The sequence below is a fragment of the Lissotriton helveticus genome, chromosome 1_1 (assembly GCF_964261635.1).
Source record: "Lissotriton helveticus chromosome 1_1, aLisHel1.1, whole genome shotgun sequence".
NCBI classification, from domain to species: domain Eukaryota; kingdom Metazoa; phylum Chordata; class Amphibia; order Caudata; family Salamandridae; genus Lissotriton; species Lissotriton helveticus.
The window spans coordinates 113942304-114014392 of NC_136057.1; the positions used below are offsets into that span (position 1 = coordinate 113942304).

Genomic DNA, 72089 nt, shown 5'->3' on the forward strand with positions numbered 1-72089 from the left:
CCGGAGAGCCACTGCTGCCTGTAAAGCCCTGCAGCCTCTCTCAGAAACTAGTGCAGCAAACAGCATGCGAAGAAGAAACATGCTGCACAACTTGTGACCCTCGGCAATCTGATACCTGCCGTTTAGGCGGCACGCTGCAACGTTCTCCACTCTTCCACGGTGGTATGTGGCTAGGCCCAAGATCTGCTCTCTGTGCTCCTTCATGCAAGAGATCTTTTTTTCCACGCTGCTCGCTTTTTAAAAGCAAGAGCAGCAAATGGTGCCTCAGTGATGTATGAAGTGTATGCGCTTCGCAACGGAGTTGGCGCACTCAGGGTTATTACACTAAATGTACGCTCCCTACAGGGAACCCTGGCCATTAGGAATTTATGAGTATAAGCCCTCGCTAAGTTGCAACATTCCAGTAAAACTTACTTTGGGGTAAGCAGGACATAAGATTGTTACAGTGAAAATGGATCTAGTTTGTATTTATTGGTGTTGTAGAAACGTTCATTTTGAGTGAAGTTCCTGGCATAAACTGTGCAGTGATAGGGTTCAGTTTAGTGTGTATTATTTGGTGCGGTTGCATATGTGCCTTTCGAATAAAGCTCTTCTCTCACTCAGTGCAGCGATGAGGCCTCTCACTGGAGTGTAAACTTCGGAGCTGTAGAAGATGTGACTTACCAGTAAAGCTCTTCCAACACACTGTGCAGTGATAAGGCCTCTTTCCTGTGTGTGCACTTTGATGCCATACATGGCCTTTCTTTCTAAGAAAAGGGCTTGGAAGACACTTTGCAGTGATAAGGTTTCTCTCCAGTGTGTTTGGTGTTACGAGACTTGACTTTTAATTTAAGCTCTTCTCGCACACAGTGCAGTGAAAAGGCTTCTCTCATGTGTGTACGCTTTGATCCCGTACAAGGGATCCCTGATAAATGAAGCGCTTGGAACACTTAATGCAGAGATTAGCCCTCTCTACTGTGTGTTCTTTGATGCAGTACGAGGGATCCCTTATCAGCAAAGCACTTGGAACACCCTGTTGCAGTGATAAGGCTGCTCTCAGGTGTGTGTTCTTTGATGCCGTACAAGGTAAGACTTACGAGAAAAGCGCTTTGAACACTCAGTGTAGTGATAAAGCCTCTCTCCCGTGTGTACAATTTGATGCCGTACAAGGGCGCTCCTATCAGCAAAGCGCTTGGAGCACAGAGTGCAGTGATAAGGCTTCTCTCCTGTGTGTGGTCTTTGATGCAGTACAAGGTTTCTCTTCTGAGAAAAGGTTTTTGAACACACAGTGCAATGATGAGGCCTCTCTCCTGTGTGTACGCTTTGATGCTGTACAAGGGTCGACTTACGAGAAAAGCGCTTTGAACACTCAGTTCAGTGATAACGCTTCTCTCCTGTGTGTACGCTTTGATGCTTTACAAGGGTCGCCTTATGAGAAAAGCACTTTGAACACTCAGTGCAGTGATAAGGTCTCTCTCCGGTGTGTATTAGTTCGTGCTTTAGTAGATGCGCCTTTTGACGGAAGCTCTTCTCACACACAGTGCAGTGATAAGGTTTCTCCCCTGTGTGTTTTCTTTGGTGCTGTAGTAGATTTGCCTTTTGACTGAAGCTCTTCTCACACATGGTGCAGTGAAAAGGCTTTTCTCCTGTGTGTATGCGTTGATGCTCATGAAGAATTTTCTTTTGAGTGAAGCTCTTGGCACATACAGTACAGTGATGAGGCCTCTCTCCTGTGTGTAAACTTTGATGAGGCCTCTCTACTGTGTGTAAACTTTGATGAGGCTTCTCTCCTGTGTGTACACTTTGTTGAGGCCTCTCTCCTGTGTGTACGCTTTGATAAGGCCTCTCTCCTGTGTGTACGCTTTGATGAGGCCTCTCTCCTGTGTGTACACGTTGATGCCGTACAAGGCCTTTCTTATAGGCAAAGCGCTTGGAACACACTGTGCAGTGATAAGGCCTCTCTCCAGTGTGTGTTCTTTGATGCTGTAAAAAAGTTCCCTTTATAGTGAAACACTTTTTACACGTTCCGCAGGGATATGCCCTGAGGCTGGTGTGTCCTTTTTTGTGCCTCAAAAGAAGTGTCTCATTGATAAATCCTTTGTCACACACATTACAAGCAAAGCGTCTCTCATTCATGTGCATTCTGCGACGTTTCTTTAAGTAGATATTTTGAGTTATATTCATCTTGCCTCCGGAACCTTTATGGCTTTCTTTCCCATTCATATTTTCTAGATGTGATTGTTGTTCTGCAAAATAGAAAAAACATTGAAAATTAAATGAAGAAAATATTTCTTGAAAAAGCTGCATTGATTTAATATGGAGAAGTGAACAGTTACAATTCAGGGGAAAAAATGTATGTTCCAAGAAAAAGAGTCACACTTCCCTTTGAGACACAAATGGAGGCTAGTCCTCCTACACAAATTGCGGTGACCTAGTCCTGCAGCAGGAGCATGCTGGGAAAGCAAGTGATTCACAAGAACCACTGTTCGACATGGGGTTTCTGGTTGGCTAGGGTAGGCACCTAAGCCAGGCAGAATCCACCACTCTAGTCAGGGTAAACCAGATACACACCTGAGATAATCTGCGCTCACCCTCTGGTAGCTTGGCGCAGAGCAGGCAGAGCATTTGTGCAACACACTCGCGCAGCAACACAGTGAGTAAACCACAAAAGGGAATTCACGCAGGATTATGTAAAAATAAATTCTATATTGTAAATCAAACAAGACCAAAATGACTTAAATCACACCGTTAGTGCAAATAATGCAGGTTTGACAGAGAAAACACAAATTTCTATGAAAACATAGGTCACAGCGCACCTGAGCTCCTATTACACTTCATACGGTAACAGTCTTGAACGTGGTTGATGTGATTGCATTTAGAAACCAAACGTACGGCGCAGGAGCACCTACTAAACGCTAAACAGTAATTGAGCTTGAGTCTTCCAGAAGTTCTCCTCTATGGACAGCCCTGCGCCATTCTTGAGGTCATCTCCAGAACAGAGACAATGCTGAACAAGAAATGCCCCTCACGCTCTTGCGAATTTGGAGCCCGCTGGGGCCGCTTGAATCGCGTCTCTTTGCCCAAGGGAAACCAAGCCACCCGTGAAGGGGAGCAGGGTGGTTTCAACCCTCTTCTAGAGCCAACCCGCCTCACAGTACCTTTGTGGGTGCATGGTCACTGTCCTCAGGGCATCTGTAACTTGCTAACAATGTTGTCAACCAACGTGGAGAGCTTCGTGCAGTATACGCGTTAAAACCAGAGGGCGAGGCTGGCTGGAACGAGCCTCAGAATGCTGGCCCACCACATGTTACAGAACAACGTGTCGTCAAAATGCCTGCCTTGAAGGCTTTGTGCAGCTCCTGTAGCTCTACAGCCTTAGACGCTGCACTGTACCATCTTAGAGCTGTACAAGTATTCAGGGGGCTGTTCCTCGAGTGTCACGACCAGAGGGGCCACACTAGTTTATTCTTGGTGGCATCTGATGGTGGCGATATCTTGCTCCGGGGGTGAGGTTCACAATACAATTCAGTTGCAGTGAGCACGCTGGCTCAAGGACATGTTTGTTTCTCTGGTAATGCCTCCAGGCGAAACAACGCTGTTCACGCTAGAGAAAAAACGCTCACCACATGCTGGTTTGTAAAACATTGAATTTCTAGCAACAAGATATATCCAGGCATTGACAAAGTAGACAGCTGGCACAAATTGAATATATCACATGAAACACAAGTAAAGAAAACTAACAGGTAATCATGATATCATAAAATTTTATAATAATGATAAAAGTTTGATGATCACATTCGATTAAACACTCAAAATGGTGAAAAATACACAGGATAATAAAAAGAGAATGCAATATTGGATTGTTATATTCTCTATAGGGTAGTGAGGAAAAATAAGTTAAAATGATTTCCCCCGCTGATTATACAAGTTGATGTCTCTCTGCCAACGCGTTTCGACACCAGGGTGTCTTCGTCAGGACAATATCAGCATATATCACTAGGGGATAGTTCTGTGTTCCTTCATATATTCATTCTTTACAATTCGTTGAATAAAAAACACACTGGAACAGCATGTCGTATTCTGTTCTGCTGTTACTCCGCTACCTTTTAATTTATCATCTAATTAACTTCCGTCGTGGTAAGAGAACTTCTTGTTCTAAAACATATTCAGATATTCCTTAATTAAAAGCAGGATCGTTTGTGATGATGTTCGGGAATTTCTTGGTTTGATAACCGGAATTATTTTTTAAAATGCGCTCCTCGAATTACTTCGTAAGCGTCCACATTATTTGGGAGGCATCCGAGATACGAGAAAACGTCTATTGTAGCGACGTCCAAGATCTATGAGGTCACGGCAAAGGATACCCGTCGTAGACCCTGCTGTGAGCGATGTACCACGACGTGTATAATGGCGGCGGATGAATCCAAAGGAACGAGTAAGGAATTGTAAAACATTGAACACTTCCCTAGAATGCACAAAGGCACTCCCTGGTCAGAGCGCTGCACTGTAGTCCCATGGTGCACTGTCCTGTAATGCACAAAGTTTTACCTTGGTGCAGAAGGGAGCACTGGCGACATGCTGGCCCTTGTAAAATGGGCTCACCCAGCAGAAGTCTTGGAGAAAAGAGGCAACAAGGTCTTTGATGGCCCTGAGATCTCGAGAGAACAGGGGGCAAGCAAACAAGCCCTTGGAGAGCACTTCGGGGCACAAAAGGAGGTGGCAGGCAGCAGACAGCACATACAGTTAGGTTGCAAATTGGTAGTCGCTCCTGCAGCCCAGCAGCAGCAGGTCAACACAACAAGGCAGTTAGTTGAAATGGTTGTTGCTCCTGACAGCACAGCAGTCCTCACGGCAATGAGCAGTTTGTAGGGCCCACAGTGTCTGGCTACCAGTCCCAAGAAGCGTCTTAAAACATGGGATCAGAGCTCCAGTACATATACTCAAAAATGTCTTTGATGAACGGGTGACTTCAAACGAACCCTCAGAAGTGTGCAACAGTCCCTTGCAGCCCATTCCTGGCTCCAGACAATCACTAGGGGGTAAATCAGCCCTTTGAGTGAGGACAGGACAGAATCTATTCAAATGTAAGTGTGAACCACCTCTCTCCCAGCCCAAGAAGACTATCAGCATGCAGATGAATGCAGATGTATCCCCTGTCACACCCAGCCCCGTCCATTGGGAAAGCTTGGTTGTCATGACTCTTCCAAACATGATAGTTACAGGGGTTTCCTCTGTGGTTGAGTGAGGGGGTCAAACAGTAACCTCAAAGAATAGTGTTCAAAACATCTTCGAGGTTGAACTTCCCCAATGTAGAATGCTGAACAGCTTTCTTTGGAGTACGCATGAGGCGTTCTACCAGACCATTGGCCTGGGGTCAAAGGGGAGTGCTTTTTTTGATTCTTTATATTGAGGTGATTTAGAAAGTTTTTGAATTCTTGACTATTAAAAGGTGAGTCGTTGTCAGATTTTAAGATTGCAGGTACAAGTCATGTCTCAAAGATGCCATCTAGGTTTTGAATAACCCTGCTCATGTGTAGTGCATGAAAGGTCTTCTACCAATGGAAAATGGGAGTATTGATCAACAATAACTAGAAGATAATGTCCATTATACAGAGGGCCATAAAAAATCAATAGCAATTCTCTCCCAAGCATGATGGGGCAATTCTGACATAATCAAAGGTTCCTGACTAACTTGAGATGAAAGACAGTTGCATATGTGACAAGTCTTCAATTCTTTTTTGACCCTTTTGTCAAGATACGGAAACCAGACTTGATCACGGAGAGCTCTCTCAGAGGCAACTATTCCTCGATCTCCTTCTTGGGCAAATTCAACTACTTGTTCTCAGAGACTTTGGTGAATAACAATCTGTGTACCTTGTAGAATGAGGCCTTCCTGCGTTACTGAAAGTTCATCTCACATTTCTGAACTTCATATACTCGCTGTCATTGGTGAGAGGTCTAGAATACTGGTTCCACAACTTTTAATCTTGACATGCCACTACCTTGGCTTGTGAATAAATGAGAGCCCAAGGAAAACCGTGGGCTGCTAGAGGCACAACGAATGGGCCGTAGGCTTCGTGTGAAGTAAATTCAAATTCAATCTATACGCTTACTGCAAAAGCAACTAACATTTATTTTCAATGTGTTGCAAGTTCATAAGAAAACAAAAAATAACATCTAGATTCATTGCGCACATTTCTGTTACATACATTTGCAAGTTTCTATGCATTGTCTGAGAATGTTCAAATTCACATACTCAAATACATGTAATAACCACTTGAAAGGTACACGTGAAAGAATGTAACAAATAAACAATTAGAGTTCATATCCCAAATCCTAATGCATTTCGGGTTTACTTTAAACCCTTTGTCAGGGGATGTATTGAGGAGAATGCAAATCAATCTTGACGTGACAGCGTCCAGTTGTGAAGTGTCTACGGGATCTATAAAACAGCAACATAAAGATTTTTACTATATCCAACATGTGTGTGAATTGCACGTGCTTAATGAACAACTCGAGAGTGCCACTGGAAGAAGAAGAAAAGAAGAAAAGGAAACCTCTTCCTAGACCGAGATGTGCACTGTGTGTAAAGGTGAAACGATTCATGTGATGCTGGAGCGTGCAGAACACACCAAATCTAATAAAAATATCAGAATAGTGAGAGAGAATACCGTCCATTCAAGTGTGGATAGATTCAAAGGACTATAATTGCATGCGAAAGACAACTGGTGCCTAATAAGAAGAGCACTCGTGATCACGCTAAGCTGCAAAGCAATGCTGAAGTAAGCTTACTTAAAGGGAAAACGCAGCGTCGCCGCTTTTTCCAAAGATGCACTGCCTCTGCTAAAAGGGCCGTAGAAGTAAATCAAAAGAACCTAAACAACAAAGGGAACTGGGTTTAATACCAGAAGAAGGGGAGGTGCGTAAACACACTGATGTGATAAGTCACTAAGGAGCTTACCGTCAGTGAGCGAATATAACGTGTGGCTCTCTTAATCCGTAGAAAAAAGATCTGAAATGCAAATAATACAATCCTCAGCAATGAGGACCCAGGTTCATGTAACTAATATAAAACGGATGGACAGTCCGTAGTCGTACCTGTATTGACTAACGCCGTCGCCTAAGTTCCAAGGTTGGAAGCGAGTCCGCCCATCAGGTCACGTGGTGCGGAACTCGCCAGAACATGTAGAGACAAAAATAGAAAACGGACTGTCGGTATAGAAGGTAGGAAGGAGCAGGGTAATAGACCCGGTCGAAGAGATAGTGGCCACTCTAAATACTAAGCGTGCTGAGCGGATGATGAATAAAAAGCAACAGACATTCTTACTATAAGATGAGGAAAAATAGTAATAAGTGCAAAAAAGCGCCGAGGCTTAAAATAAGAACCCTCAATAGTGCAACAAAACTAAAACAGACTTGTAGTCAGAGATTCAGTGTCAAGTTGACAAAGTGCACGAAAAGGGAGAAAGAGTGTATAAAAGCGTGAACGGATGTGACAAAAGAAAGTGCCAGTGTACTCCCGTACAATCTTGATGAAAACATTACTTTTTCATAAAAAGCACAGTAATTCATAATGATCATTTAGACCCCCTGGAATAACAGTTCCAAGGGTCTTTATCCAGTAAGTTTCTCTTCTAGCTAGAAGGGTATTAAATTCCATTCCTGAAACTGGTTGGACACATTCTAGAACAGTATATCTTAATTGGGGAATAGAGTGCTTTGCTTCTACCCAGTGTTTTGCCAAGGAAGAATTAGTATTGTGGTTTCTAATTCGGCTTTTGTGTTCCACTATTCTTGTCTTTATTTTCCTACTGGTCCGCCCTACATATACCAGCCCACAGGGGCATTTTATTGCATATACTACTCCTTCTGTAGTTGTTACCAATCGGGGAGCAGGGCACACACCCTCAGCACTAGAGAGCACACAAAAAACACACGAAAGTGATTAAAGTATCGAATAAGATTGACTGATATAGGTGTGCAGATCCACCCTCCTTTATCTACTACCTTGGCTTGTGGCAGTGGCAATTTGCTCTAAAGACTTGGCAGTTGGTGTACTTGATTTCACAATAAATTGGATGTAATCCTCCACTGTCTTACATGGGGTACCAGGGCATATTCGGCCAGTTTCTGATCTTTCCCTGGATGATGAAGAATCGTTTAGTTGTAATTCTTGTGTCCACAAACCCCAATGCTCAATTCGAGGAGTCATTTTTGCTGTGGGATTGCCAAATACCATCAACAATGCTTGGGGGATCAGCCACTAATGTGAAGGGTTTTCCATACACAAACACATGGAAATTATTCACAAGCCCAAACCAATGCCACACTTTCTTTCCCAGGGTGCGAGTATGCACGTTCAGTTTGTGACTGGCTCTTATTGGCATGTACCACGATATGTCTCCAGGCATTTTGCGGTCCCTTGGGCTGTGCAAAGATTGTGCCTAACCCGACAGGGCTAGCATCAACTACAACCTCTGTGTGGAGTTTGGGATCAAAATCGGGCATTTTAATGGCGCTCTCAATGGCTTGTTTGATTTTTTGGACGCTCTTCTCACACTCATGTGACCAATGAAAAGACACATTCTTTTTGGTTAGTTCTGGTGCAATGACCATAGCAAAGTCTTGTATGTATCTAGAACAGTAATTGACCGTTCCAAGAAATGACTGTATCATATAAATGCCTTGTGGGGGATTTTCAGTAGACAATGCTTGCACGCTAGCTGGATCAGGTTTCATACCCCCATCACAAAAGACATGGCTGAAGAATTTCAAGCTTTTCTTGTGGAATTCACATTTGTCAGCATTCAGAGTTAAGGCTGCATCATTCAGCAAACAACATACTTGCATGAGAGTTTTGTAATGCTCTTTCTATGCAGCCCCACAATACCAATATATCACTACAGTTAAATGCATTTACTACAGGCTATATGATAAGTCAAATGACGACTTGGAAAAGTTCTGCAGCAGAGGATACACCAAAACTCAATCGCTTGTAGCAAAACAAACCAATATGCGTAGAAAAGGTTGCAACGTATCAGGATTATTCTTCAAGTTCCAATTGGTAAGATCCTTTATTTCGGTTCATTTGAGAGAAGAACTCTGCACCATTCAATTAAGTTATTATATCAGCAATGGGCAGACATGGAGGTTTCTCTCGCTTAGTTGCCTTGTTGGCCTGACGCATGTCAACACTTATGCGTACAGCTCCTTCCCTGTCTCTTTTAGGCACTGTTACAATGGGAGAAAGCCATGGTGTCGGACCAATGGAGCATTCAATGATGCCACGTATAAGTAAAAAATGAAGTTCCTTTTCAACGGCTTCTTGTAAGTGAAACGCAACTCGTCTATGTTTTTGATGAAAATTCTCATTTATGTGTAACCTTACTTTCATTGTTTGAGTTTTCCTGACCCATGAAATAATGAAGGAAATTGACTTACAATTTCACAATGAGCATTCATAGTGTAGTTCACTGATATCAGTCCCATATCAGCAGCACTATGGAAACTAGCAAACACTTGAAGCTGTTCCTTGAAGTACATGAATCGGCGTATTCACCACAGTTTTCTTAAGTTTCATCGTGGCTACAATTTTTTTATTTGACTTTTGAAGGGCGTTGAGGCAGCCCATGAGTATACTTTAGTCTTTGAATTCATAAGTTGTTGTACCGGAGATAATTCGCGATAAATCTCCAGCGGCATAATATTTATCGACGCACAGCTGTCTTCATGTTAAATTGTCTTCATTTTGGATTTTTTTTCACATTCGACTAGCCCCATATGTGCATGCCTTTTTGAAGTAAACATCAATATTGCACAATTGTCATGGTCTCTTTCATTGTAAACAGACACGGAGGAATTCTTTCTTGATGATTTAGACACGATTATCAACTTCATTTTGCGTCGATTTGCCTCAATTGGTGTGACCGCTTAGCCTTGTGGGAGTACGTCGAATGTCACTGATGTAGCGTTTGGTCGGCCATTTTGTCTTCACGCTGCAACACACTTACTTTTATCTTCGCGTTGCAAGTCGTCACGAAATGATTCGCTTTACCACAGTCTATGCATATCTGTCCAATGGCGGGACATTTACCTTCGGGTGGAAATGACAGTCCGTATCTGTAACACGTTTTGTTCTTCTGTGGAGATAGGACCTTGTGTCCCTCGGCCTTGTACCTTGGCTTACTTTTCGTGCTCATGACCGACGCACTTTGGGGGCCTACGGCCTCCATGTCAGTCACTTGGCGATAAGTACACTTGTCAGCGCAAGCAGCCTTGAGGACTTGATACAAGCTCAGTTTCCATCAGCATTCGTCGTTGAAATGCTTACGACAGACATCCATTGATCACTCTGAGGAGGGTAGCCTCCTCATCATAAATTAATTGAATTTACAGTGCTTTACCAAACATCCAGTCTTTCAACAAACTCATCAATGGTCTTACCTGGTCTCTGGATGAAGATATATCTTTTATAATTCACATTTGGCACTGGCTTAAACTTGACATTAAGGCCTTTTCGATTTGATCATATGTCTTTTCACCTTCTTGTAAATTCTTTTTCATGGTTTCTTTCACTCCTTCAGTGGCCATGTTTCTCAAGATACTTTATATTCTTTTTCATCTATTGCATCTAGGAACTCTTCAAAAGTCTCTATCCATCCATCAACAATATTCTGTTTTTTTGCAATATCAAACGCAGTTGGCGGTTTTAAGAATGCAGCAGCCGTATATATATATTGGAGTACAGTAGTGGTCTCTCAGGCACTCCCTGTGGAACTTTGTCAGACAGAGCTTCTCTAGCGCCTCGTGATGTGCTGGCTTCGAGGTCAGCCTTAATGACTTTTGGAGCTTGGATCTCGCCCTGGCTCTCCATCGGAGCACTGTATGTTATGGCTGTTTAAGGAGTTGTTCGGGTCCCCTTAGGCAGCAGCTTTGGTGGTGGGCCGCTTCGTCTGTGGAAACTAGGCAAACCCAACCCAACCCACTTTATGGGACTGCTCTCCAGCATGTTGTGAGACAATGATTTGTTGATGGTTTAGAGAAGGAGACAAATATTTATACACTACAAGTACATGAAAGCAGATAACACTGGTCGATTTTGTGCTTAAATGTTTCTTCACAAACACCTGGTTAATCTCTGCTTCATAGCATGTGAATTTCAGTGTAATATGTACTTCACTATTTCTGTGTGCTTTCCTTCTCCACCTTTAGTTTTCTTACTCCACATAGCATTATCGTATTAATTTGCGTAATGGCGCCATATATTCTATTAGAAGCTGTTTCGTTCAGTTCCTGTCCAGTGACATGTAGACTTTCAGTGTCGCTGTCTTTATCTTTAAGCATTTTATGCAGGTTGGCACTGCGCTGAGACTCCACCAGTGCCAGCATCGATTCGGCACGTCAACTAAGGAACATGTGGCACCCATGAGCAGTGTGCTTGACCACGGCAAACTCTCTGGAAGAGCGCTTTTAGTGTACGGGCTTCGTATCCCCTATCTTGTCACCAGTTATAGCTTCCTTACAGCCCAGGTACTCACCAATAACCAAGCCACACATGGAGAGTAGTTGAACACATCTTGATTACACTGCGTGTAATTCAGATCTCAACATTCTACGCCGCCCTTTAACTCATCTCTCCAACGCTTACGTCCTTACCGATGATATACCTTGGAAGTCACTCATGAAGGATCGATGGTACTACTGCAAGAATAAGCTTGTTAGTTGCACTTGAAGAAAACAGCTATTGAATTTGTTAGACATTACCCTCTCTACAGGTTCACCCCCAAACTGGTGCCTTCACCCTTCCTATTACTGCTGAATGTTTCTCTGTTGGCCTTAGGACACCCTCCTGTTCTACGCCACCGTGAACCCATGTGGTACCCTTTGTAAAAGCTCTCAGGACCAACTAGGCTACCCCACTGGTATTTCCTAGCTGCCCGCGGCCAGGACCTGGCCCTAGGCCATCCAGATGCCACCGGTCTTTGCCCATCCACAGAGTGGGGGTAGTTACCCATGGCATACAGTACCCATTCTCCACTCTTCCCCTCATAAGGGCAGTTCTATACAGCCACTGATCCTCCAGCCTAGGGTCCGCACCCTCAGGCTGACCAGAAGTCATGGGCGAGGCATTTCTCCCCCTACCTCTCCTCCTAGGGTTCAGCACTCTCCTCCTTTGAGAGGCCCCCCCCAGAACACAACTCTCCCACGAGTTCAGGACCTCTCTCCAGCAACTGGTCTCCAAGCCTAGGGTCTAAACCCTCAGGTTGCACCGGGGTCAGAGGCAAGGGCTCCCTCCCTCTGCACCCCCTTCCAGAGTTCTGCACCCTCCCAACTGGAGCGGTACCCCTGGAAGCCAAACTGGTCAAGACACTGGTTACAGATGTCCCTCCCTCCAGGTCAGGCAGATCCTGAATCTGTCCTCCCAACCCAGGGGCCAACCCCTGCGGTTGAACACTTGCCTGGTACGCCAGCACTTCTGGGGGCGCACACAGCCTCAACCCCATGAGGGTAACACATGACTCATGTGCCGTGTGAAAGTCTGCCTGACACAGATCTCCGACCCCTGTTCATCTGACAGCACACGAAGATCCCCCAGGACAGAAGTGGTGGCACCATTGCCATTCAATGGTGACTCAGTCCTTCTGGCTGGCCCCTGACCCACTGGTTCTTTCACTGGGGAACACATCCCCCTCTCACCCCTCAATCCAGACTTCTGCACCCTCCCAACTGGAGTGGTACTACCAGACACCAGAACCACTGTAGCTCCGTTTACAGATGCTCCAGGGTCTCCTAACACTAGGAGATCCCCCTCAAATGGATTCCTAGTACAGCCTAGGCCCTCAACCTGGTGTTCCCTTAACCCCTTCGATGCTCATGACGGAACTGTTCCGTCATGAGCGTCCGTTGAGCTGTTCTCATGACGGAACCGTTCCGTCATGAGCCCGTTGGCTCAATAGAACCTTCAGCACAGCGCGAAAATTCGCGCCGCGCTGAAGGTGTTAAGGAACCCTCCAGGCCCTGAGACTGGGTTTCGGGCACCTGGGGACACACAGTCCCACACTCACTCCTACTCCACTGAGACAGGACGTGAGACCCTACACCCCTCCCATTACACTTGGACCTAGCTGGGCTACACTGAACCTCTTCCCCCACACAGGACGGGAAGATACCCAAGCCGCTCATTTTGGAATCACGCTCCAATGCTTTGGCAGAACTTCGGGCACTTATGTAGAAGTCTGCCTCCTGTGCAAGTTCCCAAGGATTAAAGGACTCACACTCCAACAGGTGTTGGCACAACAACGACTGAGCATGTGCTCTTTGATAATCATATTGATCAGTCCCTCAAAATCATGCTCCGGGTTAAATGTCACCCAATCAACCAGTGCATCATAACATTCATCCGCAAACTCCCCCCAAGTCTGGTGAGACAGTTTCTTACTGTCCCTGAACTTCAACCTGTACTCCTCTTCTTGGGAACAAGGTACCATACTTTGGGAACTGGGAATGGAACTTCCTGCACTGGACTCCATATTGCTGCCATCACTGGACCCCACCCTCACTGGTGAATCCAGAAAACCACAACTGCACTCAGGGGATAATCTACCCTCCAGACCTAATTTCTCCCTGGCGAAGGCCCTCTCAGCCTCCGCCATCTTCTCCTGCGCTAAGACCCTTTCAGACTCTAGCTTTCCTCCTCCACCCTCAGCTGCGCTATCTCCTTGGCATGCTCTAACCTGAGCTTCTCCACAGCCAGCTGATGCTCCCTTTCTTCCCTCCTATCTACCCACTCCTCTGGGGATAGGGAAAGGGATGGGGCACTGCCCCCGACACTGGACCCAGCTAGAGACTCCCTATCTATGGGGTCCTCACAATCTACTTGCGTCCCTGTCCTGTAATTTTCTTCCTCCCCTTCGGACTCCACAGGGCCCCCCTCAGACCCACCACCCTCTTGGCGGGCGGCCAGGGCCCTCATCTCCTCATTGCGCTCACGTTCCCATTCATCCTTCTGCCATTGGATCAGGTTTTTCCGCAGTTTTGACGTGGTGTCTGACCCATTCACTACTATGTCTCTCTCCTCACAGAACCCCACCAACTCCCACATACTGTATCTAACCAGACCATAGAAATTAAAGGCAGACTCCATTTTGGCAGAACGCTCAGAGACACAAGCAACACAGGAGACCTAGGTGCAAGAGCTGCAACAGGGGTACGTAATTCAAAAATGGCACTTTTAGGAGAATAAAATAAAATAAAACTCGGAAACAATAATCCCCAAACACGTGATTATCTAAATGCAGGGTTGTAGAGCAACCAGTTGTCGATGTGGTACTGTGCAAATGCAAGTCCTATCCTCACGCTGACCACCAATGTTAGAAATGGGATCTCTGGTTGGCTAAGGCTTGCGCCAAAGCCAGGCAGAGACCACCACTCTAGTCAGGGCAAGGGAGTTACACGCCAAAGATAACCCCTGCTCACCCCTTTGGTAGCTTGGCACGAGCAGTCAGGCTTATCCCGGAGGCAATTTGTAAAGCAGCAACACCCTAGGCACACCACAAAATGAACTCCAAACAAGGTTATATAGAAATAGCCTTTGTATTGTCATAAACACATTCGAAACATAATCACATTATACACTGTGCCAACTGGCACTAGGCAATATTCACAGGGGATTATATACAGGACCAGGCCAACCGGGCCCTGGTCATAACCATCAGAACAGGTAAGTAAAACACAAGTAATGAAACAACCAGTAACTACTGGTACCATAATGACCTCAGCATTATCACCTGTAATAAACACATTATGTCTGCATCACTTCGGGCATACACACATTACACTATCTCATTAGGCATAAACACATTAGGATAGACCTCATACTCATAAATCACCTTAGGGCCTGGCGGCCCACAAACCTATTAGTCCCCCTGGCCCACTGGCCTTCTCAGGGGCTCTAATGCCCTAAGTTCCAAATGTCACGGCTGCTGCCAATGCAGCGTAATTCGCAGTGTGCAATTGCGTTGGGCAGAGGAGTACATCTCACTCCTACCTCATTCAGAGATGCCCCCAAAGGAGTGCTGGCCTAAACGTGGCAGCTGCCCTCTACTTGCTGGGCAGCTGTGAAATCCAAAAAGATGGGCACTGGCACCCTCTGTCCCCCACTGGGACTCTAACAAAATAAATGGGCCCAAACGTTGCAGGTGCCTGCTCTTCGCTGGGGAGCTGTGGGAATGCCCTGGCAGCCCTGGCACTCACTGTGCCCTTGGCGCCCAAAACAATGCCCCACAAGCAAAGAGGATGGGCATTGTGCACATGGTAATCCCGCCCTCGGACTCTGAAAATAAACTCTGCCTCAAATGTTGCAGTTGCCCACTGTCACGCGGGGCAACTGTAACAAAATCTTGCCAACACGGGGAAGAGCACGGGAATGTTGTTGGAGATTAGACTGGAGAAGGGCCCAAAACGTTGCAGCTGCCCGCTTCTGCGGTGCAGCGGAGAAAATGCCACAAGCACCAAGAATGTGCCTCGAGCTGCACCAACACGGCGGTGCATTCAGCCCCCCTCACTCACAGGGGTGCACTGGCAGAATTCTCAGGGGTCCCGGTGGGTGGGGGCAGGCATTGACAACGTGCCTCGTCTCTCTCCCACCCCTGTCCCCCTACTCACCTAGTCGGGCGGTCTCTCGCTTCTTTTGGTCCAAGGAGCGCGGGGTAGGCTCCCGTCTTCTTCCTTTTTCCTTTTTCCACAGGAGCGCGGGGTAGGCTCCCGCCTGCTTCCGGCTTCTTGCGGAGTGCCCCGCCCATAACCAGGCCGCTCTGCCTGGCTTCCGGGTCGCCACGGGCAGCGCGGCGGCCACACTTGTAGATCCTCTGTGTTCTCGGCGGCAGCCTCATGCAGGGGGCCAGAACCGGCGGCGTGGGCTCCCGCTTCGTTTTAAAAAAAAGTACTAATCCGTGTAAACAGCGGCAGTGCAAGGTGAGCACCCACTCTTTCAATAAAGATGATTGCGGGGTGGGCACCTGCCGGCAGCACACACAAATGCAAGGTGGGCTCCTGCTTCAATAAGGAGCTCAGAGAGGAATCCCACACGCCGGGATTCCCTCGCAGCCTCGCACTGCAGCAGGGCCTGCTCCTCTTCCCTTAGGCAACCCAAATACAGCACTCACGAGGCGCTAGGCCACAAAAGTCCTCAAAAAGGCAGAAATAAGAGAGTCCTTGGTGCAGGAGAGACCCCAGCAAAGTGCAGCGAGGCAGGCCAGCACGCAGGGACCCCCAGGAAACAGCAGCCCCTACATTTACAGCATTAGGCTTGGGAAACCAGATGCAATTGGTTTTGGAGCACTCTGTGTACCAGGCTCCTCTTCCCTATTGTTAGGTGGGGGCTCAGTGATCAGACGTACCACAGGAGGCGGAGCCAGCATTGTGGAGGGAAGGCACAGCCCTATTCAGGTCCCAGGTGCAACTCCTCCCTCCCCTCTGCATGCAGGTCTCTCTATTCATCACTGGGGTGACTCCCCCTGTCTCCTGGAGCCACCCACACCATCCAGCCCATGTCACTCACAAGCCAGACATGCAATTCAAATCAGGCAAGCAGACACACAGCAATGCCAACTTCTAAAAGTGGCATTTCCCCACCACTCACCATAAATCTGTGCACACCATTGCGCAGCATTTATTCTCACGAGTTCATACATACTAAACTCGCCCCTGCACTCCTCTCATACCAGGAATTACCATGGACACACATATCCCCCATGCATTCCTATGGGAGGGCAGGCCAATCTCACCACAGCATTCAGAGAGCGCAGGCACTCTACACTGGGCCACAGTGCTAAAGTGCACAGAGGTCTAAAATCACTAACACCATGTCAGAGCTTAAGGCAAAAAGTTCAGGGGTGAACCTGCTAAAAAGGCCAAGTCCAACACAGATCAAAAGTGGGTGGAGTCTAGGGAAGAGCGAGCTCTGCACTCAGCTTTAAAGTTACAAATAAACCTTAAACAGCATGGCTGAAGCGGCGAAAAGAGAGGGGGTTGTCTGTAGTGTTGCTTCTGGTGTATGCAGCAGAAGGGGGGTAGGGTTGATGAAGCAATCAGAAAAAAATGTGAGTAGACTGACAGCAACATACTGGTTACCTTGGACTTCTGTGCATTATATACTAGTATCCCCAAATCTGGGGGGATTGCTGCCATACAGCATTTTTTTTTAAATCGGAGACGCCACTCTACTTGAGCATTCTGGAATGCTAATAGATTTGATTACTGTTGTTTTGGCTCACAATGACTTTATCGGGAGTAGTATGATTTTACAGCAAGTTGCAATAACTTATCATGGCCAGATTATCAGGCACAATCTGTTTTAGGATTTCACCCGATGCACTTGGCTCTTCACAGGGTATCCTTCAGGATCACAACGGTGTTCTTCTTGTTCTATCTGGTGGTGGTGACTTAACAGCTGCATTTCTTATCCCTATGTCATTGTTACAATTGTGTAAGATACTTTCTATATCCTATTGCAGCCTTGAAAATGTCTCTATGACGAAACACGTGACGGCTGCCTGTCTGTAATGGATTTTACGTCTCCAATGCAAGAAAAGTGAATAATTGTGGAAACAAGAAATCACAACAAACATCTCTGATCTTGCAGTACTTCTTTACGGGCCTCGCTATTTCTTTGCTCATTTGGAAGCTAGGTGTTAGCAGGATAGGCCTCTTTGACTTAACGAGGGGGAGCAGCTGTCACTTATCACATTGCACATCACAAAGGCTCTGCATGAGCACTCTCACAAAGGAGTTATCACTGGTCTTTTGTGACTCCAGACAAACTGGACCCAGGGCAAGGAGGAAGGGGATGCCTGACACGTCATGGCGGTGGAAGCCTCTAAAAACTCCTACTAGTGGACACCAGGTATAAATATTGGACTCCAGACCACAAAAGAGTAAATAAGGTGCCAGTGCCACCTACTGTTCCTTTTAATACTTCATGCCAGTAAAAACAACTCTCAGCAAAGTCCCATAAAATTATAGTGTCCGAGACAATTTACATCAATGAATCCTAGTGACCCCTCCTAACATATCTCACCATTAAAATGAACTCTCAACCAAGTTCCACAATGCAAAAGTGCAAGATGTTCTCTTGCGAGTATACTGTGTCTTTATATCTACAATGTTATTCTAAGCGTACATGGGGATTGTTTTGCCCATCTTATTCCAATATTATCTCGTGCATATACTGTCATCTCAAGTTGATGCTGCTTCCTATCCTACCATGTGCCTATAGCAGTGACCCATCCTTTGCGATGTCTACTAGTCTATGCTGATATTGATATACTACCTATGATGTGGGTGTATAACTTGTATATATGCCCTCGAATATAAAGGACTTTTCTGCAGACTTACCAATAAACTCCATCTCAACCACCAGCTCCTAGATACCATGGCCACTAAGAACCCAGTCACATCAACAGGCCCACCGGGGCTTTTAGGCATTCAAGGCCCCCTTTTCCTCAAAGGGATCCTACCAGATCGCCTTGGTGACCTTTTTCACACGCCTCTGACACTCACATCCCAATCTTCCAAAGAGGTGCCCACAAACCGTCCACTAAAGGGCCCAATGTTACAATCAGGCAGCCATCTCAGCTGTTGGAGGCTGCCTCTTGACCACTATGCACACCTCTGAATGCTTCTCCTGAAGTCTAACTTTGGTTATCCCCAGAAATAACTTCTGAGTATCACTTCAACTTTGGGAGCGTGGAAAGATACGCCCCCAACTCATTTCTGCAAAACGTCTCCAAACATGCTGCTAAAAAGTACAAACACAAAATGCTTAAAGAACACCCAGAGAAACTAATACCAGACATCTTCTACAATCCAGCACACGGAAGTCTTAAAATGGACTTCATCTTCTACACTCCGAAACCCGCCAAAAGGAGAAAACGTCATTCAACACCTTCATGTAACTAATGCTACCAATGTCCCTTATGGATCTAAACAAACTATATCCCTATCCCAGAAATTTAGCTGAGATCTGTCCATAACTATATACAGAAATGGAAACCTCCTAATTGTTAGAAGGGGCGATCTCAGAGGGCCAGGTTGTGCTCACCCGACCACCCCAGGACCCACCTCTCCCACAGATATTGCCGAGTCTTATCGGGAGGTCCCCACCGGGGAGGACTTCGAGTCAAGGATCGTACACACTGAGCTCACACCACACTTACGAACGGACACCACACCATAGGTTTTCTGTAACAAGTTCTTTATAATCAGTAAAAAGGAAGTAGCACTCTTATGTACAAGTGATCGAGGGATCGTAAAGTCTTTAGGGATTCGGGAAGAGGGAAGCGGGACAGTCTTTAGTCTTTAGGCTGGTACGAAGCGTACCCTGCGCGCAGCTCTCAATCCTCGAGCCGGGGGATACGGAAGGTGGGGGTCGTACTAGCTGCTTCACTCGCGTCGAGTCGGCTCAGGTCGTGATGGTAGCGTCGATGGTCCAGCCGGACTCCTCGAGCCGCGACGAGGTCAGCAGGGCTCGATCCGGAGAAGTTCTTGAGGAGCCGCGACAGCGTCAGCAGGGCTCAGATGGTTTCGAGTTCAAGCTCGAGCCGCGACAGTGTCAGCAGGGCTCCGAGGTCTTTGAGAGGACGAGCCACGACAGCGTCAGCAGTGCTCCGAGGTCTTAGTTCGGTATTTACAAGGATGAGCCGCGACAGCGTCAGCAGGGCTCTGATGGTTCAGTTCCGTGTTACGAGAAAGGAGCCGCGATAGCGTCAGCAGGGCTCAGCGATTCAAGGGTTCAGTTCTACTTCAGGTCAGCCGCGATCAGATCAGCAGGGCTCTCTTGTCCAGGATACAACTGCCCGCTAGTTGGGGTGCGGGTCTTGATATAGTCCAGTGGCCCCTTGACGTCAGGACCCTCGCAGGCAGAGGTCTCCTGCCTGGGGGGCTGGTCGTTGGCGAGGTCCGGCCGTTGGCTCTTTGATCCTTTGAAGATGCGCCCGGGAATTCCCAGACGCCCAGCAGGGTCTGGAGCTAGCACTCGGGGAGGCCAGAGGTGCGATCGAAACTCCCTGGCTTATTTCACGCGGGGAGCCCTTTACCCCCCAGCCGGGACTGGCGTGCCTTGGAGTCTGAGTTTCGCTAGGGCCGGGGTCACGCTAGGCCCAGGGAGTCAGGGATCTCGGGAAGGGAAAATGGCTGCCAGGCCTTGTGGGGCAAGCAGGCTCGGAGCCGGGCATGGGACGGGATAAGCGGGGCTGGTCGTCGGTTACGGGGTCTGGGCGTACAGGGAGCAGGGCGACCAGGGACTCTGGGTGCAGGCTACGCTAACGGGGTGCTGCGCAGGGAACTCGGGGTGCATGTCTATGCTAACGGGGTGCTGAGGAACGGGGGGAACCACGCCACGAGGCCAGGTCCAACACTAATCCAAGCCACTGAACAAAATTATCTATTTTCCACTTTCCGGTTCTCTGCGCCGCCATACCATTCGCTCCCACCACTTCCCCTCCACCCTCTCACATGCACACCCTCATTTACTAGCTGAACCTTTTACTCCCAAACCCCCTTGCACTGCCCCCATCTCTACCTCCCCTACAGCATCTCTGATCCCCAGACGCACTGAAGCTTCTGTTTTGATACCAAAACTAGTTGCCCCCTCTGCATGGCACACCTCCACTGCCCAGCTTGACTTATCTATCCCACCGGAATCCTCTCAGTCCTCCAACCACAGCAGGCTGGATACTACATTACCACAGGAGCGGCCTGTGCAGGTAAGAGCAGTGGGGGGCCGGGGGAATGCGACAGATGACGACAAGAGAATTAAATAAATCATTTCCTCCCTCATTGTCGTCTATTGAACCCCCACCCGGCCCCACCGCTCTTACCTGCACGGGCCGCTCCTGCATTACCTCCACCCCAAACTCTGCCGAGCTCCATCGCACTCCACTTCCTACCACTGACCCAACCGCCACTCAACTGATCCCTACAACAGCCCAGCTTGAACTCACAATCAACACTATTCTGGATGAAATCTCGTCACTACGTAAAAACGCAAAGATTACCTACTTCCTGCCCCAGCTTCACGCATCTATAGCGAACACTGAACCTGCCACAAACATACACTCTGATCCCCCGTCCTTTACCCCTAGACAAACTATCCCCTATATCCATCACCAACTCCATCCTAGATGCACCACGACTGAAATCACATAACGGGACGCTGAAATGCTGAGCAACACGTATGACAATAACCCGAGCAAGCCTTGTCGCCGCCAGATCCCGGTCATCCTTGGCACGAGTAGAACCCTGAACACCACTCGCCCTCCCAGGCGGCCTACCCAAATAGAAACCATTCAACCCTGTCAGCCTGGTCCAAGATCACTACCTATGCGCTGCTGCATGCTACTAAACTGTCAGTCAGCAGTCAAGCATGCCACTCAAATAGCTGAAACCATCCTAGGACACAAAATTTGTCTTCTGCTTTCCAACTGAAACCCGGCTGAATGACCACTCATAGTCTTTTATCAATGTCCTCAACCCACAGGGCTTCTCAATCATCCGTACGAACGCTAGGATCGTATTGGCGGTGGATTAACCATCATACACAAAAACTATCTGTGCTTAACTCCATTCCTCAACACGAAATACCCTACCTTTGAATATGTAGGAGTTCAACTCTCGTCCAAAGGCCCCAACTCTATCAAAATTCATGTCATCTATCACACTCCTGGTGAAAAATGACAAATCTTTGAGGACTAAACAAACCTATTAACGCAAAAGTACCTTAAAGGCAGCGCAGACGTTCTACTAGGAGACCTGAAGCTGCACTTGAACAATGCCGATGATCCAACAGTACAAGCCCTATCCACCCTCCTGGAAGCGAACGATCTCACCCAACACTGCAATAAACAAACTCATACCAAGGGCTCTACCCTTGATGCAATCATCCTTGAGCAGAACACCTTATCTCTCCGTTCTATCCTACCCACCGACTGGACTCACCACCACCTAATTCTTTTCAATCTCAATGCCATCCAACCAAAGGCCCACCCCCAAAAAACCCGGTACAAGCACTGGGCGAGCAACATAGATTGAATCTTCCAAGCAGAGTGAGAAGCATTAGTCAGTTCCCAAATTCTAAGTTGATGACCTCACCGCCCAATACAACACAAAAATGGCAGAACTCCTTGACACAGTCACTACTTTGAAACTCAAGAGGATTGCTTCTTTTTGTTGCCTGCCAAGGATTGGGACTGCGAGCTGCATCACCCCGGACTGCTCTTCCCTTTACTTCTCGCGGTACCCGCTTCGCGGGTCCCGCTTCGTTTTGGACTTTGTGTGACTGGGGATTCCTTTGACGCTGCTGAGGGGAAACCTACCTAACGCCCGAACTCCATCTTGGGGCGGTTGTAGGTGCAGGGCTGCGAGCGAGGGTAGGCGCAGGACTACAAGTCCCAGGAGCGCCTGCCCGTCTCCATTGCCACCAGCTGAGACGCTCTCCCTGCAGGCTCCTCCCCCGCTTCAGCACTGTAAAACCCCCTGTGCCTGGGGCTTCGTTGGATTGCTTCTTTTTGTTGCCTGCCAAGGATTGGGACTGCGAGCTGCATCACCCCGGACTGCTCTTCCCTTTACTTCTCGCGGTACCCGCTTCGCGGGTCCCGCTTCGTTTTGGACTTTGTGTGACTGGGGATTCCTTTGACGCTGCTGAGGGGAAACCTACCTAACGCCCGAACTCCATCTTGGGGCGGTTGTAGGTGCGGGGCTGCGAGCGAGGGTAGGCGCAGGACTACAAGTCCCAGGAGCGCCTGCCCGTCTCCATTGCCACCAGCTGAGACGCTCTCCCTGCAGGCTCCTCCCCCGCTTCAGCGCTGTAAAACCCCCTGTGCCTGGGGCTTCGTTGGATTGCTTCTTTTTGTTGCCTGCCAAGGATTGGGACTGCGAGCTGCATCACCCCGGACTGCTCTTCCCTTTACTTCTCGCGGTACCCGCTTCGCGGGTCCCGCTTCGTTTTGGACTTTGTGTGACTGGGGATTCCTTTGACGCTGCTGAGGGGAAACCTACCTAACGCCCGAACTCCATCTTGGGGCGGGTGTAGGTGCAGGGCTGCGAGCGAGGGTAGGCGCAGGACTACAAGTCTCAGGAGCGCCTGCCCGTCTCCATTGCCACCAGCTGAGACGCTCTCCCTGCAGGCTCCTCCCCTCTTACGCACAACCTATAACTTACCACTCTGGTGCCGCTGCGCGGGAGCGCGCCGGGAGAAGCCCGGGACAAGGGCGGGCCCTCTGTGGCCCTCAGAGGCCTGGAGAGTCTGGTCTGGGCCACAGCCCCTGGTTTTGTTGACTGATTATTATCTGTTTGTAACTTTGGGTCCAGCAAGTGTGACTATTTCTATTTACTATATTGTTGTCCATTGGCTACAGGGATGTGCACTCGGGAAACCCGAAGTAAGGCTGCAGCCAGCGCCGCCAAACTGACGGGTACTCTGGACAATTTCATTGTGCGCACTAACACTTTAATCGATGAGGGAATTGCCCTCATGGAAAGAAGAGTGTCAAGGGACCTCGAAGCTGCTAGGAGATCATCCTTAGGCCCTTTAGCCCATGCACCCTCACCAAATAGTTCCCAATGTATTCGCCTCCTAGACCCTTCCCAACCCATCTCTGAAAACCCATTCGTGTCTACCAGCCAAACTACATTTGAGGATCATACCCCTTTACTGTCCCCCCAAGTTGCCCCTTTGACTTCCCTAGTAGTACCCCCAAATATCTCAAACGAACATGATGGTCTAATAGTACTTAGAGTCCTTAGGGAGGGCGCTATTCCCAAATCCACCTATACTACCAATCAGGATACCACTGTCTTAATGTTCACAACGGACGAGGGGGGAACTCTTAGAGATCCAAGTGGTCTGTCCCGTGGGTTAGAGGTAGAGAAGGATATAGTGGTCACCTTAGCAATCAGTGAAGACAAAGCTGAGGAGCGTCGTGCTTCTCACCCCCTACCTCTGGGCATCCCCGATGATACAGCCTCAACTCAAAGTCTGGAAAATTTCCTTGAGGATTGTACTCAGGTTGAACATTCCATCGGGGAGGAAGACAGTAAAGGTATTTTTATGAGCTCTATAGCCGCACTGATTACATCCCTCCTGTCCCCTTTGGAAACTAGACTAAAAGGCATTGAAGATAATCTGAAAGCCTTAAATATAGAATTAAAAGCCATACCAAAACCCATCGCTAAAAAGACTAACGGAGGGCAAGCTTCGGTTGGTGATGTACCATCTTTGTCCAACTCACAAGTTGTAGGGAACACCCCTGCCCCAAATGGGCGCCCTGCTAAAATTCCCCCTACCGAGGCTAATAAAAATAGCTGTAACATCCTGCCCCCCATGACAAACTGTTTACTTTCAAAAGTGAATGGTCCCATCATTGTTGCCCCTAAACCTCCCAATACAACTAATCTTAAACCACCTTCAGCCCCTCCAGCAAGTACTAAAACACTCCGGAATATTAATCTACCCCCTGATGCTCACCCTTATGTAATTGTACTAACAGGAGTTCCAGAGCTCCCTCCTTCATCTTCTGAACCATTTTGGGCTCTTAAAAATAAAGTATGTTACTGGCTTGATAGGAATTATCCACTACCGCCAAATACTCGCAGTAACATGCTTATGTTAGAGAGAGCACCTTGGGTGGGTGAGAAGCCCAAAAACATTCAGGGTGATTGTATTGTGGTGACATTTGAGGACCCGTGCACAGTGGAGTACATCTGTGCCGGATCCCCATGTGACATCAGTTCCCCTATTCAGGTCAAATCACTTTCCCATTTTTATATGCTTCCAGATCAACGCAGTAATAGATGGAGTTGGTTAAGAGCTCCAAACAATTCAAGAAGGGGGTTGAGAGAAGAGTCTTTCTATGATCATAAAGCTAACCATTGGGATGGGGGGGCAGATAGAGGATGGAGTACAGTGCGAAGGAGAGTAGGCAGACACCCACAGGGGGTTACCCAGTTCCAGGGAGATTGGATCGGTCATCAACTTTACCCCCCCCCTCTACCTTGTTTCAATCGTTTTAGTAGTCTAGAGGCAGTTGATTGACATCTAACCCAAATTCCTGGTCACAAGGTTCCTACAGGGAATGTTGGGCTATTACAGACAATCCCCCATAGGTGGAGAAAATATAGAGGAGTCTGTGAACAACATGCCCACTAGAACAATAGAACCAGCCTGCACCCCCCCGCCCTTAACTCCCGTAATAGCCACTGTCTCTCCTTCCATCAATATTATTTCTTGGAATATAGCGGGACTAAGGGAAAACCTTGAAATTCCAGAATGGAATGATTTTGTTGATAAGTTCCAGGAAACATGGTGTATGACCCCTCAATATAAAAATGGGTACTCCTCTTACTTTGTCCCAGCAGTTTCTATAGGAAAAGGGCGCCCCTCTGGCGGCCTGCTCATCTGGGTAAAGGTGAACTTGAATTATTCTGTTACCATACATAACATACCGTCAAGTGATATCCTGCATATTTCCCTGAAAAGCCCTAATGGGAGTTGTGTTCACTTGTTTTGTGTATATGCAAGAGGGACCCCGGGTGGTTCAATCTCTCCAACGATTGAGCTTTTAGACGCTAAATTGACTGAGCTTCCACCTAGGTCTAAAATTTTGTTGGGGGGTGATTTTAACTGTACATTTGAACCTTTAGATGATGAGGATGTTCTGGGTTTAAATTCTGAAGACTGGAGTCAGGCCATTCCATTTTTAACGTTGGCGCCTATTAAAAAGTGGACTGCAAGAGCAATTCAGTTGAATGCATTAGCCCTGGACCATAATTTACGGGCACTAAACGGTCGGACAACCTCTGATCGTGAAGGAGCTATGACCTTTAACAGGATAAGTTGTCCATCACGTATTGATTATATCTTTTTAGATGTACACTCCTGGGCTAGTCTAATAGACATGGAAGTCAAACAGTCCTTCGACAGTGACCATAATCCACTCTGCATGGAAATCAGCTGGGGTCACGGGCTTACCAACAAAGGGGGCCCTGAGTTGGTTACAAAGGATGTCCAACCATCTAATTGTAATCGTAAACTGAGGTGGGACGTGGTAAAACTTGAAGAGGGGAAAATTGATAATATTCGGGAACTAGTCAAAACGGAAATTTCCAGCCTTGCAGAGGCGGTAAGAGGAGAGATTACCCTTATCGGCCAAAAACTACTGGGTCTTTTACCGATAAAATAGGAGCAAACTTCCTTAAAACCCCCCAAAGAAAATCCGCGGTGGCCAATGGATTGCCCAAAGAAAATCCGTGGTTTACTGCTGAGTGTAGAGCCAAGAGAAAAGCCATTGGCCTAGCAATAAAACTAAAGGATCCACTGGCAGTAAAATTAGCAAGGAAAGAGTATCGTGGCTCCATTGCTTTGGCAAAAAAAAATTGGGAGGAAGACCACTGGCAGCAGCTTAAAACTGCTGCTAGCGGTAAAAATTCCATTATATTTTGGAAACTGATCAACAAGCTACATAGGAGGGGAGTTGACCCTATCTTAATTCATATCACCGACCAGCAATGGCATGCCCATTTTTTAAAATGATATTGTAATGTTGTTGTTCAAACACCCATCCCTCCTTCGATAGAGATTAGTAAAACTGTCTCTGGCCCGGAAATGATGGCTGATGGAATAATATTTTCCGAGCTAGAAGTTAAGGCAGCAATCTTAAAGATGTTATGTTATGTTAGCACATTCTTCTATAGCGCAACAGCTACTCCGGACGGAGTGTCCCGGCGCTTTGGTGAAGAGGTCCTCCAGGGGCAACTACATAACAGAAGTAAGGAAAGGCAGAGGCCCTAACGGGTGAAAAGCCAAGTCTTTAAAGCCTTTCTAAAAGACATAAGGCTAGGGATCTGTCTCAGAGAAAGGGGAAGCTCGTTCCAGGCACGGGGAGCCAAGTAATGAAAGGAACGGCCACCCAGTCTTGCGCGTTTGATGGTCGGAACCATCATTTTAGACAAGGAGGCAGACCTTAAAGCTCTGTTAGGTTTATAAAAAACAAGACGCTTTCTAATGTAGCTAGGGCCAATGTCATGAAGGGCTTTGAAGGTCAACGTCAGACTTTTAAAAAGGACTCTCTTGGCTATGGGAAGCCAGTGCAGTTCTTTTAAAAGATCAGAGGCACCAGCATGTCTGGGGAGCCCGTAAATGGCACGGGCCGCTGAATTTTGGACTACTTGAAGTCGCCTCATAAGGTATTTAGGGAGTCCTAGGTAAAGGGCATTTGCGTAGTCTAATCTGGACCCAATAAGTGATTGAACAATGACCCTTCTATGCTTGATTGAGATCAGTGGGAGAAATTTTCTAAGCATCCGAAGGATGCCGAAACATTTCCCGGAAAGGCAAGATATTTGGGGTCCGAAAGCTAGGTCATTATCGACGATGATTCCTAGGTTTTTAGCTTTGATACTCGCATTTGCAGGTGGAAACAGGTCTTGCGGCCACCAGTTTTTCCAATTTGGTTCAGTAGTGCAGCCAAAAAAAAGCAACTCCGACTTGTCGGAGTTGCATTTTAATCCATGCCCTCTGAACCAGCCAAAGACTGTCTCTAAACAGCTTCTGATGAGAGTCCCGTCAAACACCTCATTCTTGCCACATGTAAACAAGAGTTGGGTGGCGTCAGCGTAGGACACGATCCGAGCGCCGAAAGACTCCGCCACCTCTGCTAGGGGGGGCAAAAAGATGTTGAAAAGCAGGGGGCTAAGAATAGACCCCTGAGGGACCCCTACCTCCAGAGGTGCCATAACGGCGGAGTGTGGGGGCGCCCAGATCGTTTGTCGGCGGTCGGCTAGAAATGATTTCAGCCAATTCCACACCGTCCCCCGAAGACCACACTCCCAGAGTCGTATTAGGAGGGTATCATGGGGAACGGTGTCGAACGCCGCCGACAGGTCCAACATGACCAACATGGCCTTTCCTCCAGCATCCAAACCTCTCTAATAGCGACTGTGACTTCCAGTAACGCGGTCTCCATACTATAATTAGTACGAAAACCAGATTGAGTGTTGTGCAGCAGATGATTCTCCTCGATGAAATTCGAGATTGATCTGTGCACATGTCTTTCTGCCACTTTCGCCAGAGCGGGGAGGAGGGAGATTGGCCTATAGTTGGCATGGACGGTAGGATCTAGGGCTGGTTTTTTTTAGAAGTGGAAGGATGAGAGCACACTTCCATGGCCTAGGGACTACACCAGAAGACAGTGAGGAGTTGAGGATGGAGTTAATGAGACCATTTAGGGCTGGGGCTATTTTGTTGAAACATGAAGCTGGGCAAGGATCAAGCGGTGAGCCGGACTTCAACCCGGACAGATGGTCTAAAGAGGAGTCCAGACTCAGCGGGGGAAATTCCCAGAGGGTGGGGGTCAGAACAAGTTTTGAGGAGGAGTGGGCAGCTGGTAGATCTACCTTATTTTGTTTGGAATAGACAGCAAGGGAAGCTTGGATGGACTTTATCTTATTAACAAAATAGAGAGCCAATTCACTCAGCCAGGGTTTTGAATGGAACTGAACCGGGGTGCCTAAGGACGGTGACGTAAAATCTTTAACGATTCTGAAAATTTCCTTACATGTGTTTCCCGATTCATCGATGCGACGCTCAAGATAGGATTTTTTCTCATTCCACAACAACTTATGGTAGGATCTAGTCAAATTTTTAAATTTTAGTTTCTCCAAGGGATTATACTCCCTCCTCCAAGCTCTTTCAGCTCTCTTGCAGTTTTGGCGAGCTTCCCTGAGCTGAGAGGAGAACCAAGGGGCAGAGGGCCGTTTGTTCCCAGACTTGGCTATTTTCTCGGGAACAAGAAACGCCAGTCTTGCCGTAAGCCATTCGACAAAGTGAACTAGGTCATCTTCCAAGTTGCCTGACAAAGTACAGGGTGCACATTCCATAGCCTGCAGTAGCATCTCGTTAGAGAGAAGGTGGAAAGGTCTGGAAGTTCGCTTGGGAGGGGTAGTAAATTTAGATCTAGAAGATGGAACACAAGAAAGGAAAAAAGTAATTAAATAATGGTCAGACCATAATACCGGCTGTGGTGCTTGAAAGTCAATGGGAATGGTGGAGTAAACCTGGTCCAGGGTGTGACCCTTGTTATGCGTAGGTTCGTGAATAAGCGGTAGCAGTCCTAATGAAGAAGTTATATCCATAAGTTTCATGGTGTCTGGATTCGTGGCCTCATCCATATGTATATTTAAGTCACCAAGGAGTATACAGTGCTCCGACTTGAGACAAGGGACTGAGAGTGCAACCTGTAATTCGTCCATGAAGGGACCTAAGGGTCCAGGGGCTCTGTATAGGAGAATACCTGTACATGCCTGAGAGGGAGAGAGATGGAGTGTGAAACCAAGGGCCTCAGTCCCCTGGATGTTATCGACCAGAAAAGTGGTGCAGTGCAGCTGTTTATTGACTATGATAGCCACACCGCCCCCTCGCCCAGATGCTCTGTCCCTCCTGATGATGGAATAGTTGGGAGGAATTGCATTAGCTAAGTCAGGGGCCGAGGAGTCATTAAGCCAGGTTTCTGTCAGAAAAAGACATGATATGTTAGAGTTGTACAGCAGGTTCCAAATGTCCAGCGAGTGACAGCTCAGGGAACGTGTATTAAGAAGTTGGCAAACGACTGGGGCCGGTAGGTTGACTAATAACGGTTTCTCAAATTTAGGGAGACGCCAGCCGCAGTCTGTGCATCCTTTCCTTAAGGCACGACTACCGGGAAAGACAAAGTGACAGCAACCAACAGGAGGGCGTAATTTTAAAAGAGTCTCTGAAGAGTAAAAGAGCGACACGCTCAGGGGGGGTAAGAATAGTGCGCCTAACAAAAGTAAGACCCAGCCAGCCGTCCTGCCCCGTCCACTGCCGGTACGCTGACGGGCGCAGACAGGCAGGACTCTGGCGCGACTCAGGCGCAGGGAAGGCGCCACCCTGCGCGTCACCGCTGCGCGTTGAAAAGGTGGAGCTTTAAGTAGGCCGGCTTACCTCCTATTCCAGGCGCCAAGACCCGCAGCAATATGGCGGCGTGTGGCTTCAGCTGCCTGCACAAATATGGCGCTCCCTCACCACCCCAGAACCGGACCCGCTAAATAGCGGTGCTTTGGTCAGTTTTACGTGTGAGTGAGGGGCCAGAGAATGGCGAAGTCTATAAACAAGGTAAAATTCAGATTATTCTATTCAAAGGTAAAAGCGCTATCAGCAGTAGTAAATCACGGCGAGAGCGCGAGCGCGCAGACCTTAGCAGCGCTATGCAGCCTGTCCTCTAAGGCACCTTTGCCAGGATGATCCCAGGTTCGGTTCCGCCTTAAGTAGGCCGGCTTACCTCCTATTCCAGGCGCCAAGACCCACAGCAATATGGCGGCGTGTGGCTTCAGCTGCCTGCACAAATATGGCGCTCCCTCACCACCCCAGAACCGGACCCGCTAAATAGCGGTGCTTTGGTCAGTTTTACGTGTGAGTGAGGGGCCAGAGAACGGCGAAGTCTAAAAACAAGGTAAAATTCAGATTATTCTATTCAAAGGTAAAAGCGCTATCAGCAGTAGTAAATCACGGCGAGAGCGCCAGCGCGCAGACCTTAGCAGCGCTATGCAGCCTGTCCTCTAAGGCACCTTTGCCAGGATGATCCCAGGTTCGGTTCCGCCTTAAGTAGGCCGGCTTACCTCCTATTCCAGGCGCCAAGACCCGCAGCAATATGGCGGCGTGTGGCTTCAGCTGCCTGCACAAATATGGCGCTCCCTCACCACCCCAGAACCGGACCCGCTAAATAGCGGTGCTTTGGTCAGTTTTACGTGTGAGTGAGGGGCCAGAGAACGGCGAAGTCTAAAAACAAGGTAAAATCCAGATTATTCTATTCAAAGGTAAAAGCGCTATCAGCAGTAGTAAATCACGGTGAGAGCGCGAGCGCGCAGACCTTAGCAGCGCTATGCAGCCTGTCCTCTAAGGCACCTTTGCCAGGATGATCCCAGGTTCGGTTCCGCCTTAAGTAGGCCGGCTTACCTCCTATTCCAGGCGCCAAGACCCGCAGCAATATGGCGGCGTGTGGCTTCAGCTGCCTGCACAAATATGGCGCTCCCTCACCACCCCAGAACCGGACCCGCTAAATAGCGGTGCTTTGGTCAGTTTTACGTGTGAGTGAGGGGCCAGAGAACGGCGAAGTCTATAAACAAGGTAAAATTCAGATTATTCTATTCAAAGGTAAAAGCGCTATCAGCAGTAGTAAATCACGGCGAGAGCGCGAGCGCGCAGACCTTAGCAGCGCTATGCAGCCTGTCCTCTAAGGCACCTTTGCCACGAGATACTACCAGGGAAAGCGGCCGGTCCAGATGGCCTGCCTGGAGATCTTTTATTACATGATCCCCCAATCTGGGCTAAGTATATAGCTGCTTTAATTGCTCTTATTCAGCTAGGCCATCCTATCCCCGAATCTTGGAAAGGGGCAGAGGTGATTACAATCTTCAAAAAAGGAGATAGAGAGGACCCTGCCAACTACAGACCAATCAGTCTGATTGACACCATCCAAAAGGTAGTTGGCAGGGTCATTAGAAACCGAGTGGAGACCTGGTTAATGGATAATGACATTCTTACGCACTTGCAGGCTGGTTTTAGGCTGAATGTTGGTGCTATGGACCAAGTTTTCCGGTTTTGTGCCGTATATTGGAAGACAGTATCGATTATTAAGGGCTGCTTGTATCTGGCTTTCATTGATTTGAAAACGGCATTCGATGTCATCCCTCGTGCCAAGCTATGGGAGATTTTGCAAGCCATGGGGTTCCCAAGCCCATTACTCCAACTAGTTATTAAAATGCACGAGAACACCTATGCAAGAATACGGTGGGGCAGGCAGGGTCAACTGACAGAGAGGGTACCAGTCAGCAGGGGGGTTCGGCAGGGATGCGTGATGGCGCCAACACTATTCTCCCTCTTCATAAATGGGGTGGTGGACCATTTGAGGGAGGTTCCGGCAGATGCCCCCGTCCTTGCCGGGGAGAAAACTCCGACACTCCTCTTTGCCGACGATACCCTCTTGATGTCCAAAACCCCTAAGGGTCTACAAACGCTGCTTGACCGTTTTTCCCTATTTTGTGATGATCGTGGGTTAACTGTCAACACCCTAAAGACAAAACTAATGGTCCTAACCCCCAACAGAAAGATCAGGAAGGTTCACGTTACCTTGCGTGGATCCCCCTTAGAGGTTGTGAATGAATTTGACTACCTCGGGGTGAGACTGTCTAACCGTATGACCTGGGATTCTCATATTTCTAAGATGGTACTAAATTTAAAAAGGGTGTCCGGTGCAATAATAAAGAACCAGCGACTCTCCATAAGTAGACCGGTAGCCCCTGCTTAAATAGTCTATGAGGGGAAGGCTTTATCTTCGGCAGTTTATGGCGCCGAATTATGGGGGGCAGAAAACACTAGGCCACTGGTAATTGCTGAAAATAAGTTTATTAGAGACTTAGTCTCACTTCCGACTTCTTCACCCTTGTTACCCCTATTTTTTGATATGGGTAAAAAATCAATCTCGGATAAAGTTCGGCTAAGGCCATTGTTATTTTGGGTGCGCCTTAGAAGAACCGAGGAACTCACGGGGTATGCTCGAGTGTTGGATGAGCTAATAACTCTTAATGTTTCTAACCAAATAAAATGGCTTAACAACCTCAAGAAACTAGTAGTGTCATTAGGTCTCGGGGAGTCTTGGGTGTCACAAGATCCTCCCCCAAAAGAAATTGTAAAGAAATTGTACTGGGACTGGGTTGAGGCCAAGATTAACAACAGCTCAAACTTGGGCACCTTAACAATGAATTTCCTTGCTCATAAACCATCCATGAAGTTGGAACCGTTCTTAGATTGTATCCAAGTAGCCAGTCACAGAACTTTATTCCTGAAATTAAGGTATGGCACCCTGCCTCTTAATGGTTTTTTGGGAAGATGGAAATCTAAGGGGGGAACTGAATTAAAATGTCCAGGTTGTCATTGTCCTGAGGAAACCCTTCCCCATTTTCTATTTGCCTGTTCAACATATAAATTTGTTAGAGCTAAATGGCTGAAACCTGTATGTAGGGAGTTGGGTGTAAAAGATCATATGTCAGCCCTACGTATTATTACAACCAATACGGTTTCTATGTACATTGTTTGCGGGGTGGCCAAATATTTGGGGGGCGCCTGGCTATTACGCTCCAGACTGTTGAACAATGTGTAAATATCGGGAAAGGGGAAGACATTCTTTTAAATATTGTTTTTACTTGTTTTTATGAGATGTAATTGTAGTACTATGGATTATTTGTTTCTATATGTTTGTATGTTTGTACTTTTATGATGTATTTCCATTGAATAAAGTATTACAACGAGAAACTCAAGAAATCAAGAAGTATCCTTTCCAGATCTTGGTTTAAGAAAGACCTTAACAAAGAGAGGCAATATCTCCGATAGGCTGAAAGAAACTGAAGACAACATAAAAGAGAAGACAAAATATCAAACCATGAGTAGACTTGTAAGTTGTCAGATTTCTGGGAAAACAGTTGAGGTTACTGGATTTAGCTGGGACAGAGCTCCGTATGGAAGGTACTTGTACGGCAAAGCTGCGTCCACTGGATCAGGTCTTCTGTAATTTCGGAATAGCAAGTAAATTCAAGTGAGATCATGAGTTTTGACGGTTGTACGCATCTCCACCTGGTTTGCAATGAAGTGAGGGGCCAGACCTCTCAATCAAGGTTTTATAGAGCATGCTACAGACCTGTGAGGGTCTCATTGTGCTAGGGGGGAGGGGGATGTGTGCTCTGTTGGGGTCATTCGAAGACCAATGCGAATACAAAATCCTAGGACATCCACAGAATAAGTGACCATACACGCTGGACCAATAGAGAGAAGAAATTGTCAGGAGATAATGTGTGTATATAAAAAAATATATATATTTAATTAAACATAAAGTAAAAATCATATAGAGACTGGGTAGATAAGTCAAACTATATGATACAATAAGACATTAACATGTTAAAATCTTCAACACAATACATCACAATACATCAAATACATTCATTGAAAAGCAAAAACATCATAATAAAAGCATAAATCTTGGCTAATTAAACAATTATATACAAAAGGGAGATATATACTAAAGCAACAGTTGACCTACTGACCCCGTGAGAAGCTGTCTCGCTATCCTGCCGCCTGGAACTGCACCATTCTGCAGCCCGCGATATTTATATCTTAACAAGAAGCTGTCTTGCTATCCTGCCGCCTGGAACTGCACCATCCTGCAGCCCGCGATATCTATATCTTAACAAGATTAGCCAGAAGTAGAACAAATATCTATATCGGCGAAGCAATCCCGCTATCCTGCTGTTTGGAACTGCACCACTCTGCAGTCCACGATATTCATTTGTTAACGAGCCAGAAGTGGAACACACATCTTCTGATTCCGGCGAAGCAGTCCCGCTATTCTACCGCCTGGAACTGCACCAACTTGCAGCTTGCAACACTTGCAACACTTGCCTCAGATTAAGAAACCTTGGAAAAAGCGGTATTCTAATTTGGCTCTCTAAACGGAACAGCACCATCTTGCTGCCGGCATCTTTACATTGTTTTAAAGCCTTCTTTATGCCTTGGGCACTTTTATATTCGCTGTGACAACCACGATTGGAACATAAACATCTATAAATATATAGGTATCATCTTTAACAAATGTCCCTGTTATTCGTGATTTTTGACAATTCCTTCTAATTTACCGAGGAAAATATCAGCGTTTTCTTGTGCCATAGTTCAATCAACGACTCCTGAAGAAGGCAGTTCCCCTACTGCCGAAACGCGCGTCGAGTCTATTGAATTAATCTGTAATAGATGCATTTGTTGCTTTAGTATATATCTCCCTTTTGTATATAATTGTTTAATTAGCCAAGATTTATGCTTTTATTATGATGTTTTTGCTTTTCAATGAATGTATTTGATGTATTGTGATGTATTGTGTTGAAGATTTTAACATGTTAATGTCTTATTGTATCATATAGTTTGACTTATCTACCCAGTCTCTATATGATTTTTACTTTATGTTTAATTAAATATATATATTTTTTTATATACACACATTATCTCCTGACAATTTCTTCTCTCTATTGGTCCAGCGTGTATGGTCACTTATTCTGTGGATGTCCTAGGATTTTGTATTCGCATTGGTCTTTACCCTGCCCTAGGAATCTGTGTATTTGTGATACCCAGGGGGTCCTTGTTTATCTCTCGGGGTCATTCGAAGAGCCAGGTCTTGAGGTCCTTTCTAAATTGGTGCAGGTCAGGCTTTTTCGGTGGTGAATGGGGGGGGAGGGGCTGAGGCAGAGGGTCTCAGAAGGTGATATAGTAATCATGCTGCCTCGCTGTGAATATCTTGTAGTCGATGAATGGTGTTATTGGTTAATCTTAAATATACCTTGTTGGCATAATACGATCCAGATAGGGCTACGGCCAACGCTATTGCTTTTTTTGCCTAAAGTGGGAGCAGTGGAGTTATTTTCTTGAGATGTTTCATTATAAGTATGCATTTAGACCCTACTGCTGGTTTTTGTAATCAATTATCACTCCCAGACTTTTAGCAGTAGGTTTAGGCGCCGGTAACAATCTCATTTTTGTTGGCGAGTAACGTTGGTTTCCATGATTGGTCTTATTCTTTTGAATTACAATCTCAGTTTTGTCCATATTCAGTTTTAGTCGATTCAACTTCAGTAATCATCAAATTGCCTATTATGAGACTGGAGTGGTGATGCGGACATTCTGCCTAACTAAATTAACAACTGAGAGTCAGTGAAGTTATAAAGTCTGTAACCTCTTGAAGGCCGTTCTTTCACCAGTAGGTCACTCATAAATTACCGAGAATAATCATCTCTGGGGTACCCCCACACTCTACGGTTGTTGCACCTGCAGTAAGGTTTGGCAAATTAACTACCCAATAGCGATCAGCTAGGAAGGATTTAATCCATTCCAGGGCAGAGTCCTGACAGCCAGCTTCTTCTAAATGGACGACCAACATGTGATTGTCGACCTTCGCAAAAGGCGGCCAACACATCTAAAAGCACGAGAGCAGAGATTATTTCTAGATTATCATCCCTTCTTAAATTATCAACTAAAGATAGGATGACCGATTCCCTGCATCGGATGAAAACCTGCTCGGAGGGAGTGGAGAAAGTTTGTGGACTGAAGGTGATTGCATTTCTATTAAGCAATGTGAGATTGTAATATTTTTGCAGGTTAAGGGAGCAGAGATATTACCCTATAATTCTTGAGTATATCCAGGACGTCTCACTTCTTTTTCAGTAACAGAAGCACTACAGCATTTTTAAATCATTTTTGAAGCATTTTACCTTCCAAATCCCCTCCGCTAACAAGAAAACTTTCTCGCAACAAATGAAGCTGAAATAATGGATAAGAGACACAAATAACTTCAACTGAAACAACCTTGCCTCCCAATGTGAGAATGCTCTTACCACCCCCCAATAACATGGCAGACGTCAATGCCCTCACTGATTACTATAACTCCACGAGGATCAAAGTTTTCGACCAAGCCGTTCCCCCAAAACTCAAAAGAATTCTGGACAAAGATAAAACCCATGGTTCAGCGGAACCCTGAATGATGAGAGACGCAAACTCAGATCAACTGAACCAAAATGGAGGCAACATCCCTACCGCCTCCATCTTAAACTACTCCGGAAAGCCAGAAAATCATACAATAAAAGTATTCTATAATCAAATAGAAGAATTCTTCAAATCAGAACTAGAGACTGTCAAAAAAAGACCAAAAAAACTCTTTGAAATTCTGAAACAACAATCGAACAAATTGGCCAAATCCTTACTCTTAACATCGACTTCACAGCTGAGTAGTGAAGAATTTTCCTCATTCTTCGGTGCAAATTTTATTTTTTCCAACTCGACGTTAGTACGGCGGCATTCAACTTAGCCACCCCAAAGATCATTCAAGCCACTAACCCGGTACAACATAAGCTAACTCACTGGTCTACTTTCAAACTTTACGATCTCAATGACATTACCAAAATTCTAGCGACTACCAAACTCAACAACCACTTCAATAACCCCGTCCCATTAAATTGCCTAACCCACATCTACCATATCATCTCCCCTCTCTAGACCAAAATCATCAATGCCTCGATAACACAAGGTCACATCCCGAACTGCTTAAAAACTGGCCAAGTCATCCCACCCCTATCCTAAAAAAACCAACAGCTAACACCTCCGACCCCAGCAACTTCCGACCCATAACCAACATTCCCATGCTAGCAAAGGTCTTGGAAAATTTTTATTTTATTTTTATTTAAAATTTGTATAAAGAGCTTAGCTGCCCCAGTGACGGGGCATCCCAGCGCTAACTAAGCCACAGCTGAAACACTTCAAAGGAAAGAGAAGAGCCCAATATACTACAGCAGGCGAAATCTCCTACCACATGTATGCAGACGACACTCAACTTTACATTAAGATCACCTCCATTGAAGAGATCCAATGGTTAACGACCAACTACATCAAGCTAAACTCACAAAACACGGAGTTTCTTTTAATCTCCCTCCCAATAACCCCCGGCAAACAAAGGAATGGACCAAAATGATCACTGCTCTGAACTGCACGCCAACGATGGTGGACTCCACAATATCACTTGGAATCACACTGGATAAGAACCTTAACATGCAAACTCACGTCAACTAGATGGCTAAAAATTCCCCGCTTTCACCTCAGCTATCTCAGAAAAATGAAGCCATTCATCGAGAACCCGGACCTCAAAACTGCAGTTCAGTCATTAGTCATATCGAGGCTGGAGTACAGATGTTCTACTCTCTCAGGGCTACTCAAAATCTGTACCGCCCCTCTAAGAGCCTGCCTTAACACTGCAGCAAGTCTCATAACAAGATCTAGGAAATTTGACCACATATCGCCACACCTGAAGGCACTCAACTGGCTACCTTATGAAGCTCGTATTCACTTAAAGATGGCTTGCATCACTCACAAGGCGTTACACCACAACACCCCCAGTACCTAGCCCAAAAACGTACCTTATCTGGAGGAAACAAACATTCTAAGAGTGCAGATATTCTACTCCTGAAACCCTCGCGGTGCAACAAGACTAAAACCTCCAACAGAGCATTTTCTGGAGTGGCGCCAAGAATTTGGAACTCGCTTCCGCCATTCATCAGAAAAATCACGTCAACACCTCTCTTCAAAAAGGAAGCAAAATTATTCTTGATGAGCAAATTCCTCCATTAAAGTCCGCACAAACACCACACCAGCTTACAACCTCAAACTTGCCTATACTCTCCGTTCACTGATATTTCGAACCTAAGACGTGAACAATCTCGAATTGATTCTTATTGCTCAGAACAATTCTCTACTCTGCTTTTATCCCCCAGACTCTGTTATGCTACGCTGTTACTTTGTATGCGTTGTTTTTGTATACCATGTTTTTACTAAATGTGCTATTCATACCTTGCACACTATGTAAAGCGCTCTGATACCCTACCTTGGGTCTGATTCGTGCTATAGAAAACTCTTAAAATAAATAAAATGCACTTGGAACGATAGCTTGAGCTACTGATTTGCTGAAAAGACTCTGCAGGGGATTGCTGTGGTCAGAGATTTTATGACTCCTGAAGGGCAAGTGTCAGTTGGTGAGCGTATTGCACCTTGATCATAAATTCATGGAGCTTGTTTATTTCTTCAAAAAATGATAAGGTTCTTTTCAGACTCACCTTCAGAATTACTGCTGCTGTAATGGCTTATGCTATCTTTAAAGAAACCACGAGGAGATGTTGGACGGAGAGCTGAAACTTTTCAGGCACTCACCCCCATTCGCAGATCTGGGTTGAATTCATCATCGTTCTTTTGCCCACTCTGCCACCCCAGTTTGGACCCAGCCATATGCAAATCAGTGGAGAGCCTGTGCCTCATGGGACCAGTCCAGCCTGAACTGCCAAGCCAGGTCTTCTCTGGACTGGAAACAAGCAGTTGGGCCTGGTTTCAGGGTAACACCCCTCATCAGCCAGGCTAGCTTGCCAACTTAGGGCAAATAAAACAAATGCAAGGAGATGATGGACGGAGCGCTGAAACTTTTCAGACACTCACTCCCCAGTCACAGATCTGGATTGAATCCATCATTGTTCTTTAGCTTGGGTTGGGACCAGGACCAAAGTTCGAGCAGGAGAAGTTTGATAGCATCCCGGATCGTGCAGGAGCAGTGGAGCAGAAGATAAAGGAGACCATTCGAAAAGCCGCTGCACAGCGGGACTTACAGGTAAGTCTGGTGGTTCTCCTTCGAAGGAAGAGGTCGCAAGGACCTGTGAACTTCAGGAGCAGGACTAGTTGGTCGCTGCTGGGTCTGGGCGCAGAGCGAAGATGTCAGCCAGGTGTCGTGCATCTTGAGGTCCTCGCGGTCAGGGTCAGACAACTTGGAGAAGCGATCTCGGGACAGTTGGGCCACTCTGGAAGTGGGTCTCGGGTGTCTTGACGTCCCTTGATGGGTGATTGCTTCTGGTACTTCAGGAGTCCAGAGTGGAATTCTCTTCGTTCTGTTTGCCGTTGGTGGTCCAGTACCCCAAGTATTGGTGCGCCGCACTCTGATAGGTCCTGGAGCTTCCAAACTTGGTAGGGAGGCAGATATGCGTTGAGGTCGTCAGGGAGCAGCAGGTCAACCAACCGGGGACATGGGATCAGTGCCTGCGGTGCGCAGGAGAGCGATACTTTCACTCAAAGGTAGCTTCAGGGCGATTTCTCGCAGGCTGGAGGTGCTCCAGGGTTCTTGGAGTCCTTTCAGGTTTCAGGACAATACAGCAGCAGCGATTATAGAGTCCTTATGGCAGCAGGCAGGGTTTGGCGGCTTTTTCTTCTGCAGCGGGGCTTCAGTCCTCGATTGGCAGGTCTTCTTTGCTGTAGTCGTCTCTTGTCCATTGAATCGGCTGTTCAGGTCTCGGGGTTCCACCTAAATACTGAATTGAGGGGATTTACAAGGGGAGGCAGGTGGTAGCCAATGGGCTACTTACGTTTAGAGTGTCTACACTTGTTAGTGACCACTTCCTGTCGGTAGAGGCGCTACTCTAGCCCTGATAGGAGGTTTTCTCACCATCTCAAGATGGTGGAATTTCAGGAGAGGGGTTCACCTCACCTGCCCTGCCCTATAGGTGGAGTAGGCTAAGTGGGGACCCTCCTCCTCATCTAAATAATGTTCCTGCCTAAAGTGGAGGAAAGAGGGTTTGGCCTCAGTCACTATCTGGAGGTTCATTGGTTGGATTTCAAAGGCGGCATTGCCTTTGGAGCTTCCCGCCCAGGAAGGCCACCCTGTCCTGGAGGTGGTGTGATGCACCTCCCCACAGAGCAGGCTTTGTTCCTGGCCACTGCTGGCGCTGGCTCTCACCCCATGATGTCAGAAACATGTGTGGTGGTGGCAGACTGGCGAAAACAAGTCAGGGACCACACCATTGCTTGGTAGGTTTTATGGGGTTCCTGTAAATGGGTCTCTTGTCTGAATCCATTATTAAATCCACCACTGGCATTGGTCCCAAACATCTTCTTTTTTTTTTAAAGAATTTTATATAGCGCGAACTTGACCCGAATCGGGTAGCAGAGCGCTTTATATAGCACCAGTTACGTTACATGAGAAGAAACATTTATTTTTGTTAGACACGGGGAGATTGAGTGATTTGCCCAGAATCACAGGATGTTCAGCGTCATTGCCGAGACTTGAACCCAGTTCCCCAGATTCTAAGTGGACCTCCCTAGCCGTTAGGCCAACTCCCCGTCTTAGAAATCAATGGAGACATCATGGAGCTAGGAAACTCGTTTTGACAGGTATCCACCACATCTACTCTTTATGGCGTCCCTGTTCAATTACAACATCCTCAAGTAGGCTGGACATTTATTTATTTATAAAGTTTTATATAGCGAGAACAAGATCCCGAAGGATATCAGTATCAGAGCGCTTTACAATAGGTTGGAAGAGAGGGCAAACATGAAATGTACACAGCAATTGTAAAAAAAAACGATAAACAGTAAACAGTGGTACAAGTATAGTATTATGCTGAAGAGACGATCCGTGACTGTTAGTTGTGCCATGGAGATAGAAACCAAGAACAACCGCCTTATAAATGCCTCCACCATTGTAGGGGCATATCTGCTCAAGCTGATATGCCCACATATAGAATATAGTGCACCCTGCCTTAGGGCTCAAGGCCTGCAGTAGGGATGACTTACCTATACCTTATGCGGTGTATGAGGGCATGGACACAGGGCTGTGTGCCATGTCGCATCGCAATGGCAGAGTGCTTAGCTTTGGTGAGGGGTCCCTGGGGTGGCACAGTCAGTGCTGCAGCCCCAGAAGACCCTCTTCAGTACCCATGCCCTAGGCACCAGGGGTACCATATAATATTAGGGACTTACAGGGGCAACTGAAGTGGTGCCAATCGTGGTACAGTTGTAGGGAACGAGATCTGGCACCGGGGACCTGGTTAGCAGGAACCTAGTTCACTTACAGTACAAAACTACATCAGAGATCAGCAAAAACATGGGGCCAACCATGTCGAAAGAGGCACTTTCCCACACTTGCAAACTTGTGTATCCTTATTGGACATCGATAGGGTTTCAGACCAAGCACCAGGTCTCCGAAAATCACAAATGTCCACCAGGGTCCAAGACCAATTGAATGGTTTCGCAGTCATTTGTCCAAGGTTTGCAGACCTCATGGAACCCATCTTTTGACAGGATGGTACCACATCTCCTTAAGGCTTTAGTATTGTTTCACGATGCGGGGAACAAGTCCCTTTATCCTGTAATGGTTCGATTTGTAGCCAGCCAATCAGGGAGCTTCAGGTCAGAGGACCCAACTTTGGGTTTATGTATCCGAAATGGACAGGAGAAAAAGCTCCTTAACCTCATGGGTGCTGCTGACGAGCTCAGCTCGTCATGAGGCACAGTTGAGCTGTACTCATGACGAGCTGAGCTCGTCACGGCCGTTGGAACGTTCGCACACTCGTCATGAGGGCAACTCCGCTGTGCCTCATGACGAGCTGAGCTCATCACCAGCACCGCGGCGCTGCGCGAAGCCCCCCTCCCCCGCACAGCAGGGGGGAAACACCCCACAGCAAAGGGGTTAATCCAATCGGATTAAATATATTTTTACATTTGGTCCTCAAGCCCAGATTCACTGACCATTTCTAGGCTAAAGATCCAGCTAGCTTTAATTTAATTGACTAGTGACTTGATTTGAAGCCCACAAAAAACACACTTTTCAAATGCTCAACTTCACAAACATAACTGATGGATTTGTAGCAAATGAATCAAAGGCGCTTCCATGAGTAACGTTTGTTGTAATTTCATTCAGCCTTTTTTCTGTAAATCTAGTAATAGCTTTTTCAATGGGAATTAAATGGAAAATGGCACTTGGCCACTCACTTGACAGACATGCATAAAACTAGCCAAGCCAAACCCAAATAGCTTTGTACAGAGTCAATGAACTGTGCCAAAGTTATTATATGTTAATATATTAATATTCCATGGGATCTCCCTGCATAAAAGGCAGTCTCATAGGGCCAGGGGTACGACTGTAATTTGTGGTCCCAAAGTGGATTTTGCGACCGCAAAATAGGTCTGCCCAATGTACTAACCCTATTTCGCGAGATGCTAATGAATTAGCGGCTCGCAAAATGGGGTTAGCGACTCCCTATTAGGAAGGGCCGTGCCAAGGGCGTTCCTTCCTAATAGCGAGTCTAAAACCTATGTATGAACGTTGTGCGACCGCAATACTCACAGTTTACCACTCTTCTCAGAAGGGTGGTAAAGCACTCGCACACGGGTAGAGGTCCCCAAGGGACTCCTTCCCCTTTGTGAATTGATGCACAAATATTTTTTAAGGGCAGTCAGTGGTCCCAGGGACTACTGCCTGCCCATAAAAATTAAAGTGAAAAGCTTAATTTTCCTTTTTTAAATGCATCCCGTTTTTCTTTAAGGAAAGCGGGCTGCATTTTTTAAAAAACTGTTTTATTGAAAAAGCAGTCCAAGACATCGTGGTCTGCTGACCCCAGCAGGCCACCATCCCTGGGAGTACCAGCCATTCCCAATGGGGTCGCACATTGCGACAGCCTCATTAATATTCATGAGGCATTCAATTCGCGACACCACTGGGAATCGCAAACATTGTCTGAGACAATGTTGTACGTTTGAGATTTGCGACTCGCAATTAATCACAATTTGCGAGTCGCAAATCCCAATAGTCGTACATCTGGCCCTAATATCTTTATAATCAGCAACTTGTGACGCAGCAAGTCGCTGATTAAAAAGAATAGACATCAGAATTCGACCATTATAAGTTATTACCATCGAGTTCTGAGGTCAATGCCTGCTGCAAGAGCCAGCAGCCAGGGTGAATAGCAGGTCAGGTCATGAAACATGTTAGAAATGGGAGAAGCGTGGCACAGTGGTTAGAGGCGGCAGACCCAGAAGCTGAGATCGGTCGTGGACCAGGGTTCGATTCCCCGCCTCGGCGGGTCTCGGGCTCAAAAATTCCACGGACTCGACAATTCTCGCTCCGGTGCCTACTCGACTCACGGGGTCACACTCTGCGACTCTGGGCAATAGCTTGCTTAATCTCCACTACGGCCCCTCGCGGCGGGATGCCTGGCTTTCACCTTGTGGATACCCTGCCGGGGTATCTCACAGGGGAATACCAGGACGGGTTCCCTAAGCAAGCGCTTAGATACTGTGTGAAATCAGTGATTTGCGCTATATAAATACATGTACATTTACATTTACAAATGGGGGTCTCTAGTTGGCAATGGCTGGCACCAATGTCCAAATAGGGACCCTTCTTCCCAAGTCAGGGCAAGTGGGCTACTCCCTTTGACAACCCCTGCTCAACCCTGTGGTAACGTAGCACGAGCAGTTAGGCCTATCGCAGAGGCAGTGTGTGAAGCATTTATGACCATGCACAATAAGGCAGTAAGGACACCACAAAAGGACACAACTCAAGTAGGTATAGAAAAATAATATCTTTATCTAAGGTTTAACTCAAGACTCTCAACGCTTTTTAACAAGCTACAATGCACGTAAACCAGTAGGAACTCAAAAAGGCAAGAACTTATTTACCAGACGGGACACTGACTGAGTTCAAGGCCGGGGCCTACACGACCCATTGCGCACCACATACCTGCCGTCGAAAGGGGACACAGCAAGCGGACACAGTGACAGGCGGACTTCCAGCGACCACAAGTCTTGGCTGCAGGGGTCTGCAGTGTGCACTCACAATGATTCGGGCACTCAGGGATAGGCGTGTTCTCAGCGGCAGCAGCCCGCGGCTGTGGCGGCCCGGGCTGGTGGTGGCGATGACTCTCGTCTTGCAGCTCTCTGGTGGGCTCACAGCGGCAGCAGCTCTCTCCTAGCTGCGGTAGCCCACGAGACGATATCGACATCCTTGACAATGGTGAACAAGATGCGGGCACAGAGCGGCGGCAGCTCTCCCTTCGCTGCGACGAGCCACAGGACAAATCACGATGAGGCAATGTTGGCAAAGGTGCAGGCGCTCAGCGGCAGCAGGTCTCTCTTAGCTGCAGCGGCCCACAGGGCAGATCCCAATGATGCAAAGTTGGCAAAAGTGAGGGCACTCAGCGTCAGCAGCTCTTTCTTAGCTGCGGCAGCCCACAGGACGAATCACGATGATGCAAAGTTGGCGAAGGTGCGGGCTCTCAGCGGCAGCAACTCTCTCTTAGCTGCGGCGGCCCACAGGACAGATGCCAATGATGCAAAGTTGGCAAAAAAAGGGGCACTCAGTGGCAGCAGCTCGCTCTCAGCTGCGGCGGACCACAGGACGAAACACAATGATGCAAAGTTGGCAAAGGTGTGGGCACTCAGCGGCAGCAGCTCTCTCTTAGCTGCGCCAGCCCACAGGACGTATCACGATGATGCAAAGTTGGCGAAGGTGCGGGCTCTCAGCGGCAGCAGCTCTCTCTTAGCTGCAGCGGCCCACAGGATGAAGGATGGTTTCGACCAGGCTGGCACAACGGTGGGCACTCAGCGGCTACAGCTTTCTCTTAGCTGCAGCGGCCCACACAGATTCATCGAAGGTTCCGGAGGTTCAAATTCAGGCAAGCTCTCAGCGGCGGCAGCTCTCTCTTACACAGATTCAGCAAAGGTTCCCAGTCCGCGTTCCTCACAGTAGAACTAGAGGCTCCGGATTGCTCGACGGAGGCCTCACCTGCAAGCAGAATTTCTCGCACAGGAATTCCGACGGCTGACGGGGTAAAGTCTAATGTCCCTGAGACTTCGGCAGGAGGGGCTCTCGATTCAGGCCCTCGTGTAGTTTCTTCAGCAAGCTTGGTGACATTTTCAAAAGTCCTTTCCTCTGTTCACTCGGACAGAGTTTTGTAGTGACATCCAGAAGGAACACACCTGGACAAGGTTCCAGCGCAGCGTTTTATACCAAAAAAGTCTTTGTTCTCTAAAGCCACAAATCACTAAATCCAGTCAGAGCCAGTTTGGTGGGGTCAGGGAACACTTGGTTTACGAGGCGACATCCTGATCTTTCAGAATGCGGGTGTCTGCTATCAGATGCCCAGTGGGGGGGTGGAGCCATCATTCGCCTTGCCAGGCACGGCCTTGCTCAGATGAAAGAGTCACCCCTCCTCATGCTCTGAATACTGATCTCTCTCTCCAGCCAGGTCTGACCCAGCTGGCCCAGCTGCTACAAAATCTGACGGACAATACACATAATAGCAAAGCCTACAGGAAAGCTCAGGCAAGAAAATACTTCGTTTCAAGAAGAGCCATTTTCGAACATGGGATATATGAATGGTTCTTACTAAAAGGTGTATCTCAATGTCCTGAGCATAAACATATCAAACTTGAAGTTCCTATCAGGTTATGGGGGTCAGATAGGATTATAGAAGGTAATCGTCAACCTGCCGATTCTGGCCTATGAGAACGGAAAGCTTCACGATAGTAACAGTGAAAAGGAGGGTAACTCGCTATTAGAACATACTACACAGACCTAGTAGGCATTATGGTTATCCTAATTCATACAGTAATCTTTACAAGGGGAGCATTCGCGGTGTGGCACTGATTAGAAGTGGTACAGCGTCCAGAGCATCTAAATCCAGCCAACATAAAAGATAGGAAGCGAAAAGAAGAAGGGAGACCCAAGCCATTGATGCCAGGTCTAACAAAACATACTTGAAGCAGCTGTTTAAAGAAACAAATGGAACGTTGATTTTCGTTCTTCTGCTTTATTTTGCTAGCTGACTGTGACAAGCAGAGAGAACATGCTTATTTATTCAACTCCTTAGATAGAGGAAAGGTGGAATCATGGAATCTTTCTGCATGTTTCTAGATGTTACGAGGTAATGTAGCTTTTTTTATGACTTGTATTGAACTGTTTCTAATATTTGTGTGCAAAAAATATCCAGATAAACAACGAGGACTGGCCCACTGTGTTGGAGTGATGGAATCTGGTTAGTATTCCATGTCACCTGTAAACGTAGCTGTGTCAGCTGGGCACATGCAGTTTTTGTTTTAAAACCCCATACACACCAACCTGGTTAGTGTCATGCTTCATCATCGGGGTCCAACCAGGCAGCCGAGTGCCGCCTGGTTGTGCTTCAACGCCTGACTACAGCGGAGCGGGTGTCGTGCGATAGTGTGAAGTGGATGAAGGTGAATGTTAAAATGCACCTCTGGGAATCCTTGCCTAGTAATTTATTCGTGGCGGCCCAGGGTGTAAAGATAAAACTATGTGTTCCAACTAGTAGTAAAAAAATTATGATTACTAAGTTGACTAAATGATGGTCTACATGTTTCAGTCCCTGTAGAGTCTAGGCGGGACTTTCTTCAGGACCAGGGTGAGTGAGTGGCAAAAGGAAAGGCCACGTGTTAAGGTCCTACACACGCGCTAAGGTGTGTGGAAAAAACGGTGGAAAGTGCGCCTGTGAGTTGCAGGCACTTTCAAGCAGGCGAAAAAATCATTGCTACTTGGGAAGGTCCAGAGAATCGGGGCACAGGGGGGAGTCACTCCAGTCACTATTTGTGATGGTAGAATGCTCCACTGGCAACCTATACGATAGTCCTCCATGTTTTTGATGCCTTTAATTTTGCACTAGAGGCTTTATTTTTATTCTTCTTTCTTGTAAACGTTTGCTCTTTTATATGAAAGAGCTATGCAACAGCTACGCAACAAGGTTTTAAGTGGTTTGTGGGAAAGGTGATGGTGTGAACATCTATTATATGAGATAAAGTACCACCTGCCGCACATTATAAGATTACTGCAAGTCACCTCAGAGTCTAATAACCTTATAAAGTAACTCTGCCTTTGGCCCCGTTCCTCTATATAGTTATGGAACTCCTCGCTGTCATGCAATATCCTTATAATGTGTGGCCGGAGGAACTTTATCCCTAATGTATTTTCACTTTATAAGGTTAAAGTGAAATTATAGTTGGTTTTGTTATAACACCTTAATGGATCTTTAAAAAATAAAAATACAAAAAATCTTAAAAAACAAGGGTAAAGTGCATTTATAGTTAAAACTTAAAACTGATCAAACCACTGCAACATGCAAGTTATAGATAGAACCACAATCCGTAACTCGCACTACAGGTGTGCAAACCCTAACTCAGCATGTTACGTGAGATGATGCGATGACATTTTACACAGTTAAAAAGTTTACTAAAGCAGGATGCTGCTGTAGGGAGATCATGGCTACTTTTATCTTCCCTTAAAACCATTCATAGCACACTTGGGACTGAGCTAGAATTCGGGTGGGTGAACTCAAAAGTAACATACAACGAATCACGTAGTGTATCTGTCTTTCACAACAAGACCGTGTGCACTCCTGGAGAACCCTGCAGTGGCAAGAACATCCCTGGTCGTCCCGGCTGTTGAGGCCGAATATAGACTAGGATTTTTATACCAGGAACTGGAGACGACTGCGTCTTACCCAATGTAACTGTGTAACTGGAAACACAGTTCCCTCTCTAGACTGCGCATATCTGCTATTCTCAATGAACACCACATCACTTGTATCCGACTATTACGTGTGATTCTGCCCAGTAATTCCTCCCATGAATTGCGTTATTTCCAGTTCCTCAGCCTGGAATAGGGGCCGATAAGGAAGGTCGAGAGCTACTGGCATATTTGTCTCATGCAGAGTCCCATTACCAGCCCTGTTTCTGCACAGGAAGGATGCAGTCCTGTGTGGAAACAGAGAAGAGTGCAGGGACACATCTGCACCCAGTGTACTCTGGGGGTCAGTATCGCTCAGTGGGTTCCACCCAAACCCAAATGATCCCCTCGGAGACTTTCTAAAATCTGCTAATATGCATTCCCAATAGGTTACATGTGTTAGTATGCATTCTGAGTGTCTATGTATAGCGAAACACATACCTGGGGTGGCTTTGGACGGCAATAAAGGTGACTGTGTTGGTCCTGTCTCCATTGAGTCTGAGGGGGCATCTTCATCTGCAGTATTTGTGTCCAGTTCTACGCATGATGGGGGCACAGGCTGACCCCTCTCTTCAGGACAGAGCAGTTCTACCTTGCAGTTCTGATGTTGATGCTGTGATTCAGGGTGCAGTGGTTCGAGTATGTAGCTCTGATCTGAGCCCTCTGCATCAGTACAATATGGTTCTAGCGTGTACTTCAGATTTGAATCCTGCTTCTCTGGGTGTAGTGGTTCCACCGTGTGATCTGTTTTTTGTGCTTCAGGAAACACCGATTCTCTCTCTCGATCCAGTGCAGCAGTGCGCAGTGGTTCCACCGCGTTGTTCTGATCTGAACCGGGTGCATCTGAACAGGTCTGTTCTAGCTTGTCTTTCTGCTCTGGTTCCTGTGCTTCAGGGCGCATAGATTCTTGCTCGTAGTTCACGTTTGGATCCTGCGCATAAGGAAGTTCCTGCTTCAAGCATAGGTGTTGCTGTAGGCACTGGGTTTGTTGTGACCCCAACTCATGAAAGGACAACAGCCCAGACTCTAAGTGTTCGTCTGATGACATTCCATCAGGTGACACGGGTTGTAGGCTGCGGTTCTCCGGGGGGATCTTGGAAATCAAAACACATCAATTCTTCCTTCAAGGGATCATCAGGTCCGTTCCCATCTGGCAGCGCGGGCTGTAAACGGTGGTTTTGCTGTGGATGGTGTCCTTCAGGAAATAGTGGGTGTGGGCAGAGGTTCTGTTGCTGGTCCCAGCTATTAGTAGACAATGGGGATGGTTCTTGCTTCAGGGGCTCATCTGGCTCCCACTCTTCTGCGAACGCTGACTGTACGCTCTGGTTTTGCTCTGGTGCCTGGCCAACAACAAATTCTGAGGGAAGACACAGGTTTGCCTCCAGTGATCTGCCTGGAGGATCTGTCTGAGGGCCTCTGGATAGAGGACAATCCAGCTGTAGTCCATTTCCATATGGAAACCCAGGCTGCATGCACTGGCCTCGCTGCGACTCATGTACATCTGGAAACCCAGGTTGCATGCACTCTTCCTGCTGCGACTCGTGTACATCTGGAAACCCAGGCTGCATCTGCTGGTCTTGCTTTGACTCGTGTACATCTGGAAACCCAGGTTGCATGCACTGTTCCTGCTCCAACTCGTTTAGATCTGGAAACCCAGGTTGCACGCACTGGTCCTGCTGTGGGTGATGTCGATCTGGAAACATTGGCTGTAGACAAAGGTTTGGCTCCTCTGGACGCCCTTGAACATCAGTTGGCGAGGAGAGCGTACACTCCTGCTTTGGTGCATACCCATCAGGAAACACTGTCTGAAGACACAAGCTCGGTTCCACTGGCCTGTCCAGTTGAGGTGTCGCAGGAGACCGGCTAACAGTACAATCTCTAATGCTCGCTGGACAGACCATCTCCAAAGACATCGTACCATTATCTAGGTAACATTGATCCTTTTCTATCCAGATTTTCTTAATCAGCCCAGCGACTCTAGAAGGTACGTCCTCCACAGTATTCAGCAAGTTATCCAGTTTGGCTTCCAACTCTTCCAGCATCGATAAAAGGATAATGTGCGGCAGGTTCTCTGAAAGTGGTTCCAGGTCCTGGTCCCTCTGAGCATCATTTTGGGATCCCAAAGCGGAGACGTCATGAAGAGGTAAAGATGGGACTGTAGCTCTTACGGATTCACATGAACACTGCACTGTCACTTTCTTTCCTGGAGCCCGTCTTCTCCCCATTCTGGTATTTTGATTTTCAAGTCTCAAGTGTCTGCAGAGAGAAGGAAAAGAGAAAAGACAACACGTTATCATAGGGCAGTTAGGTCAAAGTATTCCTTCCTGTCTCACCAAGCCCGGTGTGATCAGAGAACATCGCTCATTTCTAAAGCCACCCAAATATTCAATCATTAAAATGTCACAATGCCCATAACCTAGTACATGTATTATGAAAGAAACTGATTTGAAACATGTTTTTTTCAGCACAATAAGCTTGATTTCGACTTGGCAGTATGATTTAGCCATCACTTTTTCGACTTGATTAACTGCGTGCCTTCTTGGCGGTCCAATCACTCTATTTAGATGTTGGCTGGTCCATACACAAAAGAATGCCAGAGTTCCACCGACTCCGCCAGGAATTTTCAACTGAATTGACGGTGTAAGAGGCAGAAGCGGCTGTTGGAGGCACTCCAGCCAAGATGATCGGCGAGCTGATCACGCTGTAGCTTTCCGTCGAACCAACTATGGCTGGAATCCCTCCTAATTTGAGTTGGAATCAAAGGAAATGAGAAATGAAAACTTACTTTCTTGTGTTTTCCACGACTGTTTCTGTCTTTAATCCCTTCATCCAGGTTCCACCTTTGCTGCTTCGACAGCACCACGATGCCAAATGACTCAGTTGTCGCCGGGATCTGAGGTAAGCTACTTTTACATTTGTCTTACTATGAATCATGTGTTGACAATTGCTGTTGCCTTACGTATTTTTGCATTGCTCTTACATTTAATTTTTTTGTCCTGTGTAATGCAGTAGTGCTCATTTCACAATTTAACAAGGTCACCTCTACAGGATCTACAAAATGCTTGTTATGTCATTGCATATATAGAGAGCATGTTCAACCTGTGGTTTCGTGGCACTGAATCAGAAATACCTAAAAGAGGAGACAACCAATCAGACCAGGGAAGAATCTAGTACGAGTAGGTTTGTGAATACAAGAAAAGGGCTCGGCCAGCACACCAATAGTGGTCTCAAATATACTAATTCTAGACAGTACTAGAACTCCAGGTGACTCAAGATTTCACCTATTAAGTAATAAGGTAAAGACCAGCTATTACAATTTGGCCTACTTGATACTTAATTTACTGCAGTTTTAGGTTTTGGCAATCGCTATACAATCGACGGATTATACCTGGTCTTATCTCAAGAGGCAGTTTGTGTGACTACGGTGTCATAGATAGCCCGTTACCTTGGGAGGATTACCATGGCCACGCCTGTCCAGTCTCGTGTCAATGGATAGGTTGCCTAATCTTGTACAACTTATATACAGAAGAATCCTAACACATTATATGCCTTGAAAAAGGATTGAGACGAAACACGTGTCGGCGTTGTGAGCTGAGAAGTTTTTATGTATTATGAACTTTTGGAATAAAGAATTTGAAGACTACTCTCTGCATTGGATCTTTATATCTACATAAAGCGCAACTGTTGGAATGGACATTGTAATAGCTGGTCTTTACCTCCTTACTTAATAGGTGAAATCTTGAGTCACCTGGAGATCTAGTACTGTCTAGAATTAGTATATTTGAGACCACTATTGGTGTGTTGGCCGAGCCCTTTTCTTGTATTGATTGGTTGCACACTTTGTGTGCTAGGCAACACCTTGGGGTGGTGGGTGTCAATAGGGCTACTTGAGCACCCTTGTTTTGTGGTCAATTAATTTCATAATATACTTATTTTACGTGTTTAGTATACCTTAGAGAAATTGAACGAATGTGCGGACATTTCTCCATCTGGGGAACATTACCGCTCGAAAGCTTGTAATAATATAATGAATAGGCTTGTGGCTGTTAGATTTCTGGGACAACACTTGAAGTTAGATTCAAAATTGATTTAACCGGGAAAGAGCTCCGAATGAAAGGAGCTTGTACCACAAAGCCGCGTCCACCTGATCTGATCTTCTATAATTTTTGCAATAGCAAGTAAATTCAAGAGAGATTGTAAGTTTTGTAGGGGTGTATGTGTCTCCACCTGGTTTGCAATGAAGTGAGGGGCCAGACCTCTGAGGCAGAGGGTCTTAGAGCGGATTTGTTATTTTCATATAGGTATGACGTGTGTCCACCTCAGAAGATGCTATAGTAAACAAGCTGCATCGCTGTGAATTACTCGTAATCTATGAATGTGATATTTGGTATTCTTACATATACTTGGTTGGCATAATGCGATCTAGATATAACTACAGCCACCACTATTGCTTTTCTTGCTGAAAGTGGGAGCAGTGGCGTTATTTTCTTAAGTAGTTTCAGTATAAGTATACATTTAGATCCTACTGCTGTTTGTTGTTAAGATTATTATCGATTGCTGGAGCATTCCCATACTGGGTATCAGCTGGGAGAACTTTTGATGAAAGGGGCTAGGATACCCCCGGAACACCCCCATGTGATCCGCCGCATGGAGAAAATATGGGAGAGAGTGGTTAGGCGTGTCCTTAGAAGAGCGCCCTATGCCCCGAACACTGATATATGGCTTCTGGTTCCCTTTGCACAAACTGCACACACTATGGCGGTTAGCCGGCGGCAGGAGGGAGGCTGTATATTGCTATCTGATCTCTACCCTGGAGACAGGATCATCTCTTTGCAAGAAGCCCAGGAAACGTTTGCCCCAGGGACAGGCCAATTCCTGCAATATGCAAAGCTAGCGGCGATGGCACGACAACTATGGCCCTCGTTTCAAGAACTCACTAACAATCTATACATTGTTGTCGATGGCGGGGTCGTAAACTAATTACACACTAATATTGGGCATTACGCTCCGATAAATTACTAAAGCCCCTACCAATCGAAATGGCTTGGCAGCGGCATATTAAAGACCCAGTGGCTCAGCATGAGTGGCTCAGGATACATTCGCGAGTAAAAAGGGTGGCGGTGTCTGCCCGTTTTAAGCTAAAACAATAAAATATTATACACATGACCTACCTCTCCCCCAAACGCCTGCACAGTATATATCCCACTATCAATCAATCAATCAATCAATCATGGCATTTGTAAAAGCGCACTACACCCCACTGAGGGTATCAAGGCACTGGGGGTGTGGGGGGAAGCTGCTACTGTTCAAAGAGCCAAGTCTTGAGAAGTCTTCTGAAGGTCAAAAGGTCTTCCGTCTGCAGCAGGCGGATGGGGAGGGTGTTCCATGTCTTGGCGGCGAGGTGGGGAGGGTGCTCCATGTCTTGGCGGCGAGGTGAGAGAATGATCTGCCGCCAGCGGTCATTCTTCGGATGCGGGTTAACGGTGGCGAGGGCACAGTCTGCTGAGCGGAGCTGGAGGGTGGGGGTGTAGAGGCTGAGTCGGCTGTTGATCTACATAGGTCCGGTGTTGTGAAGTGCCTTGTGTGCGTGGGTGAGGAGTTTGAAGGTTATTCTCTTGTTGATAGGGAGCCAGTGTAGGTCTCTCAGGTGGGGTGTGATGTGGCTGCGGCAAGGGATGTCGAGGATCAAGCCGTTTCAGGAGTTTGGCCGGGGCTCCTGCGTAGAGTGCGTTTCCGTAGTCCAGTCTACTGCTGACGAGGGCCTGGGTGACCGTCCTTGTTTCGGTGTGGAGCCACTTGAAGATCCTGCGAAGCATGCCGAGGGTGTTGAAGCAGGAGGAGGAGACAGCGTTGACCTGCTTCGCCATGGAGAGGGTAGAGTCGAGAATGACCCCTAGGTTGCGTGCGTGGTTGGTGGGTGTTGGGGGTGTTCCTAGTGCAGTCAGCCACCAGGAGTCGTCCCAGGCCGAGGGGGTGGATCCGAGGATGAGGACCTCTGTCTAGTCCGAGTTCAGCTTCAGTCGGCTGTTCCTCATCCAGTCGGCGACAGCCTTCATTCCTTTGTGGATGTTGGTTTTGGCAGTGTGGGGGTCCTTGGTAAGGGAGAGGATCAGCTGGGTGTTGTCGGCGTAGGAGATTATGTTGAGGTCGTGCCGTCGTGCGACATGGGCGAGTGGTGCCATGTAGATGTTGAACAGCGTTGGGCTGAGGGATGAGCCTTGGGGTAAGCCGCAGATGTTCTCAGTGGCTTCGGAGCGGAAGGGGGCGGCTTGCGGACGCTCTGTGTTCTGCCGGAGAGGAAGGAGGTAGTCCAGTCCAGGGCCTTCTCTTGGATTCCGGCGTCGTAGAGGCGTATTCGTATTGTGCGGTGGCAGACCGTGTCGAAGGCAGCTGACAGGTCCAGGAAGATGAGGGCCGCGGTTTCTCCGTTGTCTAGCAGGGACTGGATGTCATCGGTGGCGGCGAGGAGGGCAGTTTCGGTGCTGTGGTTGCTGTGGAACCCGGACTGGGATGGGTCCAGGATGCTGTTCTCCTCGAGGAAGCTGGTCAGTTGTTTATTGACAGCCTTTTCGATAATCTTCGCCGGGAACGGAAGCAGCGAGATGGGTCGGAAGTTCTTGAGGTCCTTGGGTCTGCCTTGGGTTTCTTGAGTAAGGAGTTGATCTCTGCGTGCTTCCAGCTCTCCGGGAAGGTCGCTGTCTCGAAGGAGATGTTGATGGTTTTACAGCGATGGGGTGTGATGGTGCTGCTGGCTTTGTTGAAGATGTGGTGTGGGCAGGGGACGGTGTTCATGGTCTTGATGGTGTAGTCGTCGTTGATGTTGGTCCAGGAGATCAGTCGGTTGGTGCTGGTGGTGGTCGTGGGAGCGGGGGTCTCAGTGATTGCCAGGGTGGTGGCGGTGTTGAAGCTGTCATGAATGTCTGTGATCTTGCGATGGAAGAAGGTGGCCAGTGAGTCGCACAGGTCATGTGAAGGTGGATTGTCATTGGTGTTGGTGCTGGGGTTGGAGAGTTCCTTCACGCTGTTGAAGAGCTCTTTCTGTTGTGTACTTTGTTGTCTAGGTGGTCTTTGAATGAGGTCCTTTTGGCGTATCTGATGAGGTGGTGGTGTCTGCGAGTGGCATTCTTGTGGGTGGTGTAGCTTTCCGATGTTCGTTCACGGATCCAGGTTTTTTCGAGTTTTCAGCAGGTTCGTTTGGAGGCCTGGAGGTCGTTGGTGAACCAGCTGGCTTTCTTGCTAGTGTGGGTGTTGGATGGCTTCTTGGGGGGACGAGGGTGTTGGCGCAGTCGTTGATCCACTGTTTGAGGTTGCGGGCGGCGGTTTTTGGGTCGGTCGGATCTGTGGGTGGGTTCTGGGCGAGGGAGGAGGGAGGAGGGAGGAGGGAGGAGGAAAGCTGGTCTTCGGTGATTTTGCTCCAGCAGTGGTGCATCATTTGTTGGGTGCGGTGGTGCGTGGTGGGTTTCAGGAAGGTGAAGTGGATGCAGCGGTGATTGGTCCAGTGGAGCTCGGTGGTGTGGTTGAAGGAGACGTGGGAGCTTGTGGAGAAGATGGGGTCAATCGTGTGGCCGGCGGAGTGGATGGGTGTAGTGACGAGTTGTCTGAGTCTGAGGTTGGCGAGGTTGTCGATCAGGGTGGAGGAGTTAGTGTAATTGTTGTTCTCTAGGTGGAAGTTCAGGTCCCCGAGGAGGATGTAGTCCATGGAGGCGAGGGCGTGTGTGCCGACGAGGATGGTAATGGAGTCGCTGAACTGTGCTCGTGGTCCGGGGGGTCTGTAGATGAGAGTTCCTCTGAGGGTGGTGTTGGGATCGGTGTGGATCTGAAAGTGTAGGAGTTCGGCAGTGCTGAGGGTGTCGCCGGTGCTGGTCATGACCCTGAGGGTGTTCTTGTGGACAATGGAGATTCCTCCACCTACTCTATTGGTGCGGTCCTTGCGGGTGATCTTATAGCCTTCCAGGATGGCTATGGCAATGTCGGGTGCTGAGGAGGGCTTCAGTCAGGTCTCCGTCAGGAAGGCGACGTCTGGAGTGTAGGAGTCCAGTAGGTCCCAGAGTTCCACTGCATGTTTGAGTGCGGAGCGGGTGTTGAGAAGGATGCATCTGAGGTGGTTGAGTTCTTTGGTAGGTGGGTTGGCGGGCCAGATGCGGGTGAAGTTGCAGTTCCGGCAGGAGAAGGGTCCTTGGGTGCGCTTTGGGGTGGCCAGGCAGCTGGTGCGTGATCGTCCGGCGTTGAGTGCTTGGAGGGTGCTGGAGTTGTAGCAGAGGCGGGCGTTGTGGCTTTCGCGGGGGCCAGGGGTCCTGGCGCTGGGAGCGGTCCAGGCATGGACGGGTGCTGATGGGCTTGCGGCGCAGCCGCACAGTGGCCGCGATGTATGGGGAGGAGGGAGGGAGGAGCAGCTGGGAGGCGGGAGGTAGGGGCAGCGAATGGGCAGTCAGGTGGGCGGGCAGGAGGGGTTGCAGCGGCGGGAGCGGTGGACGGCGCAGGGGCAAGGACACAGAATTGCAGGGGCACAGGGGAGAAAACGGGGCACAGGAAAAAACAGGGCATAGAGCAAGTGGCACAGAGGAAAACAGGGCACAGAGCCAGTGGCACAGAGGAAAACAGGGTACAGAGCAAGTGGCACAGAGGAAAACAGGGCACAGAGCAAGTGGCACAGAGGAAAAGAGGGCACAGAGCAAGTGGCACAGAGGAAAAAATGAGGCACAGGAAAAACGGGGCACAGAGCAAGTGACACAGAGGGAAAAAAACTGGGCACAGAGCAAGTGGCACAGATGAAAAAACAAGGCACAGGAAAAAAACAGGGCATAGAGCAAGTGGCAGAGAGGAAAACAGGGCACAGAGCCAGTGGCACAGAGGAAAACAGGGTACAGAGCAAGTGGCACAGAGGAAAACAGGGCACAGAGCAAGTGGCACAGATGAAAAAACGAGGCACAGGAAAAAAACGGGGCACAGAGCAAGTGGCACAGAGGAAAAAATGAGGCACAGGAGAAACGGGGCACAGAGCAAGTGGCACAGAGGGAAAAAAACAGGGCACAGAGCAAGTGGCACAGATGAAAAAACAAGGCACAGGAAAAAAACAGGGCATAGAGCAAGTGGCAGAGAGGAAAACAGGGCACAGAGCCAGTGGCACAGAGGAAAACAGGGTACAGAGCAAGTGGCACAGAGGAAAACAGGGCACAGAGCAAGTGGCACAGAGGAAAAAATGAGGCACAGGAAAAACGGGGCACAGAGCAAGTGGCACAGAGGGAAAAAAACAGGGCACAGAGCAAGTGGCATAGATGAAAAAAAGGAGGCACAGGAAAAAAACGGGGCACAGAGCAAGTGGCACAGAGGAAAAAACGAGGAACAGAAAAAATGGGGCACAGAACAAGTGGCACAGAGGAAAAAACGGGGCACAGGAAAAATGGGGCATAGAACAAGTGGCACAAAACTTACCTCAGAGCAGCAGCTGGGGCAGGGACAGGACGCACAGGCGGTGCTGTGCGGAGAGGGAGCGACCTACCTAACAAGGTCAAGGGTCGCTCACCTCACAGTGCAGCGGCCACCATATATGGGGAGGAGGGAGGGAGGAGCAGCTGGGAGGCGGGAGGTAGGGGCAGCGAAAGGGCAGTCAGGGGGGCAGACCGCAGAGGATGCAGCGACGGGAGCGGTGGACGGCGTGGGGGATGGGACACAGAACCACGGGGGCACAGGGGAGAAATGGGGCACAGGGGAGAAATGGGGCAAAGGAAAAAATGGGGCACCAGAAAAACGGGGTACAGAGCAAGTGGCACAGAGTAAAACGGGGCACAGAGGAAGTGGCACGGAGGAACAAAACGAGGCACAGGAAAAATGTGTACAGAGCTAGTGGCACAGAGGAAAACGGGGCACAGAGCAAGTGGCACAGTGGAAAAACGGGGCACAGAGCAAGTGGCACAGAGGAAAAACGGGGCACAGAGGAAAACGGGGCACAGAGGAAAACGGGGCACAGAACTTACCTCAGCAGCAGCAGCTGGGGCAGGGACAGGACGCACAGGCGGTGCTGTGCGGAGGGGGATCTACTAACCTAACAAGGTCAAGGGTCGCTCACTAGAGACCAGAACTACCACTCAGAGATCGCGGACTTTGTACACGTGATCTGGCAGTGCCCAATGATACAGGGCTTTAGGCACTGCCCAATGATACGGGGCTTTTGTCCCTGCCCAAGGATACAGTGCTTTGGCACTGCCCAAGGATACAGGGCTTTTGGCATTTCCCAAGGATACAGGGCATTTTCGCACTGCCCAAGGATACAGGGCTTTTGGCACTGCCCAGGGGATACAGGGCTTTTGGCACTGCCCAAGGATACAGGGCTTTTGGCACTGCTCAATGAGACAGGGCTTTTGGCACTGCCCAAGGATACAGGACTTTTGGCAGTGCCCAAGGATACAGGGCTTTTGGCACTGCCCAATGAGACAGGGCTTTTGGCACTGCTCAAGGATACAGGGCTTTTGGGCTGAGGTTTTAGTTCAATTACAGGAGGTCATTGGCTGGGATATTCCTCAGACTACATGTGCGTGTCTGCTGGACCTTCTTCCATAGAACCCAAAAAGGAAGCTCAGTAGCCAGTACACTATGCGAGGCTCCTTATAGCTGAGGCGAGCTGCAATGCACTGAATGAGTCCCCGGGCTCCGATGAGGGGGGCTTGGGAGGTTGATCTAGTGGAATGGGTCTGGCATTTGCATAGGTTCACATTTTTGCTTGAGAAGGACGAGAAAAGACCCCAATGCACAGGAGGCCCTCGCCGCCTGGGATGAGACAACTTAGGGCCTACTCACTTACACATGTTCTCTAGAGGGGGCATGCCGGAGAGAATGGGGGTGAGCGAATGACGCCCAGGGGAGGGGAGAGAAACTCTTACAGCGGGGCAGATGATGCTCTACAGGGGACTGCCATGTTCAGACGGACTCTGTGAACAAGATCAATCGATTATGAAAGATATTGCACCTGCTACAGAAGCTCAGGGGGTGGGTGGAGGGGTAAAGGTTTGCCCATTCTATATCAATAACGATAGGACGGATTGGCGCTCGTGGGTCAGTTGACAGTTGCTGTATTCGTTGATTAACGGGGGATTATGCCTGACTGCCTTATGTATAAATTGCCTTTCTTGATTATGAAACTGAAAATAAAGATTTAAAGATTGCTATTGACTATCACTCAGAGGCTGTTAGCTGTGGGTTTTGGCTCCGGTAACAATCTGTTCTTATTCTTCAGCCTTGCCCCTCCCTGAGGCAGAGGAGGTCGGGGTCACCCCCCAGCAGGCCTTGCCACAGGTGAGATCGCAGGGGCTGCTGTGTCCTTGTGTCCCGCGCCCGAGGCCCTCCCTCCCTGCTGCCGCGACCCCACTGGACCCCCCTCCCCTGAGCGGGAGATGGAGCCACACCCACTCTTGCCATGCTTGGCGACTGCCTCCACTCTCGTTCTCACTTCGAATCTGCCCCCCAGGCCGGGGGCTCGCCATGCATCGGCTCTGCCCCAGCTCCCCCTCCTCTGCCCCCCTCCCCTAACCCCTCCCCTGCCCTGCCCCCTTCCTCTTCCCCCGCCCCCCTTCTCTGCCCTCCCCCTCCACCTCCCCCCTCCTCTGCCCCCCTCCTCTCCCCCTCCTCTGCCCCCCTCCTCACCCCCCTTCTGCCCCCCTCCTCTGCCCCCTCTTCTGCCCCCCTCTTCTGCCCCCTCCTCTGCCCCATCCTCTGCCCCCCCTCTTCTGCCCCCCCTCTTCTGCCCCCCTCCTCTGCCCCCCTCCTCTGCCCCCCTCTTCTAACCCCTCCTCACGCCCTCCCCTGCCCCCTCTTCTGCCCCCCCTCCTCGCCCCCCCTCTTCTCCCCCCCCCTAAGTCTCACCCTCTCTCCTCCTTCAAAGCTCCCGCTTCTCCGGCTTCACTTCCGGAACAGAGCCGAGGCTGCCGAGCTCTCCTCAGGCTCCAGATTCACTTCCGGGTCATCTGTGTCAGAGTCAGCACCAATAGCAGAGTTTCTCCCTGGCCTTTGTGGGGTAATAACGTCCGGGTCAGCGGCGGCAGCGACAGCACAAGCAGCGGAGGCTGCGGAGCTCTTCTCTTCCTGTGAGTGTGAAGAGTCTCCGGGTCATTGGTGGCGGAGTCAGCACCAGCAGAGAGTCCTGCCAGGCCCAGCCTCCACTGATTCCAAAGCAGAGTTTTTTTTTTTTTGAGTTTGAAAAGCTTTATTATGTTGAAGAAAACAATGTAAAACATCAGTACAATAGCACAAATAAAGAGCAATAGGAGTCAAAATAATTGTGGAGAATAGTGTGCCAATAATCAAGAAAGGCCCCAAAAGGGGAGAACGTTATACAAAGAGAAAATGCTTTTATAACTTTTCATTTTGTGGGGAAGGAAGAGAGAAAGAAAGAGGGAAGAAAGGGGAAAAAAGGGGGGATGGAAGGGGAACAGCAATAGAAAAATATATGGTAAGAGAAATAAAGAGGTATGAAATACAGAGAAGTTCACAGTGATAATAATAACCGTAATACTAAATATAACAATAACATGTGATCAAGAGGCACTTTTAGATAAAAAGTCTGTTAAAGGGGACCAAAGTAAATCACGTTTTATCAACAATGGAATAGAAGAAGCACATGCACGATCTAGTCTATGATGATGGCAGAGCAAATTCCACCAAGCGTTGTAAACCACGTTTGTAGTGTCTTTCCAATTAGTTGTTATAATTTGAAAAGCGATAGCAATGCAAAGATCAATAAATTTACGAGTATGGAGTGGGACATCCCAAACTGGGGCCAAACCACCCAGGAATACAGAAGAAATAACAAAGGGAACATTAGTAGATAAAATCTTATTAAGAGTAGACCAAATGTGGGACCACATAAGTTGGACCTTAGGACAAAGAAAAAACATGTGAATAAAGTCACCAGGAGTACATGAACAGGACCAACACTTCTTAGTGTCTACCAATTTAAATTTAAACAAATCACAGGGAGTGTAAAATAATCTATTATAAAAAAAATAAAGGGTTTGTGTGGTACTAGCGGAACGAGAGGTGGAATGAAGTTTGGACCAAATAGAATCCCAGGTAAGTGAGGGGAAAGTGTGATTGAGGTCCAATTCCCAGGTAAGTTCAAGATTAGTTTTAGGCCTGTCAGTAAGTGAGGGAGAAAGTAATTTATAAATAGCAGAGGCCTTAAGGGGAACCTGAAAGTTAGGTGGAGAGGCAAGGAGGGGAGGTGAAGAGGATGAAGGAGTATTGTGTAGGATAATAGTGGATAGTTTGGGCAGAAGTTCATGAAAGTGTGTGCAGTATTTGTTAGAGATACCGAAGGAATCACGAAGTGTTGGAAAGGGTAATAAGGAATTATCAGAAATAAGATGTTGGTAAGTGAGAATTCCTTTGTCAATCCATTCCTTCCAAAAAAGCGCACGTTTGCGTAATTTAAGAGATTTATTATACCATAGTGGGGTATTCATATGAAGAGTAGATGGTACAGAGAATGATCGAAAAAGGGCAAGGGTTAAAGCTTTGGAGTGTTTAAAAATAGGAGAAAGTAGCTTGGGAGGTGGTTGAGTGAGATTGGAGGCAATAAGGAAGGAGAAGGGGTGAAGTTGAGCCAATTCCAGAGAGCTCCAAGCCGTAGCAGGAGGAGACGAGGATTCAAGAAGAAGAGGCCAAATTTGCTTGAGAGTAAAAGCAGAATGAAAGCGTGAGATATTGGGGAAATTAACACCACCAAGATGTTTAGGTTCTGCCCCCCTCCTCTGCCCGCTCTTCTGCCCCCCCTCTTCTGCCCCCCTCCTCTGCCCCCTCTTCTACCCCCTCCTCACCCCCTCCTCTGCCCCCCTAAGTCTCACCCTCTCTCCTCCTTCAAAGCTCCCGCTTCTCCGGCTTCACTTCCGGAACAGAGCCGAGGCTGCCGAGCTCTCCTCAGGTTGCAGATTCACTTCTGGGTCATCTGTGTCAGAGTCAGCACCATTAGCAGAGTTTCTCTCTGGCCTTTGTGGGTAATAACGTCCAGGTCAGCGGCGGCAGCGACAGCACAAGCAGCGGAGTCTCCGGATCATTGGTGGCAGAGTCAGCACCAGCAGAGAGTCCTGCCAGGCCCAGCCTCCACTGATTCCAAAGCAGAGGTTTTTAAATGTATCTTTGAATTAAATGTTTAAACATTTCACCCCAGACAAGAAAAAGAGCAAAACAACCAAAGAGAATCAGTTCATTTATAAATGTAAATATGAAAGAGAAACTAAAGAGCGTCAGTTCATTTATAAATGTAAATAGGAAAGAGAAACTAAAGAACGTCAGTTCATTTATAAATGTAAATATGAGGAGTGACAGCCACAGTTGTAAGAAAGGATCCAACTTTACATCCACTCAATAAACCCGTCAGTTTCCCAAGTCAGCCTTAGTATTGAGTATCAGGTGTGGCGCAGCGGCCAGAGCAGCCGACTCCAGCGCACAGGGCTCCGGGGACAGGTGTGGCACAGCGGCCAGAGCAGCTGACTCCGGCGCACAGGGCTCAGGGGACAGGTGTGGCGCAGCATCCAGAGCAGCTGACTCCGGAGCACAGGGCTCCGGGGACTGGTGTGGCGCAGCGGCCAGAGCAGCTGACCCTGGCGCACAGGGCTCACTGCTCAAGCCCCAGCATTGGCCGCAGCTTAGCATCATGTGACTCTGGGCAACAGCTCACTTCATCTTCCCGACGGCCCCAGCGCATGGATACCCTTAGGGGTGATAAGTCACACTTTACAAATCTGCAATTTAGGGACATGCTTGAGTAAAAGAGGAATTTGCTGAATTCAACCACTTTTAGGTGCTTTTATTTAATCTTGAGGGAAAGAGCTTCTGTATTTAATGTTACTGATGTTTCTTTTTCCTAGGCTGTTGTACGTTATAGGGAGTGGGTGCTGATAGCTTCTTCCACTTATCTTCTAGGGATCAGAGAGTCTGCCTTTCTGTATTTAAACTAGGTGAAAGATGTTCTTTGTTGATTCTGTTTTTCACTTTTGTTTTAAATTTAGGTGCAAGAGTTTTCATGATGTTCCACCTGGGAGGAGGCATTTTCAAGTATCAGCCGTGCCAAGTGCCACACATCAGGGGTTAGTGTAACACATTGTAGTGCATCTCATCACATTCCTGCACTAAACTATATTTGTCATACCTCTTTAGGTCTCGCGACTAGCGTTGCACTGCGCAGCGCAAGATATTTTGTAGGTGAAAATCGTGGATTTAGAACTGACCTAGGAATCGTACACGCTCGTGCGTGTGTGATTCCTTTTGTGCTACCCCATTGACCTTTGCGTACGTCTTTTTATAAAAGACTGCACACAATTGGCCAAAGGCGGGCGCATTACTCCGCCCATGGCCTATTGGTGTCTATTACACGCTTGGTGCGCGTAATAGACACCAATAGGACATGTGGTTTCAATTATCGTGCCCACGATAATTAAAAGCACGTCTCGCAGTGGCGCGTGCACACACCACTCGCGGGCTTTTTTGTTTTCCAAGCAGAAGTGAAAGCAAACGCTTTCCCTGCCGCTTGTTTCATGAGTCTCTGCTCTTTAATATGTACTTTAAACCAGGAGGCAATGGGCTGACTGTGTGTAGGGAGGCATTGGTCCATTATTTAGAACAATAACATAATGTAGAAAATCTGGTATATGACAAAGCCAGGGAAGTCGGTTCCCCGGAGGCTGTTGACTCGGTTTAGGGCAGGGAGGAAAGTACAGCGCATGCTGCATGAAACAAACCTTCCCGGCAGCGTTCATAAATCACTCACAAGTGCAGCGCCCCCTCTGGAACCCTCCACCGTACGCCCGCGGAGACAGGTATGACAGATGTCAGAAGACAGCCGTGTACACGCCAACCTCTGACCAGCCTGTCAGCGGTATAAATGTGTATAAAAAAACAAAAGACAGCTTTGTGCAGACCTCTGATATAGCTTGTGGGGGCCATCACCGGTGAATGTGTGCCCCTGAGCGGCACGCACTTGTGCAGGGCTCTGAGCCCAGCGCCCTCCCAAGCCCAGCGGTGATAGACGGCACGGTTTGTACAAATGGAGGCCCTGAACTCACAGGTTACAACCATGAATGCGTTCAATGCGAGAGGAAGAGTATTATTCTGTGAATTACTATCAGGAAAGGTTAAGATGGCCGCTACTGTGTGGAGAACGCCTCCTCTCTAATGCGCCCTCTTTTGTTTTTACCACTGGCTCGACCTGACAGGAAGAGTGAGAGGATTATTTAAATCGGCGTCTGCGGCATGACTATTTCGGCATCCTATGCTGTGTGGAGGGTTATCACGCTTCTCCGAGCGAGCTCACTAGGTAAGTTAACTGTCTGTGGGATCGTCTAATCTTCGGGCACTTTGACTTGTGCCGGTTGAAATTCTTTATATCAGGTGGAGCATATTACTCTTCCTCTCGCATTGAACGCATCCACGGATTGTGGGATATCTATTAGTCGTCTTTGGTTGGGAAACAGGCTAGGCAATGGCATACTTTGTCTATACTTAGTGCGTAATGTTAATTAAGGTTTGTAAACTTTGCTGAAGCCTCGTGTAATTCGACGCTGAATATGAGATTCATGGTTGTAACGTTTTTGGTTCATTGCACTTATAGGTTAAGACGTACTGTGTTCAGGACCTCACTTGCGGTGTGGAGCATTTCTTTTACTCTGTGTGGCTCCTCACGTTTGGGGACCCGTTTATAAGTTACTTTACAGGGGATACATCATATTACCTATGTGGGAATTTAGCACTTATCTGGCTGGGCATATTAGGTTTGTTTTAAGCATTGGCTACAACAAATGCCTATGTATATTAATGCTTATAATTGCATTAAGCTTTGTAATGGTTTTACGTTATTGTATAATCAGGTCTATGATGTACCACCAACAACTCTCCATATGCTGTGGGGCATAACACTTACCTTGGGTGACCACGTGCATCTGGTGTCCTATTCGAGGACATATTATAGGTGATTATCTGTTATCAGTCACTCTTTTTAGTTCGAATATATGGCCTATACATAAGGTTAAATCAATACCTCTTTTTCACCCAATAGGAATTGAACGAACACTGGCCTCTACAGTCTACTAATCGTGCCAGTTGATAACGGAGGTTATATTAATTTATGGACCTCTATAACGTATTACAAGGTGAGCGAGACTTCAGTTACACTTTCCGTTCTTTTGTATTATCTGGCCTTAGGCGCTATTACACTGATATATAATCCGTGGGTGCCAATTTACTTAGAGCAGTCATGTCTAATCCGCCTACATCCATCAGTGAAACTTATGGTGTTTACAACTACAACCTATGTACTATCTATTGGGTGGGCAGGCATTGTAATACCATGAATGATATGCATCACTTTGATATTACAGAAAGAATCCACAGTGTGAGTTCATTGTATAAACAACCACACGTTTGTTTAATCTAGGACAGAGACAACACACAGTATTACATGGTCTATGCCTTTGGACTGGGGTGTTAGTATGTGCCCCTCAAATCTCATTGTGCATATCAGTTTTATGGCCATCTCTCACTATCAGGATAGTGTTTTAATACCCTACAATAATCTAATGTAGGTTATTATACTTTAGAACTATTTTGAACACTGGAGGTGCATTCTCTGGGAATGCTGATTTCTGCATATAATTTTGTGTTCGTTCTAATCTGGAACACTCATTTGTGTTTGTTATTAATGTTCGTATATTTGGACCTTCGTGGGTAGTATGATTATGATTATGATTCTATAATCCTAACCTCATATACCTCTCTCGTAGATTGTCTCAACACCTGAGACCGTGTGGTTCCATCAGAATGAATTGTCCGTCTTGGACGCGAATGACAGTTATTTTCGTGGGTAGGTTAACCATTTAATTGACATCTTACCCTCACGTACATTGGTGTATAGGGTTACATCTGGTTTCCTGTCTTCTCACTCACGTGGTCTTCTCTTTCTTCATCTTTGTATCTATTCCATATTTTTTAGCATGGCTCTTTCTTTATAGACTACACACAAATCTTCTTTATTTCTTCACTACAGTTCTCCCACTGTTAGTGAAAGAGAAGATAACTAATGTACTGGTGCAACAAGGAGTTGTTATCAAGTTCCAGATGCGTGTATGCACATGGTAGACTGGAAATACTCTGTTAAATTAGACTTATGGAATGTACTTGTATAGAATGTTTTGTATTATGTATGTTTTATGTATCATGTAATTGATGAGTATACGTTTTTAATATTTCCAGCCTTGAAAAAGTCTTTGTAGACAAAACACGTGTCGGGAAGCTGTGTGCTGGGAACTTTTAAGGAAGTTTTTTTGAATAAAAGAATATCAAGAGCATCGCATGCCTGGGATTCCTTCATATACAACCATATCGTGATTGTCTTCGTGTTCTGGTTCAAATGAAACTACATTGAGTTTTTTTTAATATGATACTAATATTATAATGTGAGGTGTACTGTCAAAACACCTTCTATTGTGCTTATTAGGTGCACACATAGGGGCTCATTAGGATGGCGGACGGACTTGCGTCCGTCCGCCACCCTAGAGTAGGAGGGACCGTCCGCATGGGCTGCGGCGGTCCCTCCGTGCAAATTAGGATGTGACCGCCACCCTGGCGGTCACATCCTGGATATTTAACATTGCGGCGGGTGCAGCTTCAAGCTGCACCCGCCGCAATGTTAAAAAAGCATACATTGCATATGTATGCAGCAAGCAGCAGGCACCGCGCGGTGCCTGCCGTTTGCTGCATACATATGCAGGGGGGTACCATAGGTACCCCCCATGTGCACCCCCCACCCTCCCTTCACCCAGGGGGCCCGCAACGGGCCCCCGCAGTGAAGCACCGTATGCTTTTACACGGCGGAATATCCGCCGTGTAAAAGCATTTCTTTCTGTGCATCGTAATATGGCTGACGGTGTCTGAGAGACACCGTCACCATATTACAGCTTTTCCGCCGCGGTTGTTAGCCAACCGCGGCGGAAAAGCTGCGGATGGAAACCAGGACCCACCAGCCATCCTAATGTGGCGGTGGGTCTTTGGTGGGTCCGCTGCGGTTTTTCTGCATCCTCCGGCCCGGCGGTGGATTCCGCCGGCCCAGAGGATGCGGAAAAACCGCAATCCTAATGAGCCCCTTTGTGTGCAGTCAACACGACTGGGTAGTTGGTGTATGAAGGGGCAACTAAGCACCCCGTTTGCTTTTCTGTGACAGTTATTGTTTATACTACATGTGTATATAAGATTGATTGCTTTATGTGCGGATGCTTTTCCTTTCTGAGGGAACACTACTACCTACTTTTGTGTGATATGTCATTTTAGACACATTTCAGTTTAGTTTCCTCATAACTGGGCGGCATACACGCTACTACCATTGTGTCCATAATGTTACACCATGCTTGTCTCTTCATAGCAAAACACACAAGATGATGGATGGAATGTTGCACAATGGCAAAACATTCACCCCAGTCACAGATCTGGGTTTAATCCATCGTTATTTTGCTCACCAAGCCACCCCAGTTCAGACATGGCCATATGCAAATCAGTCTTGACCCTGTGCCTCATAGGAACAGTCCAGCCCGAACTGCCAAGCAATGTCTTCCCTGGACCGGCATCAAGCATTCTAGGACCGGTTTCTGGCTATCAGCTGTCATCAACAGGATAGCTTGATTCCAGTGGCATGGAGGGATGTATGACATTACAACACATGCTTTTACATCGCATGCTTTTACAACGCGGTTTTTACAACTCATACCATTACAATGCATAGTGCTTTGGGGCGCTGGATGGTGAATAGTTTAATTTACTATTCCAACTCCAGTCCCCGTGGATAGTAGGGAAGGTGTTGGACAGTAAATTAAACCTATTCCCTATCCTAGAGCGCCCCCAGCGCAATGCGTTGTAATGGTTTGCTTTGTAAAAGTTGCGTCGTAAAGGCACTGCGTGGTAAAAGTTGCGTTGTAAAGGATGTTTCCCGGCATGGATGTATGACATAACACGGCATGGAGAGCACGGGACTCACGTCTGAGCATACCCGTTCCACTCGGGGTGACAAATGCAAAAACAACAGTTGGTGGACGGAATGTTTCACATTTCAGTTTAGTTTCCTCGTAACTGGGCGGCATACACGCTACTACCCTTGTGTCCATAATGTTACACCATGCTTGTCTCTTCATAGCAAAATACACAAGTTGATGGACGGAATGTTGCACAATGGCAAAACATTCACCCAGTCACAGATCTGGGTTTAATCCATCGTTATTTTGCTCACCAAGCCACCCCAGTTGAGACATGGCCATATGCAAATCAGTCTTGACCCTGTGCCTCATAGGAACAGTCCAGCCCGAACTGCCAAGCAATGTCTTCCCTGGACCGGCATCAAGCATTCTAGGACCGGTTTCTGGGTATCAGCTGTCATCAGCAGGATAGCTTGATTCCAGTGGCATGGAGGGATGTATGACATTACAACGCATGCTTTTACATCGCATGCTTTTACAACGCGGTTTTTACAACTCATACCATTACAACGCATAGTGCTTTGGGGCGCTGGATAGTGAATAGTTTAATTTACTATTCCAACTCCAGTCCCCGTGGATAGTAGGGAAGGTGTTGGACAGTAAATTAAACCTATTCCCTATCCTAGAGCGCCCCCCAGCGCAATGCGTTGTAATGGTTTGCGTTGTAAAAGTTGCGTCATAAAGGCACTGCGTGGTAAAAGTTGCGTTGTAAAGGATGTTTTCCGGCATGGATGTATGACATAACACGGCATGGAGAGCACGGGACTCACGTCTGAGCATACCCGTTCCACTCGGGGTGACAAATGCAAAAACAACAGTTGGTGGACGGAATGTTTCACATTTCAGTTTAGTTTCCTCGTAACTGGGCGGCATACACGCTACTACCCTTGTGTCCATAATGTTACACCATGCTTGTCTCTTCATAGCAAAACACACAAGATGATGGACGGAATGTTGCACAATGGCAAAACATTCACCCAGTCACAGCTCTGGGTTTAATCCATCGATATTTTGCTCACCACGCCACCCCAGTTCAGACATGGCCATATGCAAATCAGTCTTGACCCTGTGCCTCATGGGAACAGTCTAGCCTGAACTGCCAAGCCATGTCTTCCCTGGACTGGACTCAAGCATCCTAGGACCGGTTTCTGGCTATCAGCCGTCATCAGCCAGGATAGCTTGACTCCAGTGGCGTAATGAGCACAGGACCCACGTCTGGGCATACCCTTCCCACATAGGGCGAACAGCAAAACACACAAGATGATGGACGGAATGTTGCACAATGGCAAAACATTCACCCCCAGTCACAGATCACAGCTACATCTCCATGCTGTTTCTCTGCAGTGAACACTAATGCTTTGCCAGAGGGTGGCACTCTACAGTTGGCCTGAGGCTCCCAGTGCTTGCCCTCCTCATGTACACAGCTCCCCTCTGCACAGCCCTGATCTACCCTGGCAGCTCTGGCCCTGTGTTCACCCTCTTCCTGCCACCCTGCCCACTCTTCTTGCTTCAGCTGCCTGTCCACTCTGCTTAGCTGACTGCTGTACCTTTCCGGCATCTTACTCCCAGAAGTATTCTGCCTAGCTACCTCTGGTGTCCCTACGCCCAGTGTCCCTCGGCCCTAGTCTGCCCACCCTCCTTCTATCTATTACTACCTCTCCTGCAGGTACATTGTCCCTCAACCTTGTGTCCCCCAGAGTCAAACTGGCACTTTTATATATCTACCTATGTGACATCTGTCCATTCAATTCATATTACCCTCTACTCCGCTAATTCCTGTTCCTCTCTGATTACAAACTCCATGCTAAGACACTGCCCTTTCTGTCCCCGGTGCCCGTCCCTCGCTACCAGCCCAATCTTCCCACCCTTCCGCTAATCCCGGGTCAGCCACATATCCCCAGTCATGTCACATTTCTATACTAAGCCAATTCACAGCCCTCTGCATTTGTCTCTTTCAACACACATTTGGATTTGTTCTACCACACTACCTCCTCATGTCCTGCCCATCCATCATTGCTCAGCCTAGGTACTGCCCATCTGCCTCTGCTGACACAGTCTATCCTTCAAAAATAATCTGGTCGGCTCTAATTCCTAGGCCACGGATTCCCCCAAATCAGATGCCGGCTACCTTTGTCAGGCCACCTCATGCCAACTCCTGTTCCTTTCTTCCCAGCCATCCTGTGTTCTTCTCTAAGCAGTTTTCCCCTTTCTGATGACCATCATCTCTCCCTGTCCTTTCTTTGCCCAGCTTCTTCATGTCAATTCCCTGTAAACCTCTTCCTGTCACTTCTACCCATTTCCTGTCACACTCTTGCTAAGCCACTTCATGTTCCTCTTTGCCCAGCCACATCTTTGTACCAGTCCCGTTCTGCTCTTTCTGTCCAGGCCGTCCCTACAGAACCTCTCTATCAATGCTCACTTGGCCATCTGCTTCCTGACACGAAAGAGTTCTTTACAACTGAAGATACCTTTCATTTATTTTTGTTTACAGATCAAGCCCCGGAAGAAGGGCCATGGGCCCGTAATGCATTGGGCAGTCCTGAAAATGTTTTTGATGACATGTGTCATTGTTTGATTTAAGGTTTAACGTAATAATTTTCGTAAAAACAAAAAGTAATTAAAAGACAAAACCTGTTTGGTTTAAATGCACACAATTGAGTTGATATTTTGATTTCTTTGAATATATATATTGTTTAAAAATATGGTAAATTCTTCACCTTAGGGTGGAACTGCAATAGTGCGCAAAGGCCAGGTGGCAACACCTGAATGTTATGTTGATAGTTATAACACAGCAGGACAGTGTGTATGCCTTAGTAGCACGCAGGGTTGAAATGATTACGATTTATCTAAAAATAAATAAATAGGAGTGCTCCCCCATTTCCACATATAATAGTTACACAGTTGTCCTCACGGAGGAAGCACCCAAAGGTGTCATTTGACGCCAACACGAATCTCACTGAAAATAGAGCTGGTACGCTAGCGTAATCAAACGAACAAGCATCAGAGATATACTCACTAATTCAAGATGTTTGAACCTTTAATGTGCAAGGAAGCAGTCTACAACAGCAATTAAAGCAACTGGAGTTTTTGACCAGGAGACAACTTAACCAACGTCTGCACGTCTCCACTTTAGTGCAGTATCATTGTGCTAAAAGAATCCCTAGGGGATTAAGAATGTCCATTAAACCTATGCTTTTTAGGTTTCACTTAGAAAAGGACTTTATTTGTTTTAAAGGTTTTATATAGCGCTGGCTAGACCCGGAGGTATCAGAGCGCTTTACATGAGCATCAGATCAGTTACAGGTTACATCGTTACAAAGGTTACACAGTTATTAGAACATGGCAACATAGTTACTTGTAAGGTCAAGATAAACAATAAGCACAAATACATAAGGGGAAAAGCAGGAAAGGGGAAATATTCAGGTGAGGGGGAAGGAGCTAATATTTTCTTCTTCGAAGAAAAAAAAAACAATTACCCATATTTTCTGTTTTTTAGCTAGAAATGCAGGCAAAGTGAAATGCTACACTTCAAGGAAGAGAGAGGAGGGAGTGATTGTTGCGGAAAGGCCTTTTGAAACACCTGACACAAACAACAATTTAAGAAGAGCCCTTTCTTCCCAATTGAAATGCTTGTTTTAGAATGGCCGCCCCTCTCTTCCTGGTGCTGTGCCAGGCAGCTCCCTGCACCCGTTGTTTCTTGTTTAGTAAAGGCGGGCACACCCCTGCAATTTTGACATTAGACAGTACAAAACCACAGACGCTAATCATCAGAGTCCATCTTATTTAAAGTGTGTTTTTAAAACAGACAATCTAAAGGCAGTATCATGCCTCCACTACCAAACTTAAGTTGTATTTAATGTTGGCACAGATCTGGCAGAAAAGGTCAACAATCTTTGCAATGTGGACGATCAAACGTGTTTCGTATCTTTAAAGATGCAATAAATGAAGAATTACATTTGGCACAGTCAGACTTCATGCTGAAGGAAGATGACTCATTCGAGGGCCTGTCTCAGCCCTCGGGCAGGCCGCCTTTTTCCTGTTCTACAAACATTGTTGAACGGAGCACACACAGCAGCCAAGGAAACCCCACCTACCCAGGAATGCACAACCCTAGCCCGGGCTCCCT

General features: G+C 47.5%; 1 protein-coding gene across 1 annotated transcript; it reads right to left on the minus strand.

Moving 5' to 3' along the window:
* Positions 1-1288: 1288 nt before the first annotated feature.
* LOC144768045 (uncharacterized) lies at positions 1289-50211 on the minus strand. The gene is given in 3 exon segments (XM_078651428.1): positions 1289-2225; positions 48402-49050; positions 49052-50211. Coding segments are annotated over 3 exon segments (2655 nt in total). The 5' UTR covers positions 50186-50211; the 3' UTR covers positions 1289-1353.
* Positions 50212-72089: the final 21878 nt, after the last annotated feature.